We start from the raw sequence: 72,089 nt of genomic DNA on the forward strand, positions 1-72,089 counted from the left end.
ATCTAAACTTAGTCTCCACTATTTATTAGTGGAGACTAAACAATTTTGACCAAGGTTCATGACTTTCTAAACTTTCTAAATCTTGATTTTTCTCATACTAAAATGAAGAAAGTTTCTTTGAAGGTTAAATGAGATAATGTACATAAAGCATTTTGTACAATGGCCAACACATATTAGATATTAAACAAAAGTTAGCTATGTTATGATTTTTAAATTATCACATCATATTATTTTCATACAATCAACAATTTGCATCGTATTCCTTTTTTCTGTCCATATTTGCTCTCTTGAATATTCATGAGAAACTTTTTTATGAATTTTTATAACACACAGTCTTAATTCTTACTCATTTCTAGCTACCTTGCCTTATACGATGCTGCATGATCTACACAGCTAGTGTTCCATCTGATGATACTCCATATGCATATATGCTTAGTGTGGTAAGACTACTTTTTACACTTTTGTTAAAATTAGGAGGCAAACCATCAAAGTTTCACATAATACCATGTGCTATGACAGTGGGAGAAGAAATACTGGTTTATGCTATAAAGTTTCTTCATAAAAGTAGCTGCAAGAGTTGTTGACAAATTATTGGATTGAGATTTAGGAAACTGGAACTCTAACTTAACTCAGTTTTCTGATTTGTATAAAGAGTGGGCCTAATATCTAACAACTCAGTTCAATACTTGCTCAAAGGCTGCTGAGAACAAGAAAACAGTACATTTGTTACAATGAATGGATCCATATTGACATATCATTATCATCCAAAGCCCATAGTTCAGATTACAGTTGACTCTTGGTGTACATTTTATGGGTTTTGACAAATGTATAATGACAGGTATCCACCATTATAGTACCATAAACAACAGTTTCACTGACCTAAAAAGCTCCTTGCTCTGACTTTTCATCCCTCCCTCCCCTCTAACCCCTGGTAATCACTGATCTTTAGTTGCACCTTTTTCAGAACGTCACATAGTTAGAGTCATACAATATGTAGACTTTTCAGATTGGCCTCTTTCACTTAGAATATGCATATAAGATTCCTCCATGTCTTTTCATGGCTTGATAGCTAATTTCCTTTTAGTACTGAATAATATTCCATGGTCTGGATGCTCCACAGTTTACTTATCCATTCACCTACTGAAGGACTTTTTGATTGTTTCCAAATTGGGCGATTATAAATAAAGCTGCTATAAATATCCATATGCAGGTTTTTGTGTGTACATAATTTTTCAATTCCTTTGGATAAATAAATACCAAGGAGCATGATCACTGGATTATATGGTGAGAATATGTTTTGTTTTTTTTTTTTTGTAATGAACTGCCAAACTGTCTTCCAAAGTGGCTGTGCTAGTTTGTATTTCCATCAGCAATAAATGAAAGCTCTTGTTGCTTCCACATCGTCCCCAGCATTTGGTGTTGTCACTCTGTGGTATTGCGGCCATTCTAATAGGTGTACAGTTGTATCATGTTTTGATTTGCTATCTCCTAATGATATATGATATGGAGCACCTTTTAATATGATTATCTGCCATCTGTATTTCTTTCTTTTTCTTTTTTTTTTTTCGTGAGGTGCCTGTTAAGGTCTTTTACCCATTTTTAAATTGAGTTGTTTTTCTTATTTTTGATTTTTCAACTTAAGTTGTTTTTCTTATATTTTGAATAACAGTCCTTTACCAGATGTGTCTTTTGCAACTACTTTCTCCCAATCTGTGACTTGTCTCCTCATTCTCTTGATCCTTTGTTAAATTTTAATAGATCTAACAGTGTTGGTAGAGGTAAAACACTGATGCTCAGGACCCATTCTGCTTTTCACTAAGCAGAATGAACTGTAATTTGGAGGTTGTTTTCAGGAATTCATTCAAAACATCAAATTATTTCTTTAGGATTTTCCTCTCTCCTAAAAACTACCTGTTAAGAATTCTAAGTGAATAATCTCAATTAAGTTTATTACCATTTACAAAATATTTATTGAGATTATAATGAAAGGGATTTCATTATAGACCTTCCAGATTTAAATCTCCTTGGTTATGCTCATGATTACAACTTGATTGGGTATAGAATTCTTGGATCGCAAATGTTTTCCTCCATTACTCTTTAGACTGTGAGACATTTTCTCCTTAAATTTAGCACTGATGAAAAGTGTGCAGTCAACTAGATCGTTACATCTCTTTCCTCTACCTGGATGCAGGATTTTTTTTTATTATACTACCGAAATAATAGAAATAGAAAGACAGGATAGGTCTAGATGTTAGTTTTTCATTGATTTTGCTTTGTGCCTGATGAGAGTTTTGATCCGTAGACCAGGATATTTTGACTTTGATAACGGCTTCAGTTTAACTTGCTCTGATTTTCTCTTTGGGCATAACCAACATCCACAACAACGTATATTTCTTTTCTCAATTGCTCTTATAATTCTCACAGCTTTCTCCTTTATTTCTGCATCAATATTAAGCTTCTCAATACTACTTTGTTCATCGCTGAGATGCATTTCTAGTGCACCATTTTGTTATTTATTGCCACAACTGCAGATTTTGCTTCTTGAAATTGTACTTTTATTTGCTTCTTTTTCTTTACATTTTCTCCTTTCCCATCTCTGTCTGTTTCCATTTCTTCTCATCTTTTACCTGTTAGTTTGGAGTCCACGTTTACTTCAAATGTTTTCTAAAATTTTCTTTGCTTTTTTAAAAAATACATATTTTCAAAAGAATGCCTTTTCTTTGCATATTTTAAGCCATGCTCCCCTTTTGGATATTTGCAGTTATTACTTGCACACCTATGCAAGATTCTGTCCATTTAAAAATTCTTAAAGAGAGAAAGACCTATTCTGATCCAGTGTTTGGAAATTGGGCACATGGAGTATCCCAAACACCTCCAGCTATCCACTTACATTTAGCAGAATCTATCCCCCAGCCTTCCACTTTTGAATCCTATGCCAGTGTAGATGTACATTTCTGAGCCAAATCACCAATGAGACCAGCCTTCTCTATTGTCAGGACCTAAACCATACCAGAAAATTAGATAAAGATTGTTTTTTAAACTAAATGACAGACTTCCCTGGTGGCCCAGTGGTAAGACTCTGTGCTTCCAATGTAGTTCTTCGCTGGGGAACTAAGATCCCACATGCCATGAAGCAGCCAAAATTTTTTTTTAAAATAAAATAAAGAAAATGATGAGTGCTATATGGAGGTTAAAAGATACTAATTGCTTGTTATTTGATCAATTATTTAACCTTTCCACATCACAATTTTCTTTTCTCTAAAATGGGGATAATAATCCTTATCATGGAGGCTGGTTGAGGGAATTAAATGAGTTCATATTTGTAAAGCATTTATCACAGAGTCTGATACAGACTTTGCATTAACAATCATCAGATTTTTAAATTACACATATGATTTTATAAAATTTATTTCTGTAACTTACAGAAAGGTCTTAGATCTCAATGCAAAATTCCTTTTGAATTTTATAATTATAAAGAGATCTATATTAAATCTAGTGAGGTATAACTACAACGAACATTCTTGCTACATCCTTTTCACGTGAGAAACTACTACTGATGGTAAAAATGGAAAATGCAAGTGATACTTGTACGATAAACTCAGAGAGCATAAAAGCAAGTAAAAATACATGAAGCTATTCAGAAGAATTTAGTAATATGTTTTAATATATTCGTAGATAATTCAAGATAATTATTTTCCACATAAACTAAAGACAAGAAAAAGTGTGCCTGTATCCACATTCACTGAAAAAATCTGCTGCATAGGAGATCAGGTTTGATGTTGGATATTTCACATTCAGAATGACACATACTAGTAATGTACAGTCCCATAGTTGTTAGGTTATAATCATATCTGCACTTATTCTGCAGCAAGTGAAATGGGGTTTTAATGGCATAATGAACTGTACTGTAAATCTTCCAATGGCATTACAATTAATTCTCAATATTGGTTGATTTAGCAGTATGACTGAATACAGTTGTGTTTTACCTCAATCTTACGGGTAAGTCTGCACATGTATTTAAACTCCAATGACTTTCCTTGAGACTTAATAGGCTGCTTAGCTAGGAAAGGTTCTTATAGAATACACAATGAAAGTTTCTCATGGCTATGAGAAGAGTACCCTGCTAATCCAATTTTATTCCATCCTATGACAGAATCATGGGGAAGTAAGGCCTATAATCTACTTTAACTTCAGTTTTACTTGTGGTTCCAACTCACCTGTTACATATCAACAAAACTGTAGGATATAGTCTCCATCCAAAGAAAAAACATAGTCAACCCAAATATGTGAAATAAATAAAAGAACTGGGGCTTCCTTGGTGGCGCAGTGGTTGAGAGTCCGCCTGCCGATGCAGGGGACATGGGTTCGTGCCCCGGTCCGGGAGGATCCCACATGCCGCGTAGTGGCTAGGCCCGTGAGCTATGGCCTCTGAACCTGCGCGTCCGGAGCCTGTGCTCCGCAATAGGAGAGGCCACAACAGTGAGAAGCCCGCGTACCGCAAAATAAATAAATAAATAAATAAATAAATAAATAAATAAAAGAACTGTTTTGATGATCTGTGGGTAGATCATTTCAGAACCCACATCTACTTGCTTCACATTGAAGAGCTATTCAGAGCAGTTTGAATAGAAACTCAGAGGTTTCTTAATTGAAAATGGGCCAGAGAAAATCACTTTTGGTTATTTCCCACCTACAATTCTATTTCTCTGAAGTAATTTTAGGTAGCATTTATCCAATATCTATTACAGAAAATGTAATTTACTCTGTAATAATATACATATTCATGTATCCTTTTCATCTTATTAAAAATAGTCAGAAAATGGCTACATGTCATTGCTAGACACAAGGATACAAGTCTCATTATTTATTTAAGTAGTTCCTAAAGTTTTCAAATTCTACTTTTGATGATTCAATTTCCCTTTATAAGCAATTTATGCTAGTTTAATTCAAGTAATTCTCAGACTTTTTTAACCCATTAAACTATCGGGTGGCCATTTACTTTTATTTCCAATTTTTTCTTATTCTTTTTAACATTATAAAAATAAAAAGAAGATACATTTTAGTCAAGAGCTTCAATCCAGGACTGAAGTGTGTGTATCCAGATTGTGGCCCATCAAATTCAAAGGGCACATAATGTAATGAAACTCTAAAATATAAAGCAGACTGGCTAGAGAGTGTGGGACTCAAACAATGTGGTGGTGAGTTCCCTGGGTTTGCTTTTAGCTTCACATTCCCCAGATGTGGAGCTGGAGGAGCCAGCACTCCAGGAAACTTCAACAGGTGCAGACAAAAATATCCCCAAGTAAAGCCTAATCATTTAGTCAAAGGGCCAGAAATGGAGCAGCCTAGCAAGACAGAAAACTGTTCGATAATAACTGCTCTACTCGAGCCAAATATCACAAAAAAACACGTGGCCTCACCCTTACCCATGCCAGCAAAGCTGAGTAGGAAGCGTAGACATCTACCCTCACCTTGTTGTAGCAAATTACTTCAAACCCCATCCTGAGGTAGTGTCAAGAAAGGGTCAGTAGGGAGCTGTGACTTTCGTATCCACTGTGCAATAATAAGCCTTGCCTCCCCATGGTCAGTGAAGACAAGGAGGCAAATCTTTTACAGTGTCATAGAACCCTTTCCCCTCCTTGCTGGACAATGTCAGAGGAGGCCAGGCAGAATAAGAACTTTCACCAATGGCCAGCAATATGGAGGCTACCTCCTTTCCATAGTGTCAGTGGAGGTAATTTGTGAAACAGTGAGGCCCTCTTGCCTCTCGCAGACAGGGTGGCATCAGGCCCAGTGCGCCGCCAGAACTCCCATTCCTGTCCAAAAGTAACTGGCACTCTTCTCCTCCTTGGGTGTTACAGAGGATAAGTGGGGAACCTGGATTTCCACCAAATCTGGCAGTAACAGGTAATGTCTCCCCTTCCCTTGCCAGAGAGGTATCAAAGGAAGCCCGCTAAACCAACAGACTTAAATAAGATCCAGAGTCTTATAACATGATACACAAAATGTCCAGGTTCCAACAGAAAATTTCATCAGACCAAGAACCAGGAAAATCTCAAACTGAATGGGAAAAAAAAAAAAAAAGACAACCAGTAGACTCTAACACTGAGATGACAGAGATGTGAGAATTATCTGAAAAAACATTTAAAGCATTCATAAAAATCTCTGAGCAGTAACAGACATGATTGAAGCAAGTGGAAAAACAGGAAGCCTCAGCAAAGGAAAAGAAAGTGTCAGCAAAGAAACAAAACCTACAAAAAAGAATCAAATGGAAATTTTAGAAATGAAAAATGCAATGATAGAAACAAAAATTCAATGGATGGATCAAAAGCGACGGAAGGAACAGAGGAAGGAATCAGTTATACTGAAGCTAGAACAATTGAAATTACCTAATACAAATAATAGATAGAAACAAAATTAACACAGTTCCAGAGACATGTAGGATTTTAAATAGAAATCTCACATTTGTGTCACCAGAGGCCTAGAAGGAGGGACGAAAGAAGGCAGGACTGAAAATTATTTGAAGAAATAATAGCTGAAATTATCCCAAATTTTAAAAGAGACATAACTGTCTAATATAATAGGTTAAGCACACCCCAAACAGGATAAAAACACAAAGAAATCTATGCCAAGACACATAGTCAAATTTGGAAAACTAAAGACAAAGAAAACAACTTGGAAGCAGCAAGAGAGAAAATACATCTTACTTATAGGAAAAAAAAAATACAAACCGACTAGAATACAGAGATTTCTCATGAGAAATCACAGAGCCCAAAAAGATACAGCACGTTTTTCAAGAGCTGAAAACAAAGAACTTTCAAACCAGAATGTTATAATCAATGAAGGTATTATTCAGAAACAGATAGAAATTAAGATATTATCAAATGAAGGAAAACTAAGAGAATGTACCACCAGCAGACCTACCTCAAAAGAAGGGCTAAAGAAAATTCTCTAAACAGAGAGGAAATGACAAAGAAATAATCTTGAAATATGATAAAAGAAGAAAGAACAGGATAAGAGCAAAAATATAGGCTAGTTCAGTAGAATTTTTTTCTCCTCTTGAATTTTCTAAGTTATACTCAATAGTTGTAGCAAACATTCTTAACACTGTCTCATGTGGTTCTAAATGGATGTGGAAAAATATCTTAAAACAATTATAAGTGAAGGAGGATAAACAGACCTAAAGGGAGACACAATTTCTACATTTTACTCAAACTGATAAAATGTTGACAATAGTAGACTATTATGTCATGTATATATAATGTAATACTTAGAGTAGCCATTAAAGAAGCAACACAAAGAGATACATTCAAAAATACTGTAGATAAGTCAAAATGGAATTCTAAAAACCATTTAAGTAACCATAGGAAGGCAGGAAAGAGAAAACAAAGAAATGAAAAGCAGAGAGAACAAATGGTAAAGAAAAAATAAATTGGCAGACTTAAGCCCTAATATAACAATAATTATGTTAACTGTAAATAATCTAAATACATCAATTAAAAGGCAGAGATTGGCAGGGTGTATCAAAAGCATGACACAAATATATGCTATCTAAAAGAGACTTACTTCAAATATAACAGCTTAGGAAAGTTGAAAGTAAAAGGATGGGAAAAATATCCTAAGCATGTATGAATCAAAAGAAAGCAGGGTGCTTCCCTGGTGGTACAGTGGTTGAGAGTCTGCCTGCTGATGTGGGGGACACGGGTTCATGCCCCGGTCCACGAAGATCCCACATGCCGCGGAGCGGCTGGGCCTGTGAGCCATGGCCGCTGAGCCTGCGTGTCTGGAGCCTGTGCTCCGCAATGGGAGAGCCCACAACAGTGAGAGGCCCGCGTAACGCAAAAAAAAAAAAAAAAAAAAAAAAAAAAAAAAAAAAAGCAGGAACAACTATAGAAATATCAAATAAAATAGACTTCAGAGTGAATAAAATTACCAGAGATAGACTCTACATAATGAGACAAGGATCACCCCACCAAGAAGACATAATACTGTTATGTGCATATGAACCAAACAACAGAGCTATAATACATATGAAGCAAAAAACTGAACGGAGAAATAGTCAAATCTACGAGTATAGTGGAGATGTCAACATTCCTCTCTAAAATATTGATAGAACAAGATATTAAATCAACAAGTGTGTGTGTGTGTGTGTGTGTGTGTGTGTGTATAAAGAGCTTACCAATACCATCAAGTAACAGCAACTAATAGACATTTATAGAATACCTACTCCACAATAGCAGAATGCACATTTTTTCAGAATCTATGAAATATGTAGCAAGATAGAATGTATCCCAGGCAATAAAAAAGAAAAACAACCTCAACAAATTTAAGAGAACTGACATCATATATAATGTGTTTTCTGTCCACAATGAACTCAAACTAGATATTGATAACAGAAAGATAACAGGAAAATCTACAAACACTTGGAAACCAAACAACACACTTCTAAATAATTCATCAGTGAAACAGAATTTCTTAGGGGAAACCACAAAATATATCAAACTGAGTGAAAGATGAAACTACAGCATATAAAAATTTGTAGGATACAACTAAAGCAGTGCTGAGAAATTTATAGCACTAAATGCTTACATTAGAAAAGTGGGAAAGTTCCGAAATTATAATCTGTTTTCATTTCTACTTTCAAGAAACTAGAAAAAGGGAAAAATAAATCTAAAACAAGCAGAAGAAAAGGAATAATAAAGAGATGAAATCAATGAAAATGAAAAGAGAAAAATCAATGAAGCAAAATGTTGTTTCTTTGAAAAGATCAATAAAATCAACAAACCTCTAAATCAGGAATGAAAATCAGAACAGAACTACAGACTCCAAAGACATCTCAGGGATAATAAGGAAATACCTTAAACAATTCTACACACATAAATTTTACAACATAAATAAAGTTAAACAATTCCTTTAAAAGCACAAGCTATCACAACTCACCCAATATGATATAGATCATTTGAGTAGCCCTATAAATATTAAAGGAACTGAATTTTGGACAAAGGAAATGTCCACGCTCAGATGATTTTACTAGATAATTTTATCAAACATTTAAGGAAGATTTAATACTGTCTTAGTTAGCTTGAACTACTATAACAAATACCCTAGACTGTGTCACTTAATCAATAAACATTTATTTCCCACAAATCTGGAGGGTGAAAGTTTCTTACAAGTGCACTAATCCCAGTCATGGAGCTTCTACCATCATTATCTAATTAACTAACAAAGGCCCCCATCTCCAAATACCATCACATTGGGGATTAGGATTTTAACACATGAATTTTGAGGGGACATAAGCATTCAGTCCACAACATTTTGCACCCCTCATTCATGTTATTTTATGCAAAATATATTCATTCCATCCCTATAGCTCCAAAAGTCTTAACTTGTTCCATTATCAACTCTAAGATATAAAGTCCAAAATCTTCCCTAAATATTATCTACATCAGATACAGGTGAGACTTGAAGTATGATTCATCTTGAGGCAAAATTTCTTTCTGGTTATGAACCTGTGCAACCAAACAAGTTATGTGTTACGAAAATATAATAGTAGGACAGGCATAGAATAGACATTCCCATCCCAAAAGGGGAAAATAGGAATAAAGTTAAGTGTGTCAGGTGCCAAGCAAATCCATAAGTAGCAAGGTAAACTTCATGAGATCTTAAGCCTGGAGAATAGTCCTCTTTGGCTAGATACTTTGCTTTCTGGACCCACTGGAGTAGAGATTCCAACTTCTGGACCCACTGGGGCTGTAGTCTTGGTCCCACAGCTCTGCCAAACAGGGGGTTTCACTCCCAGGAGTCTGTCTGATGGGGGGTCTCATCTCCAAGGTTCAGGGTGGCCCTGCTGCCATAGCTCTGGGAAGCCTCTCTCCCAAGGTTATAGGCAGAGACCATTTTGCCTGATGAAACCTAGGCAATTTCCCCTTCCCCTCATCCCTTTTAAAACGAAGAAGGAAGCCCTGATGGCCTTTGAATTTCCTACAGGATCACTCTCCCCTTGCTTTGAAGAATAGTGCATGTTCAAAGCTTAATAGCTTTGGGCTTCCCTGGTGGCGCAGTGCTTGAGGGTCCGCCTGCCGATGCAGGAGACGCGGGTTCGTGCCCCGGTTCGGGAGGATCCCACGTGCCGCGGAGCGGCTGGGCCCGTGAGCCATGGCCGCTGGGCCTGCGCGTCCGGAGCCTGTGCTCCGCAAATGGGAGAGGCCACGACAGTGAGAGGCCCGCATAACGCAAGAAAAAAAAAAAAAAAAAATAAAGAAAGCTTAATAGCTTTATGATCCAACCTGCAAAATTCAAAAGATCCAACAGCTTTCCTTTATTACATCCTATTTTCTCTATTTCCTTTAGTTCAAACTGGCAGTGTCTTTGCTGGTGTAAGCCCATCTCTATTCCTAGCCTCTGCTGAGATGGCTAATCTATTAGGTCCATGGCTCACACTCACACTAATATCCTTATCAGTTGGTCAGCTATACCCTTGGCATTCTCTTGCAAACGTGCTTTCTGTCTGTCTCTCTTTATTTTTATTTATTTATTTTTGTAATATGAATAGGCTGAGAATTGTCCAAATCTTTAAAATCTGTTTCCTTTTCTTCTTAAAAATTTTGTCCTCAGTTCATTTAATATGCTTCTCATTTCCATCTGAGACCTCATCAGAATGGACTTTATCATCCATCATCCACATTTCTACCAACATTCCGTACATGATTGTGTATTATATAAGATAGAGCCTTTCACTCCAGCTCTCTTCTTTTCTTTCTAAGCTTTCACTAGAATCACCACTAAAAATCTCTTCACAGCAATACTGTTTTTTTCTAGAATGTACCTCAATACTCTTCCAGCCTCTATCCATTACCCGATTCTAAAACTGCTTTCACATTTGAAAGTATTTGTTACAGCAGCACCCTGCTTCTTAGTTCCAATTTCTGTCTTACTCAGCTGCTACAACAAACTCAGTGGTTTAAACAACAAACATTTCTCACAATTCTGGAAGCTGGAAGTCAGAGATTAAGGTGCCAACATGGTCCACTTCTGGTGAAGTCCCTTTTCTTGGTTTACAGATGACTACCCTTTTGCTGTACCCTCATGTAGCAGAGAGAGAGGCAGAGAGACAGAGAATGGGTTGGAAGACACAACATAATAAAGGTATCAATTCTTTCCAAACTGCCACCCAGTTTCAAAGCAATTCCTATCAAAATCCCAAGAAGATTTTTTTGTGAATATATACACTGTTACTCTAAAATTTATACAGAAAGGTAAACGAATCGGACTAGCCAAATCATGTTTAAAAAGGAAGAATAAAAAGTTGGAGAAATCAGGTTACACATACTATGCAACCACATTAAACAAGACTGTGTAGTATTGTCAGAGGCACTGACACATAGTCAATGGAACAGAACAGAGAACCCTGAAATAGACCCACTCAAATACAGCCAACTAAATTTTTGACAAATGTGCAAACGAAATTTAACTGAGGAAGGATAGCCTTTTGACAAACGGTGGCAGAACAAATGGACATCCATAGGCAAAAAACGAACTTCAACCTGAATCTTGCACCTTATACAAAAGTTAACTCAACGTGGATCACAAACTTAACTTTTATAAAGCTATAAAACTTTTAGAAGATAACATAGATAAAATTCTTCAGGTTCTATGACCAAGAAAATAGTTTGTAGACTTCACAGGATCCATAAAAGAAAAATGTAATAAACATTAGAAAAAAATCAGTTGGCTGTACTTGCATGGGTCTATTTCTGTGTTCTTTACTCTGCTTCATTGACCTACGTCTCAGTCTCTCTCTGACAATACCATAATCTCGTTTAATGTAGCTGTATAATAAGTCTTGAAATTCGGTAGTCTGATTCCTCCTAATTCATTCTTCTTTCCCCAAAAAAACTTTGTTCTGTGAAAGACTCTGTCAAGAAAAAGAAAAGACAAGCTAGCAACTGGGAGATAATATTTGCCAACGACTGATACCTAGAATATATAATGAACTTTCTAATCTCAACAGTAAAAATCATATAATCTAATCAGAACCTGGGCAGAAGACATGACAAGAAATGTCTGAAGAGGACATATAGATGGCAAACAGGAAAATGAAAAGTTGTTCATTATCATTAGCCATTAGGGAAATAAATATTAAAACTGCTTACTTCTCACTATACATCTATCAGAACGGCTAAAATCAAAAACAGTGACAGAACCAAATGCTAGTAAATAAGTGAAGACACTGAATTACTCATACATTGCTAGTGTGAATGTAAATGGTACAGGTAACAATAGAAAACACTTGGCAATTTCTTATTAAACTAAATATACAACTATCACAAAGCTTAACAATTACACTCTCGGGCATTTATCTGAGAGAAATAAAGACTTAAGTTCACACAAAAACCTACACACAGATATCCATAGCAAGTTTATTTGTAATAGCCAAAACTGGAAGCAACTCAGATGTCCTTCAGCAGATAAAAGCTTTAACAAACTGTAGTATATCCATATGGAATATTACTTAATATAAAACAACAAACAGGGACTTTCCTGGTGGCGCAGTGGTTAGAAATCTGCCTGCCAATGCATGGGACACGGGTTCAATCCCTGGTCTGGGAAGATCCCACATGCCACGGAGCAACTAAGCCCATGTGCCACAACTACTGAGCTAGTGCTCTAGAGCCCACGAGCCACAACTACTGAGCCCATGTGTCACAACTACTGAAGCCCATGTTCCTAGAGCCTGTGCTCCGCAACAATAGAGCCACGCCAATGAGAAGCCCACACAGCACAATAAAGAGTAGCCCCCGCTCGCCACAACTAGAGAAAGCCCAAGCACAGCAAAGAAGACCCAACGCAGCCAAAAATAAATTTAAAAAAATTTAAAAACAAAACAACAAACTACTGATACACACAACAGCATGGATAAATCTCTGGAGAATTACTCTGAGTGAAAAAAAACAACCCTGAAATGTTATATATACTGTATGACTGCATTTATATAATGTTATTAAAATGGCAAATTTATAAGAATGGAAAACAGATTAGTGATTTCTAGTTGGTTAAAGATGAAGAGAGATATGGGTGGGAAGTGGTTGTGACTATAAAAAGGCAACAGAAATGATACCTATGGTTTTGAAATCATTCTGTAATTTGACTACATCAATGTCAATTTCAATATCCTGCTTGTTATATTGTACTACAACTTTGCAAGTTTTTACCATGCGGGGAAAATAGGCATAGGGTACAGAATAACAGTATCATTTCTTACAACTGCCTGTGAACCTACAATCATCTCAAAATGAAAAATTTAATTAAAAAGAGCTTACCAGTCACTAGTTGCATGCCATAAATATATTTCATGTACACTTTGTTATTAATTTTAAAAATATTTTTGACATTTACAAAACTGAATATAATTTAGAAAACTTTAAATCCCTTTCAAAAATTAGAAGCTTTTTAAGTAAGCCTGTGAAAATATTCCTCCTCCTTCCCACCCACCAAAAAAATGTGATGATAGATTGAGAATAAATTTCAGATAACATGCCAATTTCACATTATTTTGTCTTATACATAAAATATAAAAGTAAGGTATTGTAAATCAACTTAAGCCACTTTGGTCTTCACAACTCATATTATTTGGGGCAGATAATGACAAGCCCCCAAAAATGTTTGAGGAAAGAACTAGCTTTGTTCCCCAAAACCTCATTACCAGGTATAATAAAATCAAATGTCAGAGAAACTCTAAGTAAGAATATTGTTTTAATGATAGTATGTTTAATATAATATATTACAACATATTATAATATGATATAATATAACATGATATGATATAATATAATATGATCTTAATATAATATCTAATGATTTTAGTATCTATATGATTATATGATATCTATATATACAGAAAATATCATTAATATATGAGTATTAATTTTTATATTGAAGTATAGTTTATTTACAAAATTTTATTAGTTTCAGGTGTACAAATTAGTGATTCAATATTTTTATAGATTACACTCCATTTAAACTTATTAAAAAATAATGGTTATATTTCCCTCTGCTGTATAATACATCCTTGTTGCTTATGTATTTTATACATAGTTTGTATCTCTTAATCACCTACTCCTATCTTGCCCTTCCTCACTTTGCTCTCCCCACCAGTAACAACTAGTTTGTACTCTATATCTGTGAGTCTGTTTCTGTTTTGTTATATTTATTATTTTATTTTATTTTTCAGATTCCAAATATAAGTGACAACACAGAGTATTTGTCTTTCTCTGTCTGATTTATTTCACTAAGCATAATATCTCTAGGTCCATCCACATTGTGGCAAATGACAGAATTTCATTTTTTATGGCTGAGCAATATTCCATCATAAGCATATACCAAATATTCTTTATCCATTCATTTGTTGATGGACACTTAGGTTGCTTCCATATCTTGGCTATTGTAAATAATGCTGCAATGAATGTTGCAGGTGTATGTATCTTTTCAAATTACTGTTTACATTTTCTTTGGATATATGCTCAGGAGTGGAATTGCTGGATCATATGACAGTTCTGTTTTTAGTTTTCTGAGGAACCTTCACACTGTTTTCCATAGTGGCTGTATCAATTTACAGTCCCACCAACAGTATAGCAGGGTTCATTTTCCCCACATCATCACTAGCACATTTGTTATTTGTTGACTTTCAGATGACAGCCATTTTGACAGGTGTGAGGTTATATCTTATTGTGGTTTCAATTTGCATTTCTCTGATGGTTAGCGATGTTGAGTATCTTTTCACGTACCTGTTGGCCATCAGTATATCTTCTTTGGAAAAATGTCTATTCAGGTCTTCTACCCATTTTTAAATCAGTTTGATTGTTTTTTGATATTGAGTTATATGAGCTGTTCATATATTTTGAATATTAACCCCTTATTTGTTATATCATTTGCAAATATTTTCTCTCATTCAGTAGGTTGTGTTTTCATTTTGTCAATGGTTTCCTTTTCTGTGCAAAAGCTATTAAGTTTAATTAGGTCCCATTTGCTTACTTTTGCTTTTGTTTCCTTTGCTGTAGGAGACAGATTCAAAAAAATATTGCTGAGATTTTTGTCAAAGAGTGTTCTCCCTATGTTTTCTTCTAGGTGTTTTGTGGTTTCAGGTCTTACATTTAGGTCTTTAACCCATTTGGGGTTAATTTTGTATATGGTGCTAGAGAATGTTCTAATTTCATTGTTTTACATGTAGCTGTCCAGTTTTCCCAGCATCATTTATTGAAGAGACTGTCTTTTCCTCTGTATATGCTTGCTTCCTTTCTCACAGATTAATTGATCATAAATGTGTGGGTTTATTTCTGGGCTCTCTATTCTGTTTCATTCATCTACATATCTATTTTTGTGCCAGTACCATGCTGTTTTGACTACTGCAGCTTTGTACTATGGTCTGAAGTCAGGAAGCATAATACCTCCAGCTTTGTTCTTTTTTCTCAAGATGGCTTTACCAATTTGGGGTCTTCTGGGCTTGTATATAAATTTTAGCATTATTTGTTCTAGTTTGGTGAAAAATGTCACTGGTATTTTAATAGGGGTTGCATTAAATCTGTAGATTTCTTTGGGTGGTATGGACATTTTAACAATATTAATTCTTCTAATTCATGAACAAATCTATCCATTTCTTTATATCATCCTCAATTTCCTTTAACAATGTTTTATAGTTTTTAGAGTGTAGGTCTTTCATTTCTTGATTAAACTTACTCCTAGGTATTTTATTCTTTTAGATGCAATTTTAAAAGGGACTTTTTTTTTTTTTTTGCTTTCTCTTTCTGATAGTTCATTATTAGTGTATAGAGCACAACAGATTACTGTATACCAATCTTGTGTTCTGAAACTTTACTGAATTTATTTTTAGTACTAATAGCTTTTGGTGGTGACTTTAGAGTTTTCTATATATAGTATAATGTCATCTGCAAATAGTAACAGTATTACTTCTTCCCTTCCAATATGGATGCCTTTTATTTATTTTTTGTGTGTGACTGCTGTGGCTAAACTGGATGGCTTACATGTAAAAGAATGAAATTAGAACACAGGCTAACACCATACACAAAAATAAACTCAAAGTGGATTAAAGGCCTAAATGTAAGGCCAGATACTATAAAACTTCTAGAAAAAAATAGAGGGAAAACACTCTCTGACCTAAATTAAAGTAAGATCTTTTTTGATCCACCTCCTAGAGTAATGAAAATAAAAGCAAAAATAAACAAATGTGACCTAGTTAAACTTAAAAGCTTTTGCAAAGCAAAGGAAACTATAAACAAAATGAAAAGAGAACCCTCAGAATGGGAGAAAATATTTGCAAATGAAGCAACCAACAAGTGATTAATCTCCAAAATATACAAACAGCTCATGCAGCTCAATATCAAAAAAACAAACAACCCAATCAAAAAATGGGCAGAAGATCTAAATAGACATTTCTCCAAAGAAGACAAGGAAACGTGCTTAACATCACTATTAGAGAAATGCAAATCAAAACTACAATGAGGTATCATCTCACAACGGTCAGAACAGTCATCATCAAAAAAATCTACAAACAGCAAATGCTGGAGAGGGTGTAGAGAAAAGGGAATCCTCCTACACTGATGGTACCAGTTTGCTGGTGCAAACTGGTATAGGCACTATGGAGAACAGTATGGAGGTTCCTTAAAAAAATTAAAAACAGAGTTACCATATGATCCAGCAATCCCACTCCCGGGCATATACCTGGAGAAAACGATAATTCAAAACAATACATGCACCCCAATGTTCATTGCAGCACTATTCACAATAGCTAGGACATGGAAGCAACCTAAATGTTCATCAACAGAGGAATGGATAAAGAAGATGTGGTACATATATACAATGGAATGTTACTCAGCTATAAAAAAAACAAAATAATGTCATTTGCAGCAACATGGATGGAACTAGATTCTCATACTGAGTGAAGTCAGACAAAGAAAGACAAATATCACATGATATCACTTATATGTGGAATCTAAAAAAGGCTACAAATGAACTTATCTACAGAACCAAAATAGAGTTACAGATGTAGAAAATAGACTTATGGTTACGGAGGGGTAGGGCAGGGGAGGGATAAATTGGAAGATTGGGAATGACACATACACACTACTATATATAAAATAGATAACTAATAAGGACCTACTGTATAGCACAGTGAACTCTACTCAACACTCTGTAATGGCCTATATGGGAAAAGCATCTAAAAAAGAGTGGATATATGTATTTGTATAACAGATTCACTTTGCTGTACACCTGAGACTAACACAACATTGTAAATCAACTATACTGCAATAAAATTTTTTAAAAAATGTCATAATGAGATTATCAATGGAGTAGAGAAACATCCAAACTTTACAGCTCTTTAATTCAGCAGTCCATAAAAATGAAGTAACTACCAAGGAGAATGTGAAGGCACAGCAAATGATATGAAAGTAACTCTGAGACAATGTTGAGTGTTAGCAGTTAAGCAAAGAAGAAATATTTGTATAATTTACTCAGCTCTGCATTCTAATCTAAGTATATTTGACAACTACTGCAAATATTGCCCAGACTGGCCAAAGGTATCTGTATTTGATCTTAATCTGAAAGTCAGGATGGAGTTCTAACAATTCGCAGTTATCGTCAGAGATTAGTAGATAAAGCGACATAGTTCCACAATTCCTCATCTGCCTTTCCAAAGTCCACATAATTCTGAAAACAAAAAAAGAGATCAGTAGTTCACTTGGAAACAAAATCTGATCTGTCCTTTATTCTTTTAGCAACAAAGCCTGATGTGAACTAACAAGTCAATTTAAAATCTTTATTTCTCACATAGTGGGAATAGTCATACATTTTGCTTTCAAAAACTATTCCTGGGTTTGAATTGTCATTGTTGTCCTACACCCTTTGGCAGGTGCAATGTAATTTATTAACTATTCCAAACTTGAAATTTCTAAATTCTGAATAAATTCCAATTTCAGGGGTATTAATGAAGCTAATAGTGGTCCTCTATAAAATTATTTTAGCTCTATGTGTACCTCATACAAAATGCCACTGAGATTTTGATAAGAATTGCATTGTATCTGTAGATGGCTTTGGGTACTATGGACATTTTAACAATATTAAGTCTTCTAGGCACTTCCCTGGTGGCACAGTGGTTAAGAATCCACCTACCAATGCAGGGGACATGGGTTCGATCCCCAGTCCGGGAAGATCTCACATGCCACGGAGCAACTAAGCCCATGCGCCACAACTACTGAGCGTGCACTCTAGTGCCTGCGTGTCACAACTACTGAGCCCGCATGTCACAACTACTGAGCCCACGTGCCACAACTACTGAAGCCCACATGCCTAGAGCCTGCGCTCCGCAACAAGAGAAGCCACCGCAATGAGAAGCCCGTGCACCGCAACGAAGAGTAGCCCCCACTCGCCACAACTAGAGAAAGTCCGTGTGCAGCAACAAAGACCCAACGCAGCCAAAAATAAATAAAAATTAAATCTTAAAAAAATAATTGTCTTCTAATCCACAGAGACATGGATGTCTTTCCATTTGTTTGTGTCTTGTTTAATTTCTTTCATTAATGTTTTAAGTTTTCAGTATACAAGCTTTTCACCTCCTTAGTTAAATTCATTCCTAGGTATTTTTTTGTTTTTGTTTGTACTGTTGGTAGGAATTCAAAATTGTGAAGCCACTATGGAAAACAGTATGGAGGTTCCTCAAAACCTAAAAATAAAATGACCATACGATCCAGAAAAATCCATTTGTGGACGTTTATATAAAAGAATTGAAATAAGGATCTTGAAAAGATATTGGAACTATTATGTTTATTGCAGCATCGTTCATATTAGCCAAGATGTAGAAACTTCCTAAATTTCCATTGACAGATGAATGAGTAAAGAAAATGTGACATATGCATACAATGGAATGCTATGAAGCCTTAAAAAAAGAAGGAAATCCTGTAATATCCAACAACACAGATGAATTATGAGAACGTTATTCTGTGTGAAATAAGCCAATCACAGAAAGACAGATATTGCATGATTCCACTGAGGTATCTAAATAGTTAAATTTATAGAATCAAAAAGTGGAATGTTGGTTGCCAGGGGCTGGGGGAGGGGAAAATGGTGAGTTATTAATCAACAAGCATAAAGTTTCAGTCAAGCAAGATGAATAAGCTCTAGAGATCTGCTATACAACATTGTACCTATAGTCAACAATAATGTATTATACACTTAAAATTTTGTTACGAGAGTGGACCTTATGTTAAGTGTTCTTACCATAATACAATTTTAAAAGAAAATGAAAAATATACATAAAATCGTTGAAAATAAGTAGACTCTAAATTCTGAAGTGTTTCTAAAATGTGCTTTAGAATTAGAGTGTGACAAAGGCAGAGAGAAATGGAGGACAAAATAATAATTAGATAGAGCTTTGATGATTAACAATATTTAGGATATTACATATTTTTTAAAAAGCAGTTGGAGTTGGGAAGGATTGAAAAACATTAGTGGCAAAATTCAAGTTACAATTAAAGGCAGTTCAAAGCCCAAGGTGGAATTTTTTTTTTTTAAAGCAAAGTGAATTACACTTTCAAAAGGTCAAAACGATTGTAAATTAGAGAAAAAAAGCAAATATTAAAGGAAGAGAAAGTGAAGAGAGCAATCATCTGGATGCTACCCTGACAAGGCAAAAGATGCAAACAGCAGCCAGCTTCCATTTAAACAGCTTGGGTAGAATGTTTATATCATAAACATGTATAGTTACTGGCTTAAACATGCTAAGAAAATCCAGGGAAACACAAAAGAGTTGGGAAGGGGGATAAGGGAGGGGGAATGTCAAAAAATTCCATAGGTTTAAAGGGAAGGAAGCTTTGGCAAAAGAAAATCCAAAATTGAATTCTTTTTTTTTTCCTGCGGTTCGCGGGCCTCTCACTGTTGTGGCCTCTCCCATTGCAGAGCACAGGCTCCGGACACGCAGGCTCAGTGGCCATGGCTCAAGGGCCCAGCCGCTCTGCGGCATGTGGGATCCTCCCGGACCGGGACACCAATCCACGTCCCCTCCATCGGCAGGCAGACTCTCAACCACTGCGCCACCAGGGAAGCCCCAAAACTGAATTCTTAATCACCAGCTTTCTCTACCAAATTCAGAAGATAGAAAATATAATTAACCTAAAAAGATGGGCATAAGAGTCACACACATACGAATAATCACAAGCCACTTAGAACCAAAGCAAGTTGATAAAAAGCCCCAGCAGAGCAAATTCCTATCTCCCATGCAAATATGAAACCACATTTCCAAAGAAAATTTCAACCATACAATAAAACAAACTACATTCAATAGTAACAAACAAGAAAAAGAAACAACATTTAATTTTAAGTATAATAGCATATTTCAAATTTGAATGAAGGTAGGTTCCCCAATACAATTCCCACACTTTCGGTGACAAATTTTCAGACCTGATAAAATGTTTATTAGCCCTTCTGCAAAACTGTGAAATGTACATGGCTTAACTATTTTCTTTATAATCAGCAAGCCCTTTAGGCATTTCTGCACTATCAGAAGATGATGAAAGATGGAAAACAGATATAGAAATCAAATTTCCCATGAAATAAAAAACACTGAAAAATGTAGACAATTTGAATTGCATATGCCAGTGATGCTGTTTAAAATAAGTGATTTGTGTTTGTAACAGCCCTATATGGCTGTGAAGACAGTCAATAGTAGAAGGGGAAATCTAAGCAGCAAGATTCAGATGGTTCCCAAAAACATTAAAGATAAGATATATTGTACATTAAATTAACTCCTGTATATAAAGAATTGATGCACATAAAGCTGGAAACCAAATATTGCTCCTTGACAAGGTCATTGAATAGATCTCTGTAGAGAGCACTCTGTATAATTCCAGAGGGCACCATTTGAACAAACTATGATTTAAAGACACCTTCTACAGTTGTGCTGTGCAAAAATTTACCAAGTAAAGAAATTATCTGAGGAATCATTTATCCCAGGTTTTTAACCTGAGACTACAAACTATTACAGCATTTAATTTTTACTTCAGAATTACAAGGGCTGAGTCAAATGGGCTAAATTTAAGATAGCCCAAACCCAAGGTACCTTCTAACCATTTTAACAAGTATTCCTAGGGCCTCAGTTGTGTTCAGGATGAAGTTCCCTCACATCACTTCACTCCATTCTCCAAAACTTGCCACAATGACCTAACCTCAGCCTCTAATGAGGGTGATGAGATGGCCTCTCCACTCTTTTCAACCATGACTGCCATGCTGCCTCCATCTGGTGTCTAGGATAGAAACTCAGTATGTGGGAATTTTCTCATCTCCAACTCTCACAGCCAAACTGAAACCAGAGTTGACTTTTATAAGGCTAAACATGAATAAATAATGAAAAGGGACTACAATAAGTACCTAAATACCTAAAACTACTGCCAAGGTGAGACCTGTCCTGGGGTCTCTTGCTGGACCAGTTCTTTGGTTTATATCAACTCTGTGTAGTTTACAGAAGATCATACCATCCTTTTCTTGACATCTGGAACCATTTAGAATCTAGAAGTCTTCCTCTATGTTCTCCATCTCTTGTTTCTACCCATGCCCAGAGAGCAAGTTTCCCTCCAACCTTTCAAAAAAGTCATTCAACTTAGGATCTTATTTGTCCAGAATGAGTGACAGTGAGAACTTCAAATCTCTTAGGGAAAAACCACAGCAACTGAACTCACAAGGGTGTGCTCTGGCCCCATCACCCCTCAAGACAATTTTATATATATATGGGAACTATATCAGCCTTATTTACAGTCTCTTGATTCAGGCTTATATGTTTATGATCACCATGTTTGCTTTGCTTTTAGCAAAAAAAAAAAGTACTCAACAATGAGAGTTACTTTTTCTATCTTCAGGTAGGTTTATATTTTTGTGCTACTGAGTACAGTACAATGAATAATATTCACTTGAAAAAAATAAAAGGCAATTTGGCCAAGTTAAGGCCCATTTAGTTCAGGAGTCTATAAAGACCTAAAGTCTTAAATATACTATTTCCATAATCATGAGGTTTGGGGAGAAATATTACATAGGCACAGTGGATAGAAAATAGAGGAGAATTCAATTTGATCTTTAGGAACTGTTATCTGCATGACAAAAATCATAGATGAGTTTTCTATGCTTTAAATTCAATTATCTAGGAGGGATTCGTTTTCCCTCTGTAATGACAAATCATGAAGCTCCTGTCATGCTAATTTCCAAAATGATATCTTCAACATTTAGCATGGTACTTGGCACTCCCTAAATGTTTATTAAATGAATGCATGTGAAGTACCTCTTTAAAAATTATGAATGCCAATGACCACACCCATAGCTCTCTAACTGAAGGATCATAATATGGGGCATGGGAAGTATGCTGAATTTCTTTCACGATGATAATCTCAAATATGACCTTCTTGAAACACTTAAGGAAATATTTCTTAAGACTGTTTTTAGTTTGTTCTAAACTCTATTTTTAACAACTCCCTTATACTAACTTTGAGTGTCTACACTATTAGACACTTAAGTGTCTTTGGATGAAGATGGTGTTGGACATGAGCAAAGAGAAAGTGTTATGGCTCCTTTGTTACCATAGAGTAAAATCTGCCTCCACTTCCAAAGCCTACTTTATGGCTCTTTTGAGTTGGGGTAGTACTTTTTCCATCTGTCCTAAAAATAATCACATCATACTTTTGTTATTTATGCCTACCTGTCTACAATACTAATTCTGAGTTCCTTGTAGTTAAGTGCTTGTCTTCTTTGCTTTTGTAGCATCAGGAGTAGAGTTAGTATGTAGAAGATATTTAACTGATGTTTGTAGAATGAATGAATGAATGAAATCTTAATGAGGCAAAAAAATAATTAAAAAAGGAGAGATGTATTCAATTTTTTAGCAAGAGGTTAAGGAACAAAATTCTTTAGCATTTAACCTTCTCTAACCTTTTACTCTTTCATTCCTCAGCACTATCAACCTATTTACAATGATTTAAAATTATGATCTGACATTAGTTTCACCTTTCATCCCATGAGGAAACTTTGCATGGAGTAAAAATGGTCTCCAAGTAGATGCACTGAACTGATAGCTTTCATAAGAAAAAAAAAAATATATATATATATATTTTTTTTTTTTTCTTTTCCCCTATTGCAGGCACCAAGGACTTGGCAGAACTAATACAAAAAGAAAACAAAAATTAATGAGTTTGAGCTTCTGCTTGTTTGTGAAATCCATATTTTATATTACAGTGGTTTCCAGGAGAGCTCTGAAGGGCTGAGAAGCATTAAAAAATAATACATGTAACCTTCACAAGAGCCCTTCTCCAAGAATCCTTTCTTCAACACAAAGATATTATTAACTGTACAGTTAATCTGAAACTGCAAAGATCACAATAAGAAAGGTAACGGTCAACATTTCAGTTTCAGAAGTAATGTTTCATTTTCATAGATTTAATCACATAATTTTAGGGCCATACAGTGTTTGATAAGTAAGAATGGAAATTGCCTGGATAATTGTTCCTTGGACTATAACTTAGAGACCGTATTTGGGTAGCTCTTGCCATAAATGTCCCCCATGATGTATGCTATATACCAGGCCCTTAAAGCTGTAAAATTTCTGAATGTTAATCTTTATCAGTGAGGTAACATGACATTTCCTAAGAATGAATGAGATAAATTACTTAATACTGAATGTAAAAATTCTGAAGTGGCTTAAGACAAAACAAGAGGAAAATCTGTAAAGTGAAAATGACTGTATATAAAATTTATGTGTAAGAGCCTCGTCATCTCATCTGTTAAGCCAGGACTTCAGGCGTGCAGTGATACTGGGAATGCCTACGTGGCAGTTTCAGGTATCTACATCAGTCTTCACACTTTGTTTTCTTGGTAACCATCTTCTGCTACCACTTTTACCACCTCAATGATGGCCCCAGCTGCTGCTGATATGTAGCTTCTTTAACCCATCATGTGTATGTTCTCTTAGAACCTAAGATTCTTCAAAGATAAGCTAGGTCTAGTATAAATGGGGAGAATATTCATTCATCGACCTCTTTTAAATTTATCCTTAGTCACAAAGATATAAAAGTAGTGCCACTTGTGACCCACAATTTGACTCTTATTTAGTGAAAGGAATTCCTGCATGTCCTTCCTATGGACCTTTCTCCTTTAGGGCTCAGTTAGAAAATGGTAACACATCAGGGTTCTAATCTCTGAGATAAACACTATGTACTACTATGAATTTCTTTCCCCTTTCTTTCACCTTATACTTTCTCCCTCACCTTACGGTCATTCACCTGTGGCTACAATTATGCAATCTTTCCAATGCCCACAATAAGGTATGGGTTTCATTTTCACTATTTACAGACTGACCTGGTGAATATGGTCTAGTCTATCTGACAGGAAACTAATATTTCAGCTTGGAGAAATGAGTAGATGAGACCTATGGTAGCATTATGACATTTATTTCTTCATATCCTTGTCTAAAAATAAAACTTTGTGTTTTTCAGACAGAAGCCTTCTGATTGAATATATATAAATCTATATCAAGCAACCTCAGAAGTGAAAGTTTTCTGTTTGTTAATGTGTCAAGTGCTTATTCGTTCATATATTTAAGATTTTTTCCTAATTTTATAAACAAACTACAGAAGCACATATCAAAAGAAAAAAAATAAATCTACTGTCCTTTGCAAAGAAAGCTCAGGTCAAGTGCTTGAGTGGTTCCCAATATAGGGATATGTCATGTTGACCCGCTAGTGGGATGAACCAGAAAGACAGCTGTCCAGAGGGGTCCTGAGTGTCCTACTCTAAGTTCTGCTCTGTATTAATCTTGTGGCTATTTTTGATCAAATGATCATTCTGAGACTCAGTTGCTTCATTTGTAAAATGAGGATATTAACCCAGCACTAGCTGAAATGCACAATTATTAGAGATCGCTAAGGTCATTACAGATTAACATGAAGTACATGAATCTGAGGTTCTGATTCTCAGTTTCCTGAGTGATAAAGGACATTTTAATCGACACTTATTGTGGCATATGCTTAGCCTACTTCTTATGCAAATTGTGCCCCCAAGTTATACTCAGTAGAGTGTGGTAACTCATACATGATCCCTGGAATCAGATAGTCTTTGTGAGAATAAACCTTTATCATTTAAAAACTGTGTAATTTTGGGCAATTTTCTTACTCTATGTGTTTTTCAGTTTCTTTATATGTAAAATGGTGTAATAGTAAAGCAATTCTAGGGTCACTGAGAGGCTTACATGAGATAATACATATAAAGTGCTTAGAATAGTACCCAGTACACAGTAAGTAGTTGACAAAAGTTAGCTGTCATTACCAGGCCACTACGTTTTCATTCTGTGATCCTGCCCAAGACAAGAGTTGACCAGCTGAGATATGAACATAAGAATAATTCAGACCATTCAAATCTCCCTCTCTCTCTCTCTGTCTCTGTCACTCCCTCCCTCCCCCTTTTGCACATACACGTGTGCGCCTATGCTCAAAAATCTCATCTGAGAGGTAGGAGAGGTGGAGACTTGGGAGCTGTCAAATGTCAAGAGTTCTAGCTGGAAGTTCCAAAAGTTCTGCTACTGAGGTCTCTGGAGCTCCCTTTGCAAGAGCAAGATGGTTTAATTTTTTCCTTGGCTTCAGAGGGATTCTCCCAGTATGATTAGAATAGTTTGTTTGGGGGATTGTGTCTAACTAGCTCGGTGAAATTGCCCTGATTTGGAACTAAAATAAACAATTCATATAGATTGTATGTGCTACTTAACTGTTGCAGTTATTACTATGTACAGTTCAGGGTACAACATATAGCTACATAGAAGTACTTTTCCCTCAGAAGTTATTAATTAGTTCAATTTGGAATAGATACTTCTAAACTGTCTAAATTAGAATTATATTCTGCTAAACAAATGATGAAATCACTTGCCTTCTGGAAAACCAGGCAGAGTGACCCTGGTGAAATGTAAGAAATAAGAACCAAGTTCATAGCTTTTTAAATTCATTATGAAGGCAATTTAATTAAATTTTTAAAATAGCAAATCCCTTTTAAAATAAATGAATCAAACACTAAAATTGATTAAAAATTTTTTAAAGTTTGGATTTGACATTGTACACTTTGCATGGAAATTTAAGTTTTTGGATTTCTCAGAAAAAATGGCTACTTATCTTTTTGATTCTAATAATTTAGTTACAATTTATTGAGAATTTCTTTTTCATTGAGCCATAATGACCTTAGTGTTATCCTGATCATTGTATATGTATGTGTTCTCTTAAGTATAAATTTTCCGGAATAAGCCTATGAGGAGGGAGATATTGCACTGTGACTGAATTAGGTAGCATTAGCCAATGTTTAAAATATGCTACAATGGGTTGATGTTTTAAAATTACCTAGTTTATCACTATAATTTCATGCATGGATTTTTATTTTTGTGAAACAGAAAATTGTATCAAATTAAAACACTTATCAATAAAGAAATAAGCCCTTTTATGGGCTGAGAAGAGAAGCTTTTCTCAGTGGTTGTATGCCTAGTTACTACTCTTTCCATAAAATGCATTTGGTCAAAACAAGGGCTATGTGTGATTTCATCTGTGCCAATTCTAAACAGAAGAATCATTGTAGATCCACCTCCTTTTATGTTAATCATATTCAGAAATGTTTTAAAAGAGCTTCATTTGTTTGTAGAAATATAGGGAAAAGAGGTTTTTTTCCTCCCTCATTCTTTCAGATGCATAAAATCTACAAATTTATAGGAAAAGACACAGTTTGGAAAAAGATATAAAACAAAACAAAGAGAAAATATCAAATGATTTCCTTAAGTGAAATCATGGAACACTGAATCTGGTCGTCTTTGTTCTCCAAAGATACACTTCTTGTGAATTCATTCAAGTATGCTTATGAATTGCCTACTACAATCCAGGTATTGGGATTCTCACTAGGAATAGAAGGAGAGGAAAGGCACAGTTCCTGCTATTAAGGCTTCCACAAGAAACGATTTTATAAGGTAGCAAAGATCATTACTGACATTGCCAGGAAGGTGCCCTAAGAACATCAAGAAATGATATCTAACAATCTAGAAAGGGATAAAACAAATAGACAAAATCTCAGTTATTAAAGATAAAAAAAGTGCAACCTGGTATCACTGCATATAGGAAGAAACTCTCCTATATCCCAGCACAAAGACATGATTGTTTTCTGGCTAAATTAATGATGGCACTGATAATAATTCCAAGTCGGTACTAAAAATATATATATTTTAAGTCATTGCCCAGTAGCTCCATTTTCTTTGAGAACATTCATTTAACTAATATTTATTGAGTGATTATTGGATGCCAAGAACTGTTCTAGCAATGACAATTAGCAGTAAACTAAATAGATAAAACCTCTGTCTTCATGGAGTGAAAGTTCTAGAGGATTTAAGAAATATATAGCTGATTTAAAAAGATAAAAGAGAGTTTAGTAGCTTTTAACTATTCCAAATGCTTTGAAATATGCTTTGGTTACTAGAAATTTTATATTGCTTATTTTCTTCCCCAAATATTGACAGTGTCCATGATCTCTTCTAGGAATTTCTTAGCAGAGCTAAGTTGGTGGTTTAAATAACTTAAATAAAATGAATTTTAGAACCAAATTTACACAATTTTTGAAGAGATCTACGACAGCAAAGAAACATTTCATCTGAAACATTTCATGTAAATATAAGTAGAAAAAAGCAAATACTTTAAAATTTATTTATTTGACCAATTCAATCTTTTTTCTGAAACACTACCCTCCACAACTGTGTGCATAGATTTATTCTTTCACAAAATTGTGTATTACCAGTCCTTAAAAATTCTCTGCCTTCTAGTTATATTAAATTTTCCAATCCCTAGAGACATATAGAGAACCAAATATATAGTCTTCTTTGAAACTGTTAGTTTTTTTTTTTTAATTTAAGATGATATAAGTGGAAGAGACAGTTGTTAGATTTTTCTTTTCTAAGATGATATAAGTGGAAGAGACAGTTCTTCAGATGTAACAGAATAGTTCAGCATTTCACTTACAACCAAAAGGCAATTTGTCAGTGACTCAACACCATGTTCCATAAAGCACTACCTCAATGACAATCATTCCCCATGTCAGAAAGTAGATTTGAAAATATGGTTGAAAATAGACAAACAGATTTCAGCAGTCCTGTAAATGCTGACACTTCATTTTAAATATTCTTCTGCTGTAGAATCTATACTCTGGACTGAATGCTTGTGTCCGCCCCCACCCCCCAACCACCAAATTCATATACTGAAGTCCTAACTTTCAAGGTAATGATACATGGAGGTGAGGCCTTTGGAAGGGAATTAGGTCATGAGGGTGGAGCCCTCATGAATGGGATTAGTGTCCTTAATCAAAGAGAAAGAGAGAGGTAATCTCTCTCTCTCTCTCTCTCTCTCTCTCTCTCTCTCTCTCTGTGCCAAATAAGGATACAACAAGAAGACGTAAATCAGGAAGAGGAGTTTTACCAGAATCCATGCTGACCATGCTGGCAACTTGGTCTTAGACTTCCAGCCTCCAGAACTGTGAGAAATAAATACCAGTCTATGGTATTTTATTAAAGTACCCAAACTGACTAATACAAGCCACTTTCCACTGTTCTGCTTATATGATTCTTATTACCAAACCTGCACTTTAGAAACATGCTTAATAAAATGTTTGTTAAAAGCTTGGCTAGACATTCAATATGACTTTTTTCTCCTTTAATTATTAGATTATGCATCCATCTGTTATGGGCTGAATTGTGTCCCCCCCAAAATTCACAAATTGAATTCCTAACCCATAGTACCATAGAATGTGACCATATTTGGAGATAGGGTCTTAGGAAGTAATTTGGTTAAAATAAGGTCATTACTAGTATCCTTACAAGGACAAGAAATTTGGACACAAATGTGTACAGAGGGAAGACCATGTGAGGACATAGGAAGAAGTCATCTATAAGCCAAGGAGAGAGGCCTCAGAAGAAACTGACCCTGTCTACACCTTGATCTCAGATTTCTAGTTTTCAGAATTGTGAGGAAATAAATTTCTATTGTTTAAGCCACCCAGTATGTAGCACTTTGTTATGGCACCCTTAGCAATCAAATACACTCTCCTTATATTGTTTTGTCCAATCTAACAGATGGGTTAATCCCTCCTCCTATACAGGACTTTTCCTACAAGCACGACTGTGATATCATGACCTCTTATCTCCACCTAGAACACTGCTAATCAGTGATATATTTGTTTCCTCTTTCTTCATTTTCTTTCTATTTACACCTTTCTTTCAATTTGCTTAATTTTTCTACCACCGTATTTTGATTCTTTTGTTTCTTTCTTTATATCCACATTTCAGAAGAGTAATCTATGGACAACATTCGTATCTCCCATTTACCTGTCAAGCCAGTGCAGTCAGGTTTATATAACAGTCCTCTATTTAATTTACTCTTGTTAAGGTCCAAGTGACCTAATGGCTAAATCCAGTACCTAATTTTTAGCCTTTAACTTATTTTATCTTTTTTGTAGCTTTGCACTCCCTCCTTAAAACTCTCCACTGGTTACCATATTTTCTTTTCACTCTTGGACCAAGTAACCTGTTCTCCTTCATGGGCTCTTCATCTTTTAAGGGTTGGTACTACTCATGCTTACTCCTCCTTCCCTACCAACCATTCTGATGATTTCATTGATACCCAGGATCACCAGTATATTAATAATCCTTCAGTCCTAACACCTGCCCTCATCCCGCCACTAACCTATCCATTTGCCTGTTATGTACCTTGTCTACTAAATAGGGATTCATCTTTTCCTTGTTTGTTTCCTCTTAAATCTGTACCTGTTCCAGTAGTCTCTCAATTAGTGATTCTACCATCACATTAATTGTCCAAACTAGAATATTGGGAGTCAGTTTCAGTTAACACATGAAATCAGTGCTTGCTTATTGCTGAACAGACTTTCAATAGTATGTACTTTAACCAAAACTTGTATCATCAGTGCAAAGTGTTAAATGTAGAAGTATCTAAGTAAACTCTCATAAGGTAGTTTATTCCATCCTATCTTCAGGAACATATTATAAAATGCTGAGAGCAGAATAAGAAAAAGTTAATTTGGGAAGATGATGGAATATTTGAGAAAACAATTTTAAGCACTAAGAATAAGTGAATCACATACATAAAGGCAAGATTATTTGATTTTTCTCATTTGAAATTTTGAGAGATCTGAATTTTTTCTGTTACTTTAAGAATCAGACATCTTGAATATTGTGAATCATAAACGTTTATCCTCTCATTTTCAGAATATGTTATAAAAAGTAGAAAAATCATTTTTAATACTTCAAATAATTATACTAAGCAAATAATATACTAATTATACTAAGCAAATGTAGTTAAGTTCTCTAATTTCATTTTATTTATAGGGCTACCACCATAAGAAAGGCTGAGATAGCCATACAACACAATTCTACAATGCAAGGACAAAACCTTTACTTTTAAAGTTCATGATACATGTCTTATATATGTACTAAATCCCTAGTAAACTCATAAACCTTCAAGTGTATGCTTCTTTAAAAATAAATATATTTAGTAACTAATTTATATCAACTACATATTTTTCATCTTAATCCTTTTCATAGTATATCCAGTATCTCTATAGCAGCTATAGGACCTGTTCCTCTTGCTGAGGAAACTCTACAGTTAATAAACCATGGAACTCAATGTGCTGTTTCAGCAATAAGCAGCTCACTAAACTCAGTGTTTTATAGGTAGCTATAACCTATTATAGATTGTGTCAGATGATACCAAAAACTCTGAGGAATATATTTTCATATACTGAAGTTAAATATGTTAATCACATTCATAATTTATCATGTATTAATTTATTTCCTGGCCCCTGCACTCTACCCCACCTCATTAGCCCCCTCTCAGTGGTACTAGAGAGGGTTGCATGTACAGTTATCCAGGTTGCGTAAAGAAAAATCTTTACATAGGAGGAAATACTTGCAAATAAAGGAAACCAGAATATGTCACCCCAAAATATGCCTCTTTGACATAATTATTTTGAGTTGAAGGCAATTAAGAAGCAGTAAACACAGAAAAAGCTCCCCCTAGGCAGAAAATAAATTTTCCTTTTACTGGAGACAGACTCTTATTAGCCCAGAGATGACACCAGAGGAATCTGCAAACAAGCCTTGTTAAACTAATTCTTAGCTTCCTTAACTAGAAAGGTAAGAAAGATAAGGACTTGCGGGGGACATGTGTTCAAGCCCTGGTCCGGGAAGATCCCACATGCCCACAGAGCAACTAAGCACGTGCACCACATCTACTGAGCCTGTGCTCTAGAGCCTGTGAGCCACAACTACTGAGCCTGCGTGCCACAACTACTGAAGCCTGCATGCCTACAGTCCGTGCTCCGCAACAAGAGAAGCCACCGCAATGAGAAGCCCACGCACTGCAACGAAGAGTAGCCCCCACTCGCCGCAGCTAGAGAAAGCCGCGCACAGCAACGAAGACCCAACGCAGCCAAAACTAACTAACTAAATAAATAAATTTATTAAAACAAGAAAGATAAGGACTACCTGGCTGGACTGCCTCTAGCCCAAACCTCTTTGTCTCATCAGTTCTTCACAAATTTATTGTTTCTTTGTCTAAAAGGTATCAACGCTTCTTGCTCTGATCACTTCTTAACTTCATTCTCTTGTGAAGGCTCCTATGTCAAAATTCAATAAAATGTGTGTGCTTGTCTTCTGTTAATCTGTCTTTGTCAGCTTAATTTCCAGATTCAGCAGGGACCCAAAGAGGATGGAAGAAAATGTTTTCCTCCCCTACAAAGACTTTTTAAAATATATATACAGAATAACCTAGTGCTTTAAGACATGGGCATTGGAGCCAAGTGGAACAAAGTCCACGAACTGGCTCCAGAATGTACTCACTGTGTCAACCAATTCAGGCTATTAAAGTTCTTTTAAATCTATTCCATGACCTGATAAGTCAAGATATTTGTAGTACCTATTTCACAGATGTGTTTGGATAATAGACATAATAATGCCTGTATTTTTGTACAAGGCACCAACCTGAGAGAAGGTATAGCTTCATGACAAAATGTGGGTAATGTGGGGAAAACAATCCCCAGCAAGAGGTACCAAAAACAAATGTAGTTTTGGTTTTTGAAGAGTCTAATGAACAGAACAGCTTTCTCCCTTATGAATTTGTAAGTACTGAGATACAGACAAAGAAGTTCAACAGGTGGCAAGCAGTCGTCAGATTTATTACTAATAGAGATTGTGAATGCATGGCATAGTTGTGCAGCAGAGAAGGATTTCCACTACCAAGCTCTAAAATCATCTGGATAACTGCAGCTTCTCATGTAAAATGTAGGACATAGAGGAGCAGAGCGTATCTGGGGGTCCTGGGCCAGCTCACTCCACAGAAAAGAGGAGTTGAGCTTCCTTGGCAGTTTTTTCTTCCAGCTTCTTATACAGCTGTCAGAGAGGAAGAAATTTTCCTTTACCCTTCTAGGTTCTTCCAGATGGTCTAAGAATTTAATTGACATGAGACAAATAAACAGGAGAAAATCACACAGAAGTTTAATAACATGTACCTGAGAGAGACTAAGGAAAACTGAGTAAGTCTCCAAAATGACGGAAAACCCTCACCTTAAATACCATCTTCAGCTAAATACAAAAGACATTGGGGGTAGTGTCTTGGAACTTCAAAAGGGAGGAAGGCAACTGGCATGCAGATGGAGAAGCAAATGTTTGGTAAACAAATGTTTGCTGGGCCATGCAGAGACAATGGGACACACAGTGATAGTGAGGCCCTGCCTGGAGTTTCTGCCACCACACCTAGTGCATATCTCTGGCAACAGCTCTATTACTGGAATAGGCCTTCTCTCTAAATTCTTTTAGGCAGTTAGGGGAAAGGTCAAAGTTTCTTCCTGAGTTTTCAGGCCTTGATTATTTTCAGCTCAAAATAATCCGCATGCTAAAGAAACATTTTAAGGTGGCAAATTTTGCTTCCTTTCCCAGCTAAGTCACTTCTTTTCTCGAAGAAGGAAGTAAAAGATCATAGAGAAGAGAATGGGTGCCACTGAAAGAATGTCCCTCACCATCTGGTTCTACAAGCCTGAAGTCACTAGCCACTGCAGTTGCTGACCTCTTACTCACCCTGAAAGGAGTTCAGGGTAGAGATCAGGAATGAGGCATTCTGATCTCTGGGGAAAACTGGCAGAACAGGATTTCAGGTAGTTAGATATTTTCAAGAGAAAATTTTATTAACCCAATTTCTTGTATCTTTTCATACTAAAAAAAGCACTAAAATTATTAACAGAGACATCTGCTCCTTGCAACTAGCAGCAACATTCTGCCAAGATGTGTGCTTGATTGCCCATGCCCACTTCACCAAAATCATATATATACTGACCTCCCTCCTTACCTTTTCAGAACAGTTCCTTGGAGCTATCTGAGAGGCTGTCTCCTGGGCTATGTTCCTCAGTAAGCTCCAAATAAAACTGAACTCACATGTTGTGCATCTTTTTTTAGTCAACACAGGGTATTGCTCCAAAGGAAGCTCTCTCACATGGATAGACAATTAAGAGTGGGGAATAACTGGGGAATAACTAATGTACAGTTACAGCGGATTGAAATTTTACTGGGAATCAGTACATGGAGAGACTTCTAATCCACAGCAAGTCAGAAAAGGTATGAAGAATTCTGATTTTAGTTTAAAGGATTTTTGATAAGGAATGGACTGGAGAGTTTAACTTTATATAAATCTCTTGCTTTGACACTGAGAAGCAATTATTTTCAGTTCCATGATGGTGAGGTAACCTGGCATCATAGAAAAAGCTTCAGAATCAGAACTAGAGTTTAAATTCTGAATCAGTCACTTAATAACAAGATGACTTTGGGCAAATTGCTTAATACCATCGAGCCACACTGTCTTCAACTGTGAACTAGGAATCATAGCCCCAGAATGGGTACTATAAAGATTAAAAGAGATATATAACAAACATAGAATAGTATTTGATTTTTACCCCATTCCCCCCAAAATATGTCAACTGTCCCTAAAAAGAAACTAATTTAAATTAACATAGCACTTACCAATACAGATAAGAGAAAAATGAAAAATATTCAGGAAATACCCAGGAACTCAGAAAATCGAAGATGTAAAGTCTTTATCACCTCTTCTTATTTCTTCTACTATACTTAGAAGACTTCTTTATACTTGTTTATTCACTCATTACAGAGGATATCTGTCAATAGCCAATCGTTTTCATCTCAAGTACCTTTAACTTTGGAATTTAATGGTGAATTCCCAGATTGTACTAGTGAATTAAAATCAAGAAGTATGTTTACTGTACTAAGTTTCTGTTGTTTTTAAGTAGCAGATATTGACTCTAGCCAGTTTAAATAAAAATGAAATTTGTTTTACAGTTACAAGATCTTCTTCTTAATTCTAGAGAGGAGCTAAAGAATGAATCTGAGAGAAGGTAGGATCTACGGAACTGTGGGCCTTAGTACCAGGAATTCATGAATCTTACCCTGGAGAGCAGCTGTTCATATGATTCATCTACAACATTCTCAGTCTTTGCTGTGACTGGCTCATACTGGGTCATGGTCAGTCAACGGTGACTGGCTATGATGATCACATCAGACTGTCATGGCTGTCCCCATGGGAAAAATGGGACTGTGAAAGAGGGAAATGCCCAGAAGAGTAAAACACAAAAAAGAGAAAATAATCCAAGGAAGCAAGAAATTTGAGGGGAAAAAGGGAAAAAAAGCAGAAAATATAATACAAATAGGAAACCCATACAAAGATTCAGTTATAATACAATTATTGTTAAATTTGAAAATTATTCCAGAAATAGGTTTAAATGAGATAAACATAAACCATGAAGACTTAGATCGGTGGAAACTCAAAGGGTAGAAAATTATACCAAGAAAATAATGGCTGAAAGAAAGCTGATATCGCTATGCTAGTATTATTCAAAATAGACTCTATGTACAAAAGCATTGCTAAAGATAAAGGGGGTCAACTACAAAAGCTAAAAGGTCCAGCTTACCAGGATGATAAGCTAACTGTAAATTTGTACTTACATTATAACATAGCCCCAACACGTATGAAACAAAAATTGACAATTCCTTATCATAAAAGGTGATTTTAACATACTGCCCTTAGCAATTGATAAATCAGGCAGATTTTAAAAAGTCAGTGAGAATGTAAAAGGTTTGAACAGCATGATCAGTAAGCTTGATAGACAAATAGACCTAATGATATAAGTGACTTTGGAATTGACTTAGATAAAAAGGTAAGTTCATAGTCAAAGACCTAATATTAAAAGAAGCAAAAAATTCAAATAATTAGGAATATATTGAAAGCATTAGAATTCACTATAAATGAATACTGTTCATTTTAAAAAATCAGTATAATTGATGACAGTTTTTAGGATGGCAGCTGTCATCTAGGCCTTCGTAACTTTCTTCCTTTTCATCCTTCAAATCACTGAGAATCATTTCCAAATGACTTGCTAAGATCAGATTCAATCCCTCAACTCTGTTTGATAAAGACAGTCGAATGCACACAGGGTATACATGCAGCAAAGCCATAATAATAATGGTGTTACTCAAACCAGTGATTCTCAACTCTGCTTGACATTAAAATTGCCTAAGTATATTTTTAAAAATACATGTGCTTATATTTTAATAAAAGAGATTCTGATTTAACTCATCTGGTTTGAGAACCAAATCTGTTTTTCTTTAAAGCAGAGAAGGTAAATTAAATATGTATCTAGGACTGAGAATCACTGTTCTAAATTCGCAGTGGTCAACAACATTTTAATGGAGATGAAACCTAGCAGAGCCATGCAGTCCCCACCCGCCAACCCAACCCCGCATGGTACAAAGGCCCCTCCATGTCCCCTGCCTCTTGTTTGCAGAAAAGCTGAAATTCCCCAGGCCTCCCTGAGTCACAAAAGAGCTGGCTCAAACAGTTAATGAGTAGGACAATAGAATCACAGAATCCTTCAGTGTCTGATGCACATTCCTGAGTCATTTTAAGGTCCTTAGTTTAATCACAACAATGTTCCTTTTTGACATGTGAGGTAACACAGTCACAGGTTTTGGTAATTAAAATGTGGATACCTTTGGGAAGCTATTATTCAGCCTATCACAAGGGCTATAACAGTATCATCTCTTAGGCTTATGATAAACATTAAATAAAATAATACACAAAAAACACCTGTAATGGGCTTCCCTGGTGGCGCAGTGGTTGAGAGTCCGCCTGCCGATGCAGGGGACACGGGTTTGTGCCCCGGTCCGGGAAGATCCCACATGCCACGGAGCGGCTGGGCCCGTGAGCCATGGCCGCTGAGCCTGTGCGTCCGGAGCCTGTGCTCCGCAATGCGAGAGGCCACAACAGTGAGAGGCCCGCGTACCGCAAAAAAAAAAAAAAACCAACAAAAACACCTGTAACATAGTAAGTGCTCAACTAATATTACTATTTTTAAGAGTCTTGCTGCTCCTGCTGACGGAAACGCTAGAGGACATAATCTAAACCACATAATTCAGCATTTCATATTCTACTATAATGTAATGGGGGGTTGTATTTAATTTGCTTTAGTGTTATCTGGTGAATATCAGTCATTCCTCCTGGCCACTCAAAACCTTTGAACACTCTTCCACTGTTTGGGGAAATTCCCCTCTTTGAGAAGTCCCACCATGGAAGTCAGATACTGGTATTTCTGGGCTCTCTTTCAGCTAAGGTCTAGACACGTGGCCTAGGCTTTGCCAATCAGATGGATCTATGGTGAATTTTGAATCAGAAGATAATAAAATTAAAATGAAGCCTGTATGTGGGAACAATTTGAGTGATGGTGGCAGCAGATCCATCTAGAAGAGCAGCTGAAGACCTTCAAGAAAGAATAATGTACAGCATACCATTCACAAGGCTCTGGCCACAAGTCAGTATTTGGTTCCTGCGGTGACACTAGTATCTCCCCTTTAAAAGTTAACTTCAGTGTGATTTGGGGCACTGTTCATGGTTCCACAGTCTCCATCCTTGGCTTCCCAGGAAATTATGTAGCCTATCTGATATCCTGCTTAAATCAGATTTATGCCTTTTTTTTTTTTTCTCCAGCCACTACAAAGGCAGACATTTTTATCTTGATTCTGCTATTAAATTGTTTTCTCTCTGAGGACAAGGATCCTGCATTTTCCAATGTATCATCGGTATAGCCTAAAAAATGATTATATAGAATATGCATGGAATCAAACCCTGGGAACTTGAAAATGGATAATATGAAATTGTATCCTCTAATGGCACAAGTCAACAACTATAACCCAAATTATAGCAAGGAACTCTTCTAGACAGCAATATCAGAACATGACCAAGTGAAGGGAAAGTTAACAAAATCAGTATGAACACACAATCATTGACCAAAGACTCAAAGCCAAGTAAAACCTATTTCTGGTCTTGCAGTAAAGAAATGGGCTCCAAAGTGGTGAAATAAATGGGCTCCAGAAAGGAAAAAATATATTAGTATTAAGAGGGAAACTTCTCTAAAGTCAGAGTTTTCCCTCTTTGTGGCAATCAAACTATTCCCCAGATGAATCAGCACAGGTACCATTGAGTCCTTTGGACAAAATGGGTTCACTTGTGTTATTTTGAGAAATAATCAGTTAAATGTCATTTCTTATGATGTTACAGGTTAAGAGGTTCAAATTATTGATTTGGGGTAGTTCAAATTGCACAAAATAAAAGCAAGAATTTTTCCATTTTTACTAGAGTAAAATTTTTTTAAATGTCATTTTAAGGCAAAATCATCAAACTGTCTACTTTGCTGAATGAGGAACACAGAGGTTTAAAAATGTATATTTGGTTGAATGTCTGTTTAGGCTTTTATCTTACAGAAATCTGAAAATCCTAACATTATGTCTCCTTTATAGCACATAATCCAGATCTTCTCTCTCCCATCTAACCCTGGCCTCTGGTTAGTAAACATACATTATTACCTTTAGAAGAGAATTTGAGAATGTGGTTTGTGCACTGATAAAAATAAAATATGTAACAGACTTGGTTAGAAATATTATTTCAACTTGGAGACAGAAGACCTTTTTTGGAAAACAATGTATTTATTGTGCCCTGACCAGACTATACAAAAATTTACTAAATTGACCTTCCCTTAGGCCACAGATTATATCTATAAATAGACATGTAAAATTAGCTTTAAATATTAATGCCTCTTTAACTGGAGTGTTGAATAAAATACTCTCAAATTAACGTTGTTAATGTCCTAATTCTGCTGTTTTCATTTTTCTTTCACACTTTTTCCATCTTCTTTTTTTCCCCCAATTGGTTGTCTTCTGTTTCTGTCCATTTGGGGAAGAATGAAGAATGGAAGAGTGAGAGGACTTTCACCATTTCTGCACTGACCTGTGCTCAGTAATTAGTTTCTAATATGTTTAAGTTAATCAAACCCTTGTATAAGCCAAAGGCTTGAACAATTACACAGAGCCTTTACGGGAAAAACAGACACAGGTCTCCTTAAGAGTTGATGGATTTACACTGTTATGAGAATGAGTTAATATAACTGTCATCCGGGAAAAAGTCATGTCAGGGTATTGAGCAAATGCCTTGGGATTATTTACATGTGTATCTCTGGGAGATGTGGCTGAAGAAAGGAGTGGATTTTAGGAGCCTTGGTATTAGAATTACTCTCCCTTCTTCCTCTCCCTCTTCTCAACAAGAAGATTAGTTTATATATAGGAGCAATAGAGGAATCTGAAGGCATGATAGGGCATGGGGTGTTAGTATGCATGAAGTCAAAGAACTGAGGGCCCTGAATGCAGATGAGGCTGGGTTAGAATGTTAGATATACCACTTCCTAGTTAAGAAATTTAGGATAATGTCACCTCTCTATACCTCACTTTTAATATCTCTAAAATGGGGATACAGTAAGTCTTTTAGGTTTCTTAGTGACTACTTTTTTAAATGAGTATATAGAAGATATTATCTTTCTAAAGAAGTTAAAATGGTAAAAGACATTCAAATGTGAGCAAATGGTATTGGAACAACTTCCAGTGTAATTTCTATTTAAGTAATCTAGTTTTATTCTTTCCCACCCCCAGCAGCTATTTTGCAACAAAAGCAAGGCCATTAGGCTTATTATTGCTCTATAAGGAGAGGGTGGCATCATTAAAGAACACAGAGCAAAGGAATTTACCACATGGGGAAACACTGAACCACCACAAAGAGGAAGTTAAAAGCCTTTCCTCTACAGATTATAGACACCTATTGAGAGATGGATAGAGTAGTTTAAAAAAAGGCACTAGTTAACCAGTTTCTTCTTTTAAGTAGAAGGCTGGAATTCCTGAAGGTGTATTGCAAATCAAGGGATCAAAGAAAGACTTAGATGTTTTTTCAGAGGCAAAACCCCAGGGCAAGAGGCTAGCTTCTCATTTCTCTATCCATATCTATCTATCTATCTATCTATCTATCTATCTATCGGGGCTATTTGTCTGAAAAATGCAAATTTCTCTAAGAAACCACATGATTTGCATGCTTCCATATCTAAAGAGACACAGGGAGGTAGATTAAAAATGGCTGACGGAGGTGTCCATGGAGGTGTTGGTCCCCAACCTCCTCAGATCCTACATAGAATGGAGGGTATCCAGAGTCCCCACAAAGGACATAGGATATAGCTACGTGTGCTAGCTGGAGAACTTGTCAGAGAGATAACCACCATGAGGAGTGAAGTGACCCTGAAGTAGAGGGCTTAAAGGTAGATTTCCCAAACTCGGAATTGCAGAAGAGTTATTGCTATAACTTGGGGCATCTGAAGGATCAGTCAGGGCAAAGTGGGTGACAAGAATCTCTGGGTGCTTCACTGAGTGACTCACATGGTATTAATGAGGATGATGGAGTTTCTTGAAGAAATCGGGTACACAAAGGTAGGGGCTACACCTCCTCCTGCAGAAAAGTAAGGACTTCCAACCAAGCAAAGAATTCTACTGTGAGAGGGTACAGAGGGTACATACCAGGAGTCAGTCAACAGTCTAGTTTTCATTATTTCTTGGAGAAAGTAGTCATGTAAAAATCTATGAGACAATTGTTTGATTTTTATCTCACTTTACCCTACCCTCAACTTGGTTAATATGTTTCATATATATTTTTATCTTTCTTCCCAATACAATATTAAATTACCTTCAATTAAATTAAGTAATGTTCAATTAAGCAAACTTGGAATATAGTAAAAAAGAATAATAAACAGAGTAAAAACACCTAGTATGATGCATTACCGTCATTTCATGTATACTGTTTTACATAGTTAAGATTGTAATTTTACTGACTTTTATGCCCTTTTTAAATCTCATTTCACTTAATGTATTATGATCATTTTTGTCTCTTCATTTTGGGGAGTCATGGGGGTTGTCCTTTTTAGCAATCATTGAAAACCAGAATTTTTAGAGCACATCAGTGCTTGGCTTTTCCTTAGAATTTCAGAATCATCTAACCAGGAAGCTAAGAACATGTTGATTTAATTATATGAGCACCATGTTAGTTTAGGTTAGACAGCAAAATCGGATTAACACAAGGATTATATCAAGAGAGATGCTTTTATAATAGAAAATAGCAAGGGATATGTGAAAGGCTGGAGGACCCATGTGATTAAGATGCTGGTTTGACACTGGAGAGAGGGAGAGAAGACAGGGGGAAGTATATTTAATTGCTTTACAAAGGAGCCTTGAGTCATCAGAGGAACCCTGGTTTGCCTTAATATACCTGTCCACACCTCACCTACCACCTCACTGGTTGATGGTAGCCCAGTGAGAGGCATGACCTCTGGGTAAACTAAACAGTGAATTTCAAATCTCAGCTGTTGGACTCTTTGGTGTTCTATTCCCATCAGCAAGGGACATTCTTATGATCACCCCCTGGTCATTCATAGCTAAAAAAAGGGCATTTAAAATTTTCTCACAGATTTTTAATTATAGAAGTGGTACCAATTCATCCTTGGGCCAAACTTCCTTTACTTTAGGAAAATCATCAAAACAAATCTTTAATCTTAGTTGAAGTCATTATTTAAAAATATAACATTTCGCATACTGAAAAATTTTAACAAAGTTAGATCAGGGCTTGTTTCAAATGCAAGATGAATAGAAAGGTGAGTTTAAAGCCAAATTCTAACCATCTCTACCCTCATGTTTACATTTCAAAACTTGGTGTACATTTTTAAATGCTCAATTAAGTTTGCTTTCCTTCTACAACTTTATCTCAGGTGTCATTATTCTTTCCTACATATTTTCTCTACTTTTGGCAGCTTTTCTCTCCTGCTGTCTCGGTTGCTGCTTGTGTTCATGTATAATTGTAGCTCTTACCTGAAAGTACATTTTTGGGTCTGCAAAATCTGTTCCCTGTTTCCACTGCAGTTGAAGTCTATTGTTAAACCATCTAATGCTACAAAGCAAAGCTTCTGGGATTCTGCTGCCGAAAAGGCATTACATGCTGCATTCTTTTGTGCAGGGGTGATTTGCTGCTCTTTCAAAAGGAGTTTTCTAGTGGAAATAATTATTTGAAGCTGGAGAAAGGGCATTTAAATTTCTCACAGATTTCAGTTTATAGGTGTAGTAACACCAACATATTTTTTGACTAAACCACCTTTACTTTGGGAAAATCATTGAGTCTTTTATTTATAAAAATTTTAAAGAAACAATGTCCCTTTGTTCTTAGAGTTATAAAGTCAAGACTAATCTGAAAGCAGATGGTTGAAACTGAAAATACTGACGGTTTGCTTTAGACATTTAAATATGATATATTTTAAAATTTTAAGAATATATATTTCCCTAAATATATATTTAGACTTAACTCCAACTCATGTTTTGGTGATGTAGCTGTTGTTTTAATGAAATTATTTTCTCAAAGAGATTTTGCAAAGAGAGTATTTAGGGAGCATTTGCAGGACTGATGGTTCACGCTTCATATTACAGGAAGGGCTGGAAAAGAAGCTAGACCAGAAGCTGGGGTCTTATTCATGATGCTCTTTTGGAATGAATCTCTCCGAATTTAAGAATTGTTTTGTCATATGTTTTGATTTTCCTCTCCTAGTTACTTTTACGTTTCCAAAGAAGGAAACATCTATTTCCATTGCCAATCACTATGCAGTAGGAAACTACATGGCCGTTGGAAATGGGAAGCAATAACTTTCCTCTAGCTCTAGGTCTAAAGTGGATCTCAGTTAGGATGGAGATTTCTGGGGATCCCGATTGGAGGGGTTGAGCAGACACCCACCAATTTTAAGTCCAAAGATTAGCCTTCCTAGTTGCTGGTGTACACTTTTCCCAGTATTGTATTCTCTTACCTTCAACTTTTGGTAAGTTACCATATATAGAGGAATGTTTTTCCAGGAAAGAAATTACATAATTTTTCTTCTATATGAACCAGGCTACTAATTTTCTCATGTTCAAACATTTCTGGCAGTTACAAGAGTTTTGATTTCTTGGCTTTGACAGTAATGATTGTCGTGTGTGTGTGTGTGTGTGTGTGTGTGTGTGTGTGTGTGCTTATACATGTGTGTATGTAACTATTTGTGTGCATACAAGTGTATTACCTAATATGTTCAGGTTACAGACAATGGGGTTTTGTGTGCAAAGTTTAAGTTTATAAACCCTTCAACTTATCAGCTTTTCCCCCTTTATATCTTGATATTTTGATACCAATATAACAACCGGACAGACTAAGAGTACCAAAGAGAGGGCCTAGTAGATGGTAGTACAAATAATATGAATTCTATAATAGAACCTCTATCATAAATGCAAGATCTGAAGGAGCATGCTAACATCTACCTTTCAGTATCGGCTCTTACAGAATTCATTTGCATGGGTGTGGTGAATTGAATTGGGATAATCACAATGGGTGCAGAACTCTGTGTATGTCATGAGAGTTGGTGTGATGGGGGAACGGGTGTGGTAAAGATTAGGGTGGCAGTTTATTCTGACAACTGTAGTACAGTGGTTCTCAACTGGTGAGCCTTTTTACCTCCCAGGGGACACTTGGCAATGTCTAGAGACAGTTTTGATTGACACAGCTGGCTTTAGGGAGTGTTGCTACTGGCATCTAGTGGGTAGAGGTGGGGCAATGCTGCTAAGAACCCTAAAATGTACAGGACATCCCTGCACAACTATGGCAACAATGCCATAAGTGGAAAGCCCTGCTGTACTGAAGCATGCCTTACTGCAGAAGGGGGAGAAGGCAAGGCGTGGCCATGAGCTGAAGAACACCCAAAGCGTTCTTGAGTATATGCACAGTCAGAGAAGGCAGCATCTGACTGCTTGGTAGGAATGTCCCACTTTCCCTCGTTTGCTTACATGTTGTGAAAAGTTGTTTTTCAAAAAATTAACATAGTAGTAGTTACCTACAATATAGTAGAAGCTTTAGTGAGGACTTCGGGGAATGCTTCTCCAAGGGTGTTAGCAGGCATGTATTTCTTTACATTCCTGTAATGGTTTATCCAGTACTGTTTGTATTATGCTCTGTCTGAGATAAAATATTATTTAAACTTAAAATTCTGACATACCTTAAATGAAAATTATTCTAAAATATCTGAAGAGTCTGAGCCCATCTTATACTTTCTGAATGCAAACAAATAAAACCATATTTTTCTAATGGAAAGAGATTTTTTATCACTGAGAGAATGGTTTCTTTAATTTCCATTGATGAATCACGGTAGGTTATTTTTTAATTCCTAATTTAAGATATGGCAATAGTTAATTTCACTTTCTCTGAGGAGTGTGATTCTAAATTTGCCAAAGTCTATATAGAGTAGGTTGTTGATCATGATGATATATCTGCAATGCCAAAAAGCTGGTAAATTCAGTTAAAAGGTAGCCCTGTCAGTGCAAATCTCAGTCTGGATATTTGACAACAAGCTGGAATGATGTCTAGATGACTGAAACTTTTGTTGAATTGCCTGGTTTGTTTTGGCACTTTGATGACAAAATCTATATTTACAATTTCCTTCTGACGAAGATTATCTCTTATATTTCATTTCTAAACTTATATTCTGGAATAAAAAGTAGCAATTATGTCAGTAGGCAAGGTGCTATTTATTACATTTATTTATGTACTCTGAATTAGGAGAGGCAATCTCTGTTTTCATTCACTTCTCAATGGTGGGGTTTCCACAGAATCTTAATCATTACATCAAAGATTAAAAGCAGTAAGAGAATGAGTTATTTTTAATCAAAACATTTAAAGAATTTAGCAGCCATGTTTGAAGAAATGTCCCCTTAGACTAACATGGCAAAAACACTTCAAGTTGACAAGTTTAAAGGAGAAATGATTACTTTGATATTTACTGGTTTCTGCTAATTCTTAATTATCATGTAATCTGTGCCAGCCTTTGATTATTTTATACAAATACTATTACAGTGACATTTATTTAGTGCTGACTATATGCCAGACATTGATCAATTTGCTCTACATGTATTACATTATTTAATTGTCACAATAAGTCATTTACAATGAAAATATTTACATTTTATAGTTGAGGGAACTAAAGCACAAGAGTTTAAATAATATTCCCAACCTTACAAGTAAACAGTGAAGCTTGGATAAACATGGCATAGATGAGTAAGATTCTGCTACCACCCGTTAGAAACTTTCAGGATAATAAGAGTTTGAGATATATCATGTACCAATTTCTTCATTTTCCTTTGCACCATTAGAATTTGGAATCACAAAATACGAATGCTGACCAAACTCTGCCCCTATAGACTGCTTTATTCTAATGAGGTCTGTTAAATTTCCTAAACTCATTCCCTGACTGGTAAGGGAAAGACGAGATAACAGTTGTGAAAATGCTTAGTAATTTGAGGACTGAAGTTGTTATTGCCAGCCCCAATAGGCATGATGACACTAGTTTGTAAATTAATTATTATGACCTCAATGATGAGATGATTAACTCCTATTTTACTACCAGCATTTAACCACTGGGGAGGGAAAATAAAACTCTCTAAGACGTACTTATTAAATAAGTATGAATCATCTTGGGTGTTCCACTCCCTCCCTTCTTTTCTATCCTGAAAGTTCAGATCTCCTGTAACATCATTTACTGCTAGGTAGCCAAAAACCCCAACACAGTAGCTTAAAAAAACAACAAACCAACTACCATTTATTACTTCTCATGAACTGAAGAGGTGGCTGAGCAGCTCTGCTGGTCTGAGTCAGGACTGACTCTAGCCTGTGAGTTGACTGGGGGCTGGCTGGTTTAGGATGGCTTTAGTTAGAGTGACTCATCTCTGCTTTAAGTGGTTTCTCATCTTCTAGAAGTTTAATACAGCTTGTTCTCATGGCAGCAACAGAATTTCAAGAGAGACAGTGAAAGTACACAAGGTCTTTGGAGATCTGTACTTGAAACTGGCTCATTGCCACTTCTACCACACTCTGTTGATCAAAGGAAACCATCAGGTGAGCCCAGGTGCAAGGGCTGGATTAACAGACTCCTGTTTTTGAGAGGTGGAGCTGCAGAGTTCTATTACAAAGGGTGAGAATACAGGGAGCTGTGGACAATTGAGACCATTTTTGCAATCCAACTTTCAGGCATCCCGTGGCCAGTGCTTACCAGTTGGTCACTTCTCTTTCATGGCTTTAATCCCCTACCTGCTTAATAGTCAGTCCTTGCCTGAGGTGTCCTTCAGTTTCAGGAAAACTCCTTCAGTTTCTTTATACTCTTTTACTTTGAATCTATTTGTTTTCGCTGGTGCCGTATGGCCTATAGGGCATACATAATTATTTATGTTCCCTTCCAGATTGATATCCACCACTCTTGACCCCAGAGCGTCTCCATAGGATGATCGTGACTGCTTCCAGTGTCAAGGGCTGCTATGTGAGGTGGCTTTCAGTATGAGGGTGCTCTGGAATTAATCCAGCAGAAGTGTGGCCTGTAAAGCTTATCCCTTCCCACTGGACACCAGGGACCAGCATATGGTCACTTGCTTTTATAGACCTTAAAACAAGAATTTGTCAATTTATGACTTGTTAAAGCTTAGCAAGCTCCAGAGATGCTGCCTTTATCATCTCTGTTGATCTAGTAATCCCTCGTTTCCCCTCCTAGTTGGTCTTTAGAGATTTATGGCCAGTCAAAATGTTTTTTTGTTTTTTTTTTGAGTCATAAGGGACTATCAGTATTCTCTTTCAAATGTCACACTCAATTAGGGGCACTGCTAATCAAAACTGTCTGGATCCCAAGAGTTACAAATCTTTGAAAGCACAGTCCTTTTTTTTTTTTTAACATCTTTATTGGAGTATAATTGCTTTACAATGGTGTGTTAGTTTCTGCTGTATAAAAAAGTGAATCAGCTATATGTATGTATATATCCCCATATCCCCTCCCTCTTGTGTCTCCCTCCCACCGTCCCTATCCCACCCCTCGAGGTGGTCACAAAGCACTGAGCTGATCTCCCTGTGCTATGCAGCTGCTTCCCACTAGCCATCCATTTTACATTTGGTAGTGTATATATGTCAATGCTACTCTCTCACCTCATCCCAGTTTACCCTTCCCCCTCCCCGTGTCCTCAAGTCCATTCTCTACGTCTGCGTCTTTATTCCTGTCCTGACCCTAGGTTCATCAGAACCTTTTTTTTTAGATTCCATATATATGTGTTACCATATATATGTGTTAGCATATGGTATTTGTTTTTCTCTTTCTGACTTTCTTTACTCTGTATGACAGACTCTAGGTCCATCCACCTCACTACAAACAACTCAATTTCATTTCTTTTTATGGCTGAGTAATATTCCATTGTATATATGTGTCACATCTTCTTCTGTCCATTTATCTGTCATTGGACACTTCAGTTGCTTCCATGTCCTGGCTATTGTAAATAGTGCTGCAGTGAACATTGTGGTACATGACTCTTTTTGAATTATGGTTTTCTCAGGGTATATGCCCAGTAGTGGGATTGCTGGGTCATATGGTAGTTCTATTTTTAGTTTTTTAAGGGACCTCCATATAATGGATTAAAGACCTAAATGTAAGGCCAGACACTATAAAACTCTTAGAGGAAAACATAGGCAGAACACTCTATGACATAAATCACAGAAAGATCCTTTTTGACCCACCTCCTAGAGAAAGGGAAATAAAAACAAAAATAAACAGATGGGACCTAATGAAACTTAAAAGCTTTTGCACAGCAAAGGAAACCATAAACAAGATGAAAAGACAACCCTCAGAATGGGAGAAAACCTTTGCAAACGAAGCAACTGACAAAGGATTAATCTCCAAAATATGCAAGCAGCTCATGCAGCTCAATAATCAAAAAAAAAACAACCCAAAATGGGCAGAAGACCTAAACAGACATTTCTCCAAAGAAGATATACAGATTGCCAACAAACACGTGAAAGGATGCTCAACATCACTAATCATCAGAGAAATGCAAATCAAAACTACTATGAGGTATCACCTCACACTGGTCAGAGTAGCCATCACCAAGAAGTCTACAAACAATAAATGCTGGAGAGGGTGTGAAGAAATGGGAGCCCTCTTGCACTGTTGGTGGGAATGCAAATTGAAACATAGTTCTTTTTATTTATCACATTCAACCATTTTCCACCTAGATGGAACTAGGGTGAGCTGAGTAGATGATGTTGGTGAGCCTTAGCATCTATGGTTGTATCTGGACCCAAACACCTGGGTATTGATGCTGAGGCAAGGACATCCAGCCCATATTGTACCCTCTTTTATGTGATATTTAATACTTTTTAAATGAATTAGGCACTAAATACCTATGGTTCAAAAAAGTCTGTCATGCTTTATTTCCTTATCTCTCCAAATATGTAATCACTGTTACAAGTTTTGTGCATATTTTTCCAGAATTTTTAATGCAAATATGAAAATGCTATAAATATATAGTCTTATTTTCCCCTTTTCATGACAGATATACCATGCATACTTCTGTGCAGTTTTACTTCTTATATTTTGAAGATCTTTTCACACCAGTTTATAGATAGCTTCTTCATTCTTTTTTTTTTAACAATTGCAAAGTATCCCATTGTATAGATGTACATATTATAATTTATTTAACTAACTCATTCCCTGTTGATAGACATTTAGGTTACTTTTAATCTGTTGATATGATAAGCAATGTCTCAGTTCTTCAATATGCTTGAACATAAATCATTTCACATATATCTAGTTATATCTATAGGAAATATTAATTACTTAAATTGTGGTTGCTGGATTGAAAAGTCTATGCCCATGTAAATTTATATGTTGTCAAATATACCCCCACAGAAATTGCACAAACCAACTTTAATACCACCAATGACTGAGACAATCTGTTTCTACAAGCCTTATCAACAAGGTGAATTCTCAAGCATTTTATTTTTTTTCCAGCTGGGCAGGTAGAAAGCAATATCTTATGGTAATTTTAATTCACATTTTCTCTTCCTAGGAATAAAGTTGAACACCATTCATATGTTTCCAAACCATTTGTATTTCACTTTCTTTTAACTGTCTATTCATATTCTTTAATTTTTCTTATGTATTTCTAAGAGCTCTTTACATATTAGCATTTGTTTGTGATATGAATTTAAATACTTGTTCACAATTTATTTTTCATCTTTTTATTTTGAAAATAGTGTTTTTATTTTAGGTTTTGCAATGCAAAACTTATGCACACATACAATGGAATATTAGCCAGAAAAAAGAATAAAATTCTGACATTTGCAGCAACGTGGATGAACCTAGAGAATATTATGCTTAGTGCAATAAGTCAGACAAAGACAAATACTGTATGATATCACTTATATGTGGAATCTAAAAAATAATACAAATGAATATATATGCAAAACAGAAACAGACTCACAGATATTGCAAACAAACTAGTGGTTACCAATGGGGCGAGGAAAGGCTGAGGGGAAAGGTGAGGCTATGGGATTAAGAGATACAAACTACTATATATAAAATAGATACTCAACAAGGATATATTATATAGCACAGGGAATTATAGCCATTATTTTACAATAACTTTTAATGGAATATAATCTATAAAAATACTGAATCACTATGGTCTCCACCTGAAACTAATATGATATTGTTAATCAACTATATATATGTACATATACATATATATTTGAATTTGATTTACATATATATATATGGCTATTCCAGCAATCTCTCGGTTAATATTAGCATGCTATATCTTTCTCCATCCTTTACTTTTAGTCTATCTGAGCTTGTATTTCAAGTGGGTTTCTTCTAGATAAGATATAATTGGGTCTTAAAATCTTTTTTTTAAGATTTTCTTTTCGTTGTACTTTGAAGTACCAGTTGTTTTTGTGTATGTGTGTTTTTGGGTTTTGGGGTTGTTTTTGTTTGTTTGTTGTTACTCACCTTTGAGTTTTCTGAAGTTATTGCTATATATCAGTGGTGAGAGGAAAGACCTGATTAATCTTTCAGGTTTTCTAAAGAAGGGGCTCCTGTTTCCCTTGCTGCCACAGAGACAGTATTTAGCCCACCTCCTCTATTTTCTGATTCTAACCACATCCAGGATAGTTTTTTTTTTTCCTGACGTGGACCATTTTTTTAAAGGCTTTATTTTTATTTATTTATGTTTTTAACATCTTTATTGGAGTATAATTGCTTTACAATGGTGTGTTAGTTTCTGCTTTATAACAAACTGAATCAGCTATACATATACATATATCCCCATATCTCCTTCCTCTTGCATCTCCCTCCCATCCTCCCTATCCCACCCCTCTAGGTGGTCACAAAGCACCAAGCTGATCTCCCTGTGCTATGTGGTAAAGGCTTTATTGAATTTGTTACAGTATTTCTTGTTTTATGTTTTGGTTTTTTGGCTGCGAGGCATGTGGGATCTTAGCTCCCTGATCAGGGATTGAATCCACACCCCCTGCATTGGAAGGTGAAGGCTTAACAACCGCCAGGGAAGACCCCAGGATAGTTTTTGCCTCTAGCACTGTCATCCCCCAGTCTCTCAAAAACCTTCATAATGGAAACAACTATGACCTGCAAGGTAAATTTTGAGCTTCCACACATATTTGTATGTCTTATGGTATTTGGGGATGTCTACCGAACTAGCCTCTCTCCACAACGTTTGCACCTCCACCTCTCCTTTCCTACATTCTGTTTCTGCACCATCTCATTCTTGCTCACCTCAGCTCTTGGTATGGTTGTTATAAATTTGGGATATTGCTATAGCTCTCCAGAGTAAATCTTTCATAACCAGGGAGTGAATTCTGGCATTATTCTCTAAGCTTTGCTGCCCCAGGAACCCTTGATGTTCTCCACTACTCTTTCCACTATGGCTTAACTAGTCTCAGCTATTTCTGACCTTTAAAAGTGAAACCTGCAAAATTTAGTTTATTAATCTTTAAATTTCTCTTATTATTTTGTTTGATTCCAGGAGAAGGAGGAAAAGATAGAGAAATACACTACAAGTACTCATACCATGGATTCTTTCTGGAGAATTCTCCTAAAAAACCACAGTTGTTCTTTTTCATAATATGGACTTAAGCCACTCTGATTAATGGGACATGCTGGATTTTTTTCAACTGAAATAGTCTAGGTTTTGTATAGGAAGAAATGGGGTCTTAATTCTAGCTTCTCTTTAACAGGCATCTTTCCCACCCCTATGGAAATTCACATATTATAAATTTAAAAATAAATGTGAGAGAATAGCACTGCCAAATTCTGATCCAACTGCAAATACATCAATATCCAGTTTCCACAAAATGTCAAGCTCCAATACACTAAAAAAAATTAAGTAAACCTCATGAGAAAGGTTATTAACTACACTTTAATAATTCAAAATGAGGGAGCATATCAAGCTGGCCTAGAGATCACCTTACAGAGAAATGTGATATACTTTTAAAGCTGAGAATCATCAAGTTTATTATTTTACTTGTCACTGATTAAATTGTAAATACTTCAGTGTTCTCAACACTAATTTAATCTCCATCTTATTAATATACTTACAGATAAGTTAGAGAAAAATTCTTCATAACATTTCCTTTGTTGCCTTCACTCATTTTCAAAATATCCCTAGTTCTCTTTTGCCTTTTTCAATAGAAACAATCTTCAATAATCCTTACACACCTAAGGTGGAACTAATTTAGATTTTAGCCTGATAAATACTAGAAAGGGATTTATTTTCACCTTATTTTTAAAATCTATTTGAATCCATACTGCCTGGTAGGTACACAGTAATGCTATTTACAGTTTAATAGCTGTTGGAGAAGAGAATAATTTTTGCAAATGTCCTATGTAAAGAACAACCATTTTTATTGACTAATGTAGTTTAAGTAAAAACTCTTCTGAATCAAGCAGTTTGTGATAAGGAATATGAATTCACAATCTATCAGAGTGAAAATTCTATTACTCTCAAAAGATTAATTTTAATGTGGAATTTTACTACCTAAATCCAATTCAACAACTAAACATTGAATCCTGACTATAAGCAGAGTTATACTTAAAAAAGAAAATGTCCCTAACTATGAAGAATTTGGGAATAAGATCATCATATAATTCTAAGATACAAAGTAGGTTACAAAAAGTAACACAGGATAGCCATATGCAAAAGAATGAAAATGGATTACTACCTTACACTGTACACAAAAATTAACTCACAATGGATTAAAGACTTGAATGTAACACCTGAAACCATAAAACTCCCAGGAAAAAAAATATAGGCTATATGCAACTTGACATTGGTCTTGGTCATGGTTTTCTGGATTTGACACCAAAAGCAAAGGCAACAAAAGCAAAAATAAACAAGTCAGACTATATGGAACTAAAAAGCTTCTGAACAGCAAAGGAAACCATCAACAAAATGAAAAGGCGGCCTACTGAATGAGAGAAAATATTTGCAAGTCATTTATCTGACAAGGGATTAATATCGAAAATACAGAAAGAACTCATACTAGTAAATAGCAAAATAATCCCAAATAATCCAATTAAAAAATGGGCAGAGGATCTAAATAAGCATTTGTCCAAAGAAGACATACAGATTGCCAACAGACACATGAAAAGATGCTCAACATCATTAACCATCAGTGAAATGCAAATCGCAATAGATATCACCTCATACCTGTTAGAATGCCTATTATCAAAAGGACAAGAAATGACAAATTTTGGAGAGGATATGGAGAAAAGGTAACCCTTGTACAGTGTTGATAGGAATGTAAGTTGGTGCAGCCACTATGGAAAATAGTATAGAGGTTTTAACTCAAAAGGTTAAAAGTAGCTTTTAGTTCTACTAAAAGTAGTAGATCTAGCATATGATCTAGCAATTCCACTCCTGGCTGTTTATCTGAAGAAAACAAAAACACTAGGGAGGAGGTCAAGATGGTCGAGTAAAAGGACTCAGAGCTCATCGCCCCCTAGGAACACATCAAAAATACATCTACATCTGGAGCAATTCCCACTGAAAACTAACTGGACATTGGCAGAAGGATTTGTGCAACCAAAGCTATAAGGAACATCCATATGGAATTGGGTAGAAGGGGAAGTAAAGCAATCAGGTCAGGACCTGTACCCCAGGAGGGGACACAGAATAGGCAGGGGATTACATGGGTGGAGATCCTCCTTCGGGAGTGAGTAGTTCAAGACAATATTGGGTGCCCCAGCTTTGGGGTCCAACACTGGGAAGATGAGTCCTCTTGACTGGTCTGCAAACAAGTAGGACTAACAGGAGGTATGTAAGAAACCTACTCTGCTCATGAAGAGCATGCACATGCTTTCTTACTCCCAAAACAAGGTGGAGGAAGCAAACTGAACCTGTATGGGACTGTGGCCTGTTTCCTGTGATCACCTGGGCACACACCCCAGCCTGAGCCAAGTGCACCACCTGGCCCCGCTTGCTGCACAACACAGCTCCACACTAGGGTGAGGGCTGCCACTGCCAAGGGGAGGGCTAAATTATAAGGGACGGAGCCAGCTCCTATGGAGAAGGTCATCTAAATGGGGCTGGGCAGCCAATATTGACACTTATGCAGGCAGTACGTCAGGAGCAGTCCCAAAATCTGATTGGGGCTGGGACTGCCACATCTTGCACCCAGACCCATGCTTGAAGCCCCAGCCCCTCTTGCTCCAATACTGCTCCCCTCTGAAGCGTAAGTAGTTTTTGTTTCTTACATACAACTTCTCCAGTAAATTTAGTGATGTCCAAATGACATGATGTGAGCCCATTCCTATACTGATCACTCTCCCCTCAGTGTCATCTGGGCTGCTAGTGGTCTATATTTTAATACTTTGGTGCCCAGTGCTAAAGAAAATTATCTGCATATGGTTGATCAGAATAAGGCTATTTTATGTCTGTCCCCTGGAAGTGTTTCTAAAATTGGAATGTCTGTAAAGAGAATAATGCTTAACCTTGGCCATTCTGTCACTTAAAATATTTTAGAGATGGAATATTGGGATCTTATTATTATTTTGACAAACACACTGACAATAGCTATACACACACTACTATATAAAAAATAGATAACTAATAAGGACCTACTATATATCACAGGGAACTCCACTCAATACCCTGTAATGGCCTATATGGGAAAAGAATTTTTAAAAGGGTGGATATATGTATATGTATAACTGATTCACTTTATTGTACACCTGAAGCTGACACAACATTTTAAATTATACGCCAATAAAAATTTAAAAAAATATTCTTATCAATATAGAGATTTTAAATAAATATATTAAGTCCCTTGGGATAATAAGTTACTCGCTTGACAGGTCACCCCTCCTATTTTTAATTTACTCCACATGAAGAGAAATGAAGAAGAAAATTGCTCAGTAGACACTTCAGTAATAGGAATTTGATTTTCTCCTTTAAGGTACCTCAATGAGCCCAGTCAGAGGAGCACAATTAATTGAGATCTCTCATCTCCCTGTGGTCTTTTAAAATTAAAAGAAAGTTTGAAAAGTTCCTTAATATCCCTCCTATCTAAAAATTTAGTAACTACATAATTCTAATTCACTGTCCATAAATATATGTTCTTAAATTTTATTGAGATATAATTGACTAATTTGGTGTGTTTGTTCATTCAGGTGACTGTGGACTATTCATTTCTGTAAGTCTCAGTGTTATATTCTTTACAATAAAAGTGACCTAAAACTACTTTTTTCTCATGACTCATATGCAGAGAAAGCACTTAAATTAAATTTGATTAAAATTGTGTCCTGCTGGTTCATAACACAGATCTACATCAAGTCACATTTGATAGGAAATTTAAACGTAAATATCCTACTACCTTAATATTGTTTTCAGTTTCCTTTGATAATTATTAAACACTAACAAATATGCTACCATTTGAATCAAATAAAATAATGGATTACATATATCTCTTTTGAGTTTAGCTAATTTGGAGGCTACTGCTTATAATTCAGGGGGCACCACTGTAAGTCAGGGTGATTTTCTACAAATGTCAAGAAAAAGGTATTTTCATTCAATACCAATTAAATACTGGCTATCAAGTAAAGATCAGCTAAATGTTATTTTAAAAATTCTGACTCAGTAAAATATAACAGAATAATAACTATATCATTAAAGTATAAATATTACTTGAGAGCCATACTTAAAAAAAAACATAAATCTGTGACACAAAAAGTTATGCCTTCCTTATCATTTTAATTTTTCAATGTAATAGTTATCTATTGTATAAAAACTTACAGCAAACTTAGTGGCTTAAAACAACAAATATTTCTTATCTCATAGTTTCTATTGAAATCCAAGAGTGGTTTAGCTGAGTGATTCTGGCTCAGAGTCTCTCTTGAGCTTGCAGCCAAGCTCTCAGCCAGGGCTGTGGTCATCTCAGGTTGGACTGAAAGATTTACTTCCTAGCTGGTTGACATAGCTGTTAGCAGGTCTCAAAAGAAATGCTTCTAACTTCATTCATGAGGTGCTGGCAGGCTTGTCATACGGCCTTTTCTTTGGCTGCTTGAGTACCCTCACAACTTGGCAGCCAGTTCCCCCCTCTTTAGAACCACTTCAGAATGTGACAGCTGGCTTCCCCTACAGCGTGTGCTTTGAGACAGACAGAATGAGAGAACACAGTTAAGACAGTGATCAGTCTTTTTAAAACCTAATAAATTCTGTTTTCTTTTAGAATTCATATTGTTAAAAATTACTAGCAACAAGTTATTAAGGGGCAGTTTTAAAAGAGTAAAAATAAAATAACATGAGAGAAAAAATTCGAAGAAAACTAATGTCAACAGTGACAGCCTATAACTTCTGCTATACTGAAACAGAGAGGAATTAAGCTTCACCTATTGAAGGTAAAGAGTATCAAAGTATCTGTAGATATGCTTTAAAAGAGCCACATTTTTTTTTTTTTTTTACGGTACGCGGGCCTCCCACTGATGTGGCCTCTCCCGTTGCGGAGCACAGGCTCCGGACGCGCAGGCTCCGTATGCGCAGGCCCAGCGGCCATGGCTCACGGGCCCAGCCGCTCCGCGGCTTGTGGGATCTTCCCGGACCGGGGCACGAACCCGTGCCCCTTGCATAGGCAGGCGGACTCTCAACCACAGCGCCACCAGGGAAGCCCAAAAGAGCAACCTTTAATTACTAACTATAACTTGGAAAATCTTACGGAACACTTAGAAGAGAACTTTATAAAAAGATCCCTCACATTTTATAGCTGTAGAATAAATATACCAAGGGAAATATCATGGATATACATTACTAAAAAGTGTTCTCACAGTCAGAAATCTACCTGGAACTCTTAGAAGACTATACTTCAAAGGTGAGAGTAGAAAGTCATAAAAAAGTGACTTGCTTTTTCTTATTGCTGGTAACTGTCATTGTCATCAAGCTTCTCTCCTATCTTCCCTAAATCCAAGACTCTGATTCCTCTTATGCCATCTCTTTTAACAGGTTTAGAAACCAATACTGTATGTTTCATCGAAAGTATGGTACGCCATAATGTATCTTTCTTTGGTTTGTTGGTTTCTCCCTTCTTCAAATCTGGATGGATTTAGACAGTTTTTGCAGAGTGTCAGACACATTTTTATTTTATAATCATCTTCCCCAGAGAAGACTAAGCAACTTTTACATATTCTTCTCTCTTGAGATTAATTTACATGTTATAAACTATTTATAAATGGGCTTTCTGAAGGAAAGGATATTAAAGTCATCAGAATTTTTTTCCTCTTAGAAAAAAATATTAAATATTTTGTATTAGTAAGCATAATATGAACACTGAAAATAAGATCCCCCAATTATTTTTAACTGGCCAATTTAGAAAGTTATTTTTAAACATTTGAAGAACCATCCAAATTCATCTTATGATTAATGGCTAAATTATTTAGTGTTGGTTAATACTTGATATGCGGTAAAGAGAATATCAGTTAGTTTAGCATAGCTAAGAAACTTTTCTACTGGTAAAATTGACAAAAGACACAATTGAAATTGAAAAGACAAAATTCAGGCATCAGTTTCAATTTGAAGAAGCAGAATGAAATCCCTATAAAAAGAACATCACCTTTTGTGATTGTGTAGAGAACAATCACCATTTCAGGAAAGTGATAAGAGAACCCATCATATTGAATCAGGTTCAGACCAGTGTACCAAGACTGATTGCAGGCCAAAGCCTGCAGCTTTGGAAATACTGTAAGACTATTGTATGAAAACCCCTTTAAGATGTAAATATGTATGGCCTGCCTTTGACTATACTGTCGTCACAATAAAAGTAAATGTAATAAATGTCTGCTACTGCTGTCATTTTCATGTCTACATTTTTGGACCTGGCTTACACATATTGAAGTTACAGGGAATCTAAACATACTCCAACAATTTTACTTTGACTCTTCTAATTTGCCTTGACATCATCCTAATAAATGCTTTTTAAGGTCACTGACCATGTCTTACTTATCTTGGAATTTTCCCAAAGAGATTACATTAGAATTTTACATGTATTAATTACTAAATTCAGTTTGTTGAATCGAATACTTAAATGTTAGCAATGAGCTGAGTATGGGAAAAAACATCTAAAACACCACATGTAAATAGTTGACTAAGAGTTAAATGAACTGATTTTTTACCTCAAATAAAATTTTAAAATTTAGTTAAGAGCTAACTAAATCCCATGAAAGTGGATATACCCCTAGGACTATACAAAATTCTGTGTTTTTGTAAATAATTAAGTAACCTCCTGTATATATATAATCAGAGAGTATCTCTCTGTTGACACATAAAAATACAGAAAATTATAATTACTTAATGATGTATTTTTTATTACTTAATTGCCCATACAATCCACAAAGCTTATGGAGAACCTACAACATCTGGTAAAATGAAGAGGGGGCAGCTGCTGTAATTAATCCAACTAATAAGCCACTGATAGCCTCACTGAATGCATTGCTTAATTAGGAAATGTAAGCTATGCACATAGTTTTTTCCTAAATTCTAATGGATACACATAAAAACCTTCTATAGAAGTTTAGGTGCAAAATGCTGAATTTGTTTTTGTCCAACTTTTATTCCATTAGATTTGTCAGTTGACAGAGAAGGAATTGAGTTTTTAATTGTTTAAAATTATGAGAGTAATTTTAGAAAAATCTATTGGTAAAACTAGTCTCTTCTAATTTTTTTATCCTCTAACCTCTCCTAGCAGCCCTTGATGCTTTCAATTATTTTTACATTTCGAAACTTATTCCTTCATGACTTCTGGGGCATCATATTACTAGCAGCCCTGCCTTTCTTTCTCTTATTTCTCCTCTTACCTCAATATTTATTTTTGTTAGATAAGGATACTAGAATAAAAATGGCTACCACTAAGTAATCCTATCACTGTCATTTAACACAAAAGGGAATATTTGAACAGCAAAGTAATAGAAAGGGAATAATCTCAGATTAAACAATTGACAAACTTCCTCTTTATTTTAAAAAATGAAAGAAAAATTATATTAAAACATGTTTAATGTAGGTAAATATAAAATATTCTTCTCTAAAATATATATGATAATAACTAATGGTTGTTGAATGGTTACCATGTATCAAACAGCATGTTTTATATATGCTTTAGATATATTATTTAATTAATTAGGTATATTTAATTCTCAATCTCCTATGATAGAGAAACTATTATTAACCCTACTTTATAAAAGGAGCACTCAGACAATTGATCAGTGATGAAGTAAGGTTTACAAAAATCATTTTGTCTGCACAGCCTAAACTGCTGACAAGTGAATAATATGTTATTCTATTTATTGGTCCAAATTTGTCAAGTTGGGGGCATTTCAGAGAACAACATATAGTAGAGCTCAACTCCAACAACTTTTTACATTTTAGTCATGACTTTTTTAAAAAAATCAAATTTCTCATGATTAAACTCAATTGAATGTCTGGGGTTTTTTTTTTGTTTGTTTTTCCTCCAAACTTTCCAGTGAATTGAGAGACGCTTATTCCAATCACTTCCCTACTTCTCTTACATTTCCATACGGGATGGAAAGCGAAAATTGGAGCGAAAGGCAAGATGTCTGGTTTTGAAATCTTCAAAAAGAGAGATAGAGGGTGATTTTCACTTTGCAGTTTCTTAGAGTTTGGGGAGATCTTTATAACTACAGCTCTTGGTAGTTCAAATGGAACAAGGAGGACCTTCAGGTAAGGGGCCATGGTCCAGTAAAAACTACACCTCAAAAACACTAGATTGAACAATGCATTTGATTTAAATCTATGACTCCATGCCTATATAACAAATTCAGACATCTGCTTTTGCTAAGAGAGGCAAACATCAATTTAAACATAATTATTTGATAATTTTTATACATTAGAAAATGATCACCATGATAAGTCTAGTTGCCATCTGTCACCGTACAAAGTTATAACAATATTAGTCACTATATTCCCTATGCTGGACATTAAATCCCCATAACTTATTAATTTTATAACTGGAAGTTTTTACCTCTTAATCCTCTTCACCTATTTCACTTATTCCCCCACATCCCACTTCTCTGGCAACCACTAGTTTGTTCTTTGTATCCATGAGTCTGTTTCTGTTTTTTGTTAGTTTGTTTTGGTTTCAGATTCCACATAAAGTGAAATCATACCATATTTGTCTTTGTGTGACTTATTTCACTTAGCATAATACCCTCTAGGTCCCTCTTTGTTGTTGCCAACAGCAAGATTTTATTCTTTTTATGGCTGGGTAAAATTCCATTTTGTATATATACACCAGATATTCTTTATCCATTCATTTATCAATGGACACATATCTTGGCTATTGTAAATAATGCTGAACATTGGAGTGCATATATCTTTTGGAATTAGTGTTTTCATTTTCCTCAGATAGATGCCTAGAAGTGAAACTACTGGATCATATGGTAGTTCTGCTTTTAATTTTTTGAGAAACGTCCATACTGTTTCCATAGTGGCTGTAACAATTTACATTTTCACCAACAGTGTGTGAGGGTTCCCTTTTCTTCATAACTTCACCAAAACTTGGTTTTTTTTGTTGTCTTTTTCATAATAGCCATTCTGACAGGTATAAGATGATATCTTATTGTGGTTTTGATTTGCATTTCCCTGATGATTAGTGATGTTAAGCATCTTTTCATGTGCCTTTTGGATATCTGTGTATCTTCTTTGGAAAAATATCTATTCAGTTTCACTGCCCATTTTTAAATTGTCTTGTATGTCTTTTGATATTGAATTTTATGAGTTTTTTAAACATATTTTAGATATTAAGCCCTTATCAGGTATATCATTTGCAAATATTTTTTTCCCATTCAGTAGGTTGCCTTTTCCTTTTGCCAACTGTTTCCTTTCCTATGCAAAAGCGTTTTAGTTTGATGAAGTCCCTCTTGTTAATTTTTGCTTTCGTTGTCTTGTCTCAGAAGACAGATCCAAAAAATATTGCTAAGACTGATGTTAGAGAGCTTACTGCCTATATATTCTTCTAGGGGTTTTATGGTTTCAGGTCTTACATTTAAGTCTTGAATCCCTTTTTAGCTAATTTTTGTATATGGGTGTTAGAAAGTGATCCAGCTTCATTCTTTGCATGTGAATATCCCAGGGTGTAAGAAAGTGATCTAGTTTCATTCTTTTCTTTGCATGTGAATATCCCAGTTTTCCCAACACCATTTATTGAAGAAACTGTCATTTCTCCATTGTATATTCTTGTCTCCTTTCTCATAGATTAATTGACCATATAAGCATGCATTCATTTCTGGGCTCTCTATCCTGTTCCATTGATCTATGTGTCTGTTTTTGTTCCATTATCATATTGTTTTGATTACTATAGCTTTGTAGGATAGTTTGAAATCAGGGATCATAATACCTCCAGCTTTGTTGTTCTTTCTCAAGACTGTTTTGTCTATTCCATACAAATTTTAGGATTATTTCTTCCAGTTCTGTGAAAAATACCATGGGCATTTTGAGAGGAATTGCACTGAATCTGTAGATTGTTTTGGGTAGCATGGACGTTTTAACAACATTAATTCTTCCAGTCCACGTGTACAGGATATCTTTCCAATTATTTGGTTGTTTTCAATTTTTTCATCAACATCATATAGCTTTTAGAGTACAGGTCTTTTATTTCCTTAGTTAAATTTATTCCTAAGTATTTTACTCTTTTTGATGCAACTGTAAATAGGATTGTTTTCTTAATTCCTCTTTCTGATAGTTTGTTATTTGTGTATCAAAATGTAACAGATAGCTGTACGTTAATTTTCTATCCTACAACTTTACTGACTTCATTATTTAAAATTGTTTTTTCGGTAAAGTTTTCAGAGTTTTCTATGTATACGTAGTAACATGTCATCTGCAAAGAGTGACAGCTTTACCTCTTCTTTTCCTTTTATTTCTTTTTATTTTATTTTATTTATTTTCCTTGTATGAGTACTGTGGCTAGGACTTCCAATACTATGTTGTATAAAAGTGGTGAGATTGGGCAACTTTGTCTTGTTCCTGATCTTAGAGGAAAAGCTTTTAGTTTTTCACTATTGGATACTATGTTAGTTGTGGTTTGTCATATATGGCCTTTGTTATGTTCCCTCTATATCCACTTTGTTGACAGTTTTTATTGAAAATGGATGTTGAATTTTATCAAATGCTTTTTCTTTAACTATAGAGATGATAGTATGATTTTATACTTTGTTTTGTTAATGTCGTGGATCATGTTGATTGACTTGTGAATACTGATCCATCCTTGCATCCCTGGAATAAATCTCACTAGACCATGGTGTATGATCCTTTTAATGTATTGTTCAACTTAGTTTGTTAATATTTTGTTAAGGATTTTTGCATCTATGTTCATCAGGGATATTGGCCTGTAATTTTCTTTTTTTCTTTTTTTTTTTTTTAGGGCCTTTGATTTTGGTATCAGGATAATGCTGGTGTTGTAGAATGCACTTGGAAGTGCTCCTTCTGCTTCAATTTTTTTGAATAGTTTGAGAGGAGTAAGTATTAACTTTTCTCTAAATGTTTTATAGAATTCACCTATGAATCTGTCTCATCTTGAACTTTTGTCTGGATTTTTTTTTATTACTGATTCAATTTTATTACTCATAATTGGTCTGTTCAGGTTTTCTATTTCTTCCTGATGCAGTCGTGGAAGATTGCATGCTTCTAGAAATTTATCCATTTCTCCTAGGTTGTCCAATTTTTTAGCATACAATTGTCTGTAGTAGTCTCATGATTCTTCGTATTTCTGTGGTGTTGGTTGCAACTTCTCCTCTTTCATTTCTGATTTTATTTAGGCCCTCTCTCTTTTTTTGTTATGAGTCTGGCTAAAGGTTTGTCAGTTTTATATTTTCAAAGAATCAGCTCTTAGTTTCACTGATCTATTCAATTGCTTTTTTGTTTTTGTTGTTCTTTATTTCACTTATTTCCACTCTAATCTTTATTATTTTCTTCCTTCCACTAACTTTGGAGTGCTTGTTCTTCTTTCTCTGGTTTCTTTAAATGTATATTTAAAAGGTTTATTAGAGATTTTTCTCGTTTCTTGAGGTAGTCTTGTATCACTGTGAACTTCTCACTTAGAACTGCTTTTGCTGCATTCCATATACTTTGGAAAGTTGTGTTTCCATTCTCATTTGTCTTCAAGGTAACTAGTTTTCACTGTTGTGAGAATTTGACATTCTTTAGCCTTTGCCTTTCAGGCAGTAGACTGCCTGTATTCAGAACCTTGGGATAGTTACCTTAATATCTCTATACACTGGATTTCTTATTTGTGAAAATATGGGTAATAATTATAACTACCACAGCACAATTGGCTTGTTTCATTGATTAATTAGGCTAATGAATGTAAAAGAATTAAAACAGTGCCTGGCAATTTAGATACCCAGTTAGTAAGTGGCAGGGTTGTGGTGGTGGGAGTAGTTCCTTCTGATATAGTAGTAGTTACTAAAGGGGCACTCAGGTCCACTACTCTAGCTCCAATTTAATTTCAACTGTAATCTTAGATTATTGAAGTTAACATATTATTCATTAATCATGACACTACTAAATCTGCTCTGCATGATAGAAAGTGGTACAATTATTTGTCTACCCAATGAGGTTTACAACTAATTGACAGCAAACTCTCTCTCTGTTGCATTTTATTTGTATTCTCCACTGTGCCTTTCACAGTTCTTAGGGCATAGCAGGTTCTAAGAAATTACAACTTTAATAAATTTTTCAATACTTTTATTTAGCTTTATTCCACCTGTATTTTCCCTGTCCTATTTGGATAATTCATTCATTCTCAGAACACTGTCCCTTTTTCTTGCCAAACTCATTTCCTTCAAGAACAGACTTAATGTTTATCTTGCCTAATGAGCTTTTATTAAGTAAATAAAAACTAAATGCTTTCTTTGCAAACACTAGAAATGCCGGCTATAAAGAAAGATAGTGGAAAATTTGAGTGCAGAAAGAGAAAAATAAAGAACATCAAATTATACAGATTTAACTTGCTTCTCAAAGTTTTTTAAAATGTCTTTTTGATGTGTCCATAGAACCATTTTGTATTCATCAAGCTGACTCCATTCCGCCAATATTGTTTTGTGATCTTTATTATTAATCATGTGGAATTCTGAGAGCTTTGGCGGTGAGGTGAAGGGTGTAAGGATTTTCATAAGTAAAGACCTATTTATTTTCCTCTGTCCTTACACAGAATTTCTTATGTGATTGAATCATCACTTGCTCAAACATTTTTGACATGCTAGATATTAAATTTTCCTTATTTTTCTAATTATGGTGTTTATATTTAGCACTTATTAATATAAAGAAGACACAGTCATAGTTCTTCTCTGACCCACTTAAGGGAATGATGTCTATGAAGCATACAATAGTCAACCTCTATTGTTCTTTTTATGTCATGAATTAAAGAATGGAAAACGACTTGCCATAAGTTAAATCGTATTTTCCCTCCAGTATATTATGTCAAAACCTATATTATGGGCTTCTCTGGTGGCGCAGTGGTTGAGAGTCCGCCTGCCGATGCGGCGGACACAGGTTCGTGCCCCCGTCCGGGAAGATCCCACGTGCCGCGGAGCGGGCGGGGCCCAGGGGCCCGGCGCGGAGCGGCTGGGCCCGTGAGCCATGGCCGCTGTGCCTGCGCGTGCAGAGCCTGTGCCTCGCAATGGGAGAGGCCGCCACAACAGTGAGAGGCCGGCATACTGCAAAAAAAAAAAAAAAAAAAAAAAAAAACCTATATTATTTTCCCAGTGGGAGCTAATGCTAGTTGTGTCTTCAGTTGTCCAATTTCTGTAAAGACTGTACAATCTAAAGGGCCATTTTTCCCCACTGGTAAAGTATTTGGAAACTTTTCAGTTAATCTCGTCTCACTTCTACAAAATTTATTTTTATGACATTTCATCAACCGTCATACTGCTCAACAGTCAAGAAAAGGGATGAAATAGTTCTGAGGTAAAAAAAAAAATGGCTTCATGTTCTGTATTCTAAAAAAACTTGCTTCTTGCTGTAAGATAGCAAAAGCATACAGAAATTAAGTACTTTCAATGGCAAATCATTTCTAACTGTTTAAGCATATATTTCCATTATGATGGCTGAAATAAAAGTAAGACAATCCTTTCCTGATTTAGTTTTCCACGGACTTTATGCAGCAACTATTTATTTTTTAAGACCTGCCAGAGTCTAACTGGCTGAATTTTTATTTTATTTAAAAGCCTCAATATCTCTGAATTTGGTGATGTTGCCATAGAGTAAATATTATAAGTATAATCAGTAATGATGAAATAGTCATAATACTTCTTCCTTGACTAACTGCAAGATTGGAGATGATAATAACAAACTATTATCTCTTCTGCACAAATGTATGCTACTTGAGCTAAATGCGGAATTTCCTAGCAAAAATTAGTCTTCCTATTCCAGATCCCTTTGCCCAGGTAGTCTTTCCTTTTATTTTATGGATAAATTTGTAGTCTAATTAATTTTCCCCTATCTTTTAAAAGAGACCTTTGACCATGCAATAACAAGGACAAATTTGCCTTGCACTGATACCATGGACACCAAGATTTAGATGACAGCATTAGCAAATGCAGCTTGGCAACAGATATTTTGGAATCAATCCTGAGATTGATTTGACATTCTCTCCAAAGGCAAGGCCTCCTGCAAGAAACCCTTGCTTTCTTCTGAATACTGATACACATGGCCAGAATGTTGGCGAGGGGCAGACAGTCTAGGTAGACTAAAACAAAATGCTAGTGTCATCCTAACTACAACCTCAAAAGAGCAATTATAACAACAGTAAAGCCCCTGAAATCTCTACCATGTAATTTTCCCCTTTACTTTTAGAACCATATTTTGACCTTGCTATGTGACAAAGAAAATGTATCTTAACCATAAATCTTTAGATTTATACAGCATTTTCATTACTATAAGCCACATTTTCAGAGGCCATGCTCCTTAGGTGTAATTGGTATGCTTATCTTATAAGTGCTTCGTGTCAATGGAGTAAGTTATTTTTCCCTTTTCAAACATACATAATAAAACAACACTCAAAATTAATCTGAATAGAGCTTTAAAATTTATATTAATAAAAATATTTGTTCACAGAACCAACACTGATTAAATTCCCTACTAATCTAGTTAAATTTGTATTTATAATGTAAAATGCAGACTTACCATGTGACAAAGGTCTGAGCTAGATTCTTTCACATACTTATCTTATTTTGGCATATTTTCATCACTTTGCAGAATAATGTGAGACTGCATGTAGTTAAATACACAATTTCACACTGCTAGAAAATTATGGACCAGAAAAGGAAGCCCTAAACTGCTGACTCCATATTCAATACTGTTTTTATTAAGTACCACCAGTATTGAAAAATAATAAAAATGGTATTTATTGAACACTTACCCCGAAATTGTATATGTACAGGACTCCATAGGCTTTATTTCATTTAAACCTCACAACAACACTATGACATAAATAATTAATCCCACTCTATAGACAGAGAAATGAGAATTCAATGATCACTGAGATGATACGTATTCAGGTAGTGGGTTCCAGAGCACACACAGCTAACCATCATGCTGCATTGCTCCCGAACATCTCATTTAAAACTAAATGGAAGAGGGTCTTCCCTGGTGGCGCAGTGGTTGAGCGTCCGCCTGCCGATGCAGGGCACACGGGTTCACGCCCCGGTCCGGGAAGATCCCACATGCCGCGGAGCGGCTGGGCCCATGAGCCATGGCCGCTGGGCCTGCGCGTCCGGAGCCTGTGCTCTGCAACAGGAGAGGCCGCAACAGGGAGAGGCCCGCGTATCGCAGAAAAAACAAAACAAAACAAAAAAAAAACAACTAAATGGAAGCACACTGTAGAACTTGGACACTCCTTAAGTATTTTGTACCCAATTGCATGTGACATTCATCATAAAATTCACAGAATCACACATCAGCCACAAGTTCTATCCTTTAGAACCTCCATGTACACACATGAATTTGAATCTCACTTCTGGCTCCACACTATTTTCTTTGAAAAGTAGAAATGGTGGTAAAGACAAGGGGAAGTAGGTAAACAGGGAGAGAAAATGAACAACCAACTTATCCCCTTTTTTCTCCTCGTTTACACTGAGCCAAGCCAAGGTGGTTGATTAAGAGAGTGTAGTGGGAAATCCCAACATACTTATGCCAATGCTATTTCCTATTTGGGTTTTAAACTTCAAAACTCTGATTAAACTTCTTTAGTTTATTTCCTAACGCCAGTCTGCACCAAGGCTTTCTGGAAATAGTATTTGAACAAAGCCTAACTCCTTGACTTATTGTTTTAAATGTTTTTATTGAAGTGCAATATGCAAACAGAAAAGTGAACAAATAGTAAATATGCAGCTTGATACATTTTTATAAGCACCCAGATCAAGAAACAGTATTACTGACATCCCAAAGCCACTGTCATCGCCATTCTGGTCACTGCCCTTAGCAGTAAGCACTATCTTGCTTTCCAGTGATGTAGATTATTTTTGTTCCATATACTTTTTATATAAGTGGAATAAAAGGTTATGTATTATATATTAAATCAAAGTTATGTTTGTGACTCCATATTATTCTATTTAGGTGCAGAATGGTCACTCTCAGTATATTTCACTGTGTGAATATACAATTTTGTATTTATTTATCTACTGTACTATTTATGAGTATTTGGGTAGTTTTCAGTTAGGAGCTAATACAAATAGTGCTGCCCCTGGACTGCTATCTTTGAACTGATGATGCTCTCTACTGAGGAGGTGAAAGGGGACAATGCTGATTTCACATTACTTCCATAAACACAGTAGCTTACAATATATGACTCAGGTGGTACTAGACGGCTTCAATTGTTCATAAATGATTCCCTGATTTTCACATTTGATATGTGACATTCCACCACTAGTGACCCAGTCATTGATAGTAAACATCGTTTCTTCCTAAAGCTTTCATTTTAAATGCAATTTTATTTGGCAATACCTTAGAATATTTTAATCTCTAGGGCCCAGGGATCCATAGTTATGATTCACAACAACATAAACCACCTGAAATCGTGTGCATTAAAATTTTTTGTGTGCATGGGTATACAGCAGACATTTTCAGTTCCCTGCCCATATCATCTTGGAATCCATTTCCACACACATCTCAGTTTACTTGAAAAACTGCAACTTTATCTGAGCTTTGTTTATAGCTGTCTGTGCACATTTGACTTGCACACAGAACAAGCCAGAAGTTCTGTGAAGTTAATAACCCCGGAAGCAGTAGCCCTTGACAAATAATGGAAGGGGATTGGTGGATAAACATTTCCATTCGTCTGTTTCTGGTTGGGATAACTCTGAGGAGTGTAGTACGCCGTCTCCAGACTTCCTCAGCAGGATTGATTTTCAGTTGCCCATAGTGATCACTGGCTCGATCATGCATATGCTTTATTGGCCTCCTGCCTTCAGCTCTCTTACTTCCACACTCCTCTGCTTTCATTTCCTGGGATCATCTCCCAAACAGACTTTTTGCACTTGAATCCTGACAGCTTATACCAAGTTTTGTGTGTATGTATGTGTGTGTGTGTGTGTGTGTGTGTGTGTTTGCATGTGCATATAAATTTGTCTGATAAAATGCCCAGTTTCATCAAATGTTTAAGAATAACTGTCTTATCATGAATTTGTTTGCCAAATCTTTTAAAAATAGCACTTGATTCTAAAGAGAGCACTGTGAGGAGGGTTAGTACAGCAGGACTTGTTGCTTGCTCCTTGCATGTCTCCAAGGGATTCTGGAACCACAACTGACCTTTGGCCAACCTCTGGGAATTTGGCCCTCAGAAGACTCATTATGTTGATAATTGATAGTTCTGTTGTATACACTGGGGGCAACAGACCATGCCACGTGAGCTTGTCAGGATTCTTTTGCAGAAACATCAAGAGTGACGATGGGTACCAGGTTTCACTGTTGGGGTCTCGAGCTTTATTATCATGGCTGGTTGTGTAACAGGATGTGCTACATGACCAGCTCTTCATAAAAGCCTTCCCTCAGGAGAGTCTCCTAATATGTCCTTGTAGTTTACAGACAGGGAAAAGCACATCCTATACAATGACCCCAGATGGGACAGGACTTGAAATTGAGAAACCTGTGCTTGGCCTCCCTGAACTCTACCCAATGTATAGCTTCTTCTTGTTCTTACTCTTGTCCTTTTTCTGTACTAAACTTAGCCTTGGGCATAATCTGCTATTACATCTGGTGAATCTTCCAGAGAATTGGCAACGTTAAGTGTGGTCTTGAGATCTCTGAAACAATCACCAAGTGAATTTTGGAAGGAATGGAAAGAGCAGAAATTTTGACTCCTAGGACACTTTCTAGGGAAACGCATGCCAAGGTGACAGTTTCATAATTGGGATAGAGATCTGGAAGTCTAGTGATTAATATTGATCTACTGGATTCTCTCCAAAAAGGTACATGTAGAAGACTTTCATAAACAACTTCACTGCCTTTGCAATTCTGCTTAGGATTCACAATTAGGGTGAACAGCAAAGAAAAGTACTTGTTGTTGGTGTCCAACTATGGAAAAAGTTTGTGAGCTCTTTCCTTTCCACCATCGACAAGACCTGCAACTAGTGAAAGTGCTCATAAATGTGTTATCCCCTAAACCACCAGAACTACAGAAGTTGGAATAGTTAATACGGAAGTCAGAAAGGGTAGAAATCTCTCCTGGCTTAATTTGGGAAAAGGGAACTTGAAGTTTGAGCAGGAACTTAAACAGACTAATACGAACTAACAGAAGGACATACTGACTCAGGGCCATTCTTCTATTAGAACCGGCAGGCTGGAAAGCCACATGCCTGAGAGCTTAAAAATCACAAACATTAGAAGATGTCTGTTGACTTCCAAAGTGCTTCGGGCACTTCCAGATGACTTCCTGCATTTCAAGAAAACAAGATGAATTATACAATATTTAAAATCTAAGTTATAGAGTAAGCCTGCTGTGCTGGGGTTATAAATGGAATCATTTTGAGAAAAACTTTCCTTCTTTGGGAAACTTGCAGGGCACAGAATCATGGATTTAGACTTACTTTCAAGTTAATATCTATCACAAGAACTATCAGAAATACTTGATCAAAATAACATTTACTTTGTTAAAATCACTAACAACTGTTTTTTAGAAAAAAAAAAAATTGGAGGTAGTTCAATATGGTGATGTAGATATAACCAGAACTCACCTCCTTCCATGGATACACCAAATCTATATGCAACAATTTCCTCTGGAAAAAATCTGAAAACTAGCTGAGCAACTCCTTAACATCAGACAAATGAGAAAAAGGTCACGTGGAAATGGGTAGGAGAGGCTAATAAATAATCTTGCCATAAATCCCACCCCTGGTGCCGTGACCCACAATCAGAAGCAAAAACTCACATACCCAGAGCTTCTCTCTGAGGAGTGAAGGATTTACACTCCACAACAGGCACCCCAACTTTTAAGACGTGCACCTAAGAAACAAGCCTCCAAAACATCTAGCTTTGAAAATTAACAGGGTTTACATCTACAAGACCCAAAAGCCTGTAGCAAACTGAGAAATGGTTCTCAAAGGGCTCATGCGTGGACTCACTCACCCCAGGGCCCAGCACAGAAGCAGCCATTTGAAAAGTACACAGACTTTATGTAAGAGAGATTAATCTCCTAATCTTAAGGCATTGGTTAGAGGGGCAGGGGCCTTCTGGGATACTCTCTGGAAATGGAGCCTGGTGCACACTGTTGTCCTGCTCCCTTTCTGCCTTGCTAAAGCCAGTGGCTGGCATTCATCTTTTTTTTTTTTTTTTTAATTCTAGACTTTTTTCCCCCTCACCTAGTGCAATCTTTAGCCTCCAAACAGCAGGCAACATCTTCACTCTCTCCCTCTGCTGCACTCCAGAGTGCTACTATCTCCCAAAGTGGAGTATTTACACACATCTGGGGCCCTAAGATTTGCATCTGGTGACCTGGTTTTTGCAGCTGCCACCCAGGTGACACCCCTTGATCACTTGACTCTGAAGGCCAGGAAAAGCTTGTATTCCCAGGTCCCACAGAACTGTAACAATTAGAGAGACAATAGTTGGCAGACTACCACCCCCAGGGCACTGCACAGATGGCACACTGAAACACAGCCCCAGCCTTTCTGAGAAAGAGATCTATTTGCTTATCCAGAAGCTTTGGACTAATAAGTGGCAGGCTTCTGGCCTGGCACACATCTAGAGGCCTATGGAAGTGTTTTCAGGAAACAGAGGCCAGTGGATGCCATCTTTGCTCTCTCCCTCTGCCTCACTCCAGCTTGCTGGTATCTCCCAGAGAGAAGCTTATAAATTTGTCTAAAACCCCAATTTTTACAACTGCTCTCAGGGAACATCTCAACATTTCCTAACTCTGTATCCAACGAAGCTTATGCTCATGGGTCCCGCAGAATTGTAACCAATGGAGAAAGAGTTCTTAAATAGCTACCACTCTCAGGGCACAGCAAGAGGCAATGGACTCAGGAGCTCAGTCTTTCTGTGAGAGAGGCCTATAAGCTTATCATCATAGCTGCTGCCTGAGGGGTAGGATTCTAATTAAACACATATCTAAGGGCTGAGTTTAAATCTTTCCAGGGGTCTTGGAGGGCAGGAGCCATCTCTGTGCTCCCCTTCCGCCTCACTACAGCTCATCAGTATCTACCAAAAAGGAGCTTAAACAATTGTCTGAAGCCCAATATTTGAGACTAACACCCAGCGGACACTCTCAGCTGGCCTGGCTCTGGTGGCCAGCAGGGCTAATAGTTGCAGTCCCAAAGACTGTGTAAATCTGAATATTTTAAAAGCTGCTGCCTGAGGGTGGCTTCCAATCAGCCTGAATCTAGGTGCTGACTGAGATCCTCACCTTTGGGACACCGATAGGTTTTGTTACACTCTCAACTACTGGGAGCTGTTAAAAATAAAATAGGCTGCTTGGACAATCACAAAGTTTTGAGAGATAACCAAGAGCTAGGGCAAAGTTAAACATTAAGGTTTATCTCCTACACGAGGTAGATCCTTCCAGACTGGGAGAGATGGCTGTTTCACCTAGTGCATAGAAATCAACACAGAGAGTCAAGCAAAATGAGGAAAAAGAGGAATATGTTGCAAACAAAAGAACAAGATAAAACCTCAGGAAAAATCCTTAATAAAATTAGATAAGTAATTTACCTGATAAAGAGTTTAAGGTAATGATCATGAAGATGCTCACTGAACATGGGAGAAGAGTGGATGAACACAGTGAGAACTTCAACAAAATGAGAGAAAAATATAAGAAAGTACCAAAGAGAAGTCATGGAGCTGAATAATACAATAACTGAACTGAAGAATACACTAGAGTTGCTCAAAAGCAAACTAAATGAAGTAAAGATAGATCAGTGAACTCAAAACAGCACACTGGAACTCATTAAATCTGAGCAGCAAAATGAAAAAAAGTGAAGATAGCTTAGAGACTTATGGGACATCATAAAGCATATTAACATTCACATTATAGGGGCTCAGGAAGGAAAAAGAGAAAGAAAAAGTAGCAGAAAACTTATTTGAAGAAATAATGATTGAAAACTTCCCTATCTTGGGGAAGGAAACAGACATCCCGATACAGGAAGCCCAGAGAATTCCAAATAAGATGAACCCAAAGAGACCCACACCAAGATGCATTATAATTAAACTGTCAAAATTTAAAGACAAGGAGAGAATCTTGAAATCAGCAAGAGCAACAAAACTTGTTGTGGACAAGAGAACCACCATAAGACTATCAGCAGATTTTTTCACAGAAACTTTGCAGGCCAGAAGTGAGTGGCATGGTGTATTCAAAATGCTAAAAGAAAAATGTTCCCAACCAAGAATACTCTACACAGCCAAGTTATCATTCAGAATTGAAGAAGAGATAAAGAGTTTTCCAGACAAACAAAAACTAAAGGAGTTAATTACCATTAAAACAGCAGTACAAGAAGTGTTAAAGGGGCTCTTTTAAGCTGAAAAAGGTGGGGGGCAAAATTTAGTAACAGAAAACTTATGAAAGTATAAATCTCACAGGTAAAGGTAAATATGTAGTAGTGGATTCATCACTTATAAAGATAGTATGAAAGTTAAAAGAAGTAAAAATAACTGTAACTACAATAATTGGTTAAGGGAT

This window comes from Lipotes vexillifer, unplaced genomic scaffold, assembly GCF_000442215.2.
Source record: "Lipotes vexillifer unplaced genomic scaffold, Lipotes_vexillifer_v1.1 scaffold153, whole genome shotgun sequence".
Lineage (NCBI taxonomy): Eukaryota > Metazoa > Chordata > Mammalia > Artiodactyla > Lipotidae > Lipotes > Lipotes vexillifer.